Source organism: Elephas maximus, chromosome 20 (assembly GCF_024166365.1).
Source record: "Elephas maximus indicus isolate mEleMax1 chromosome 20, mEleMax1 primary haplotype, whole genome shotgun sequence".
NCBI lineage: Eukaryota > Metazoa > Chordata > Mammalia > Proboscidea > Elephantidae > Elephas > Elephas maximus.
Window position 1 is genome coordinate 63073453 of NC_064838.1, and position 61199 is coordinate 63134651.

At 46.8% G+C, this 61199-nt stretch overlaps 2 protein-coding genes across 13 annotated transcripts; one reads left to right on the top strand and one right to left on the bottom strand.

The window, feature by feature from the left end:
- Nucleotides 1-3211: 3211 nt before the first annotated feature.
- KCTD6 (potassium channel tetramerization domain containing 6) lies at nt 3212-15816 on the top strand. 10 transcript variants are annotated; one of them, XM_049862765.1, is made up of 5 exons: nt 3529-3743; nt 5114-5374; nt 5951-5979; nt 10297-10366; nt 12142-15816. In XM_049862765.1, the coding sequence occupies exons 2-5, from the start codon at nt 5270-5272 to the stop codon at nt 12826-12828; spliced, it is 891 nt and encodes a 296-aa protein (XP_049718722.1). In that variant the 5' UTR covers nt 3529-3743; nt 5114-5269; the 3' UTR covers nt 12829-15816. The 10 variants fall into 10 exon arrangements, with proteins under 10 accessions (XP_049718724.1, XP_049718722.1, XP_049718719.1 ...); XM_049862764.1 differs by lacking the exon at nt 3529-3743 and adding an exon at nt 4290-4351; XM_049862763.1 differs by lacking the exon at nt 3529-3743 and adding an exon at nt 4621-4707.
- Nucleotides 15817-16262: 446 nt separating this feature from the next.
- On the bottom strand, nt 16263-52257 carry ACOX2 (acyl-CoA oxidase 2). Of its 3 annotated transcripts, none has more exons than XM_049862761.1 (16): nt 52020-52257; nt 50693-50786; nt 49529-49711; nt 48603-48765; nt 48237-48388; nt 47733-47840; nt 45566-45685; nt 45119-45234; nt 44227-44399; nt 41828-41990; nt 40376-40566; nt 38598-38777; nt 36295-36400; nt 29060-29277; nt 20566-20698; nt 16263-17084 (listed from the first exon to the last, which is right to left on the bottom strand). In XM_049862761.1, exons 3-16 carry the CDS (start codon nt 49686-49688, stop codon nt 17022-17024), a joined length of 2046 nt encoding a protein of 681 aa, XP_049718718.1. In that variant the 5' UTR covers nt 49689-49711; nt 50693-50786; nt 52020-52257; the 3' UTR covers nt 16263-17021. The 3 variants fall into 3 exon arrangements, with proteins under 3 accessions (XP_049718718.1, XP_049718717.1, XP_049718715.1); XM_049862760.1 differs by having other exon boundaries at nt 49529-49802; XM_049862758.1 differs by having other exon boundaries at nt 49529-49805.
- Between the last annotated feature and the right edge of the window lie 8942 nt (nt 52258-61199).

Genomic DNA, 61199 nt, shown 5'->3' on the forward strand with positions numbered 1-61199 from the left:
GTAGCCATGTAGCTGCCATAGTAAACAGCCCCTTCCAGGCCACCTCTTCATCACAGGAGCCTGGACACTTGAAGGCCACCTGGAAAAGAGAGGCCCAAGGTCACAGGGATGGCTGCAAACCAGAAGCTGGCTTCCTCCACAGGCTAGCAGCCCTGAGCTCTGTGGGGGTAAAACAGCTTCTAGTGTAAATCTTTTCCATCCCCACCCCTTCAAACCAAGAGATCCGGACAATTTACAGGAGAATCTCACAGAACATTCAAACCACAGCAAACCCCAGTCTTATAGAAGCTGCTCTAGTAGAGAGACCCTGATTCCTTAATTTATTTTATGAGGCTCATATAACTTTGATAGCAGACAAGGAGAGACTAAGAAAGGAAAAGAGTAGGCAAAACTCACTCATACACCCAGATGCAAAAACTTGAAATAAAATAGTAAGTGGAATTTGACAGTATATTAAAAAAAAAATACACCCTCAGGGTTAGTTTATCCCAGGAATGTATGGATGGTTGGTTTAATATACAAAAATCCATGAGTGCAATTCATTATTTTAGGGGGAAAAAACCACATTTGTTAAATTTCAACACCCATTCATAATTACACTAAATAACCCAATAGCGCTTCCTTACTCTGATAAAGCAGATCTATGAGAAATCTACCACAAACACCACACTTCATGGTGAAACATGAGAAGCAGTCAAAAACAAGACAGGAATGTACACTATCATCACTGCTACTCAACACTGTGTTGGAGGTCTTAGTGCAGTAAGACAAGGAAAAGGAAATAAAGACTGGACAGGCTAAGCTGGCAAACTGTCATTGCTTGTAGGCCCTTTGATTATTTACATGGAAAATTCAAGAGAACCTGCAAACTAATTATAACTAAAAAGAACAGTTTATCAAGTTTGCTGAGTACAAGGTCATTATATAAAGCCATTACATTTCAATAAGCCATCAATAAATTATAAAATATAAACAAAAAATGTAATTTGCAATAGCAATGAAGGCTTCATCTTGGAACAGGTGTGACAAAAACACTGCCAAAGTGAATCTCTTTCATTCTTTAATTGGGAAAACAGGAGCCTCAAGAGGGGAAGTGACTCTTCCAAGAACATTCTGGATTCTCAGTGGCACCAAATCCTGAAGATTTGAGTGCTAGGTAATTTCAGTATTGTTTTGCTTTTGTAAAAAGAAAGAAAGAAAATATAGAAAATTCAGAATATTAGGAATTAATGTCCCTCACACTCCCATCCTACAACCTAGAGAACTATGATCCATGATCTGGTGTTATTTCCTTCAAAATTTTTGTCTACCTATATTTATGTTTTAACAAGATGGATTGCCACAGTGGCTGCAACAATGGGCTCAAGCATAACAATGATTGTAAGGATGGTGCAGGAGCGGGCAGTGTTTCGTTCTGTGGTACATAAGGTCGCAATGAGTTGGAACTGACTTGATGACACCTAACAACAACAACAAATTTATGTTTTTAACATTAAAATTATACTACGTGTAACATTTTGAGTACTGGTTATTTTCACACGCATTTCCCTGAGTCCTCACGTAGTCTTTTCACACGTCAATTATGTCGGCATAACTATAACACTCAATTATGTTCCCGAAGCATGTTATTTATTTAGCCTATCAATTTGAGTTTTCTGAGAAAAACCAAGTATCAGATATGACTGTGATAGAAGTTGAAACCCAGACATGCAATTCGATGAGCTTCTGAGGCCGGTGGTTGTCCTGATGGAGACGAGGAAATGGCAAAACGAAAGCCTTATAGCTGGCCTGGCCTGGGAAAGCACAGAGATCTAGATCTAGGGACAGAAAAAGAAGGAAACAGGACTTGGGAAGAGGGGGCTGAGGACTAAGTCCATGCTTGGAGACCAGCTCGCTCTGAGGCTTTAAGTGGCTTCCCAACCTCTGCAGCCTTGTCTTTCTTCTTAGTGAAATGGAGACAATACCCCCACCAGCCTCACCTTGGGCAGCTCCCAAGCTCCTTCAGAACTCAGAGCCTTTGCACTCTTTTCTCTGCTGACAGCCCTGGTGGCGTGGTGGTGAAGAGTTCGCTGCTAGCCAAAAGGTCGGCAGTTGGAATCCATCAGGTGCTCCTTGGAAACCCTATGGGGCAGTTCTACTCTGTCCTGTAGGGTCGCTGTGAGTTGGAATCCACTGCAAGGGGTTTTGGTTTTTCTCTGCCCTTCTCCCCAACTGGCTGCCTATGCTGACCCATCAGGCCTAGCTGCCCTGCCCTGCCCTGCCCTGCCCTGCCCTGCCCTGCCCTACCCATCAGGCCAGGCTGTGGTGGCCTGGGGCTTTCTCACAGCCCATATTACACCTGTAATTATATAATAGCCAGAAGCTGCTTGAGTAAGGGTGGCCTCCCCCTGGAGGTCAGGGCCAGGAGGGGCTCACCACAGATCTGGGCATCCATGTCTTCCTTGGCCACTGCATGTGAAGCAGCGGGCCCTTCCCCTTATTTTTCATCTAAGTCCTCTGATCACACCCCTCCTATCACTTACCATAACTTGTCATTATTTTGCTTACTCTCTGTTTCCTTCAGTCTTGTCTGCTTTCTCCCCTCGCTAGGATCCACCTCTGTCTTGGTGGTCGGTCCCCCCTCTAACCCCCAGGTTTTGCACATGGTCCGAAACCAAACCAAACCCGTTGCCGTCGAGTCCTACTCATAGAGACTCTATAGGACAGAGTGGAACTGCCTCATAGAGTATCCAGGGAGCGCCTGGTGGCTTCGAACTGCCGACCTTTTGGTTAGCAGCTGTAGCTCTTAACCACCAGGCCACCATGGCCAGGGGCTTATAAATGTTCACGGAGCGACTGAGGAGAAACAACCGTGGAGCCACCAAATCTCCGTGAATGGCCGGCCTGAGGATGGGCAGAGCCCCGACTGCCCGCGGGGCGGGGCGGGGCGGGGCGGGGGGCGGGTCCTCTGGGCTATGGGGCGGAGCCATGGGGCTGCGGGGCGGGGCTTTGAGGCTGCGGCGGAGCCGGCCTGACCCAGCCGCCTAGGCCCTGCCCGGCTGAGCAACTCAGGCCCCCGGGTCTCGGGCTTCCCGCGCACTGCCGCCGCTGGGGGGCGCCCGCGCTCGAGGCGGCTCGGCTCGGGAGGCGCCGCCCGCGCCGGGCGGCTAGTGCCGCAACTCCGGGTGCGGGCTCAGTCGTCCCCTCTGCCGCCGCCGCTGCCGCCGCCGGGCGCGGGCTCGCTCGTCCCTGCGCTCGCGCTCTCGGGCCGCCGGCGTCTCCCGGCCCGGCCGCCGCCGCCGCGCAGTGAGTGGGGCGGGCACGGGGCCTGAGGGGCTGGGGCTCGGGAAGGCCGGCTTGAGGGGAAGCCCGCGGGAGCTGCCGGGAGCGGGCTGAGGAGAATCTGGGCGGGGGCGTCCGGAGCCGGGCGATGGCGGGCGGCGCAGAGGGCACCGCGGGGAGCCTGGCCGCGCGCCCCGGGGCGGCGCGAGCGCACGGAGGGGCTGCCCGCGGCCGAGCGGCCGGGCCTGGGTCTCGGCGGGCCCGGGGTCCCCGCGGTGCTGTGCGGCCCCCACCCGGCCCGGAGCATCGCCCGCCCCACGTCGGGACCGGGGTCGGCTGGGGTTTCGCCTGCGGGGCGGCGGGGACCCGGCGCGTTTGCTCGGGGTGATGGGTTTGCGGGGAGTGGCTATTAGCCGGCGCTTGCCCCACTTTAAGGCGTAGGAGCCCAGGCTTCGGGAATTTTCTGCCCCGGAGACACCCAGGTGTGCCGCTGAGCCCTCTGTGCCCAGATTTGCGGGTCTGGCGTGTTTCAAGGCTTGATGTCACGGGTGACAAATGGCCGTGGTAATCGGGAGCCCCCGAACCGCCCGCCAGGCTGACGGTAGCGGGGTCTGGGTCTGGGGGTAGGACTGGGAAGACGAAGCGTGACAGATCCTATTTGGATATTCCTCTGAAGTTAGGGTTCTGTTCAAGTCTACCGGCTCTAGAACACAGTTTTAGGACTTCGTGATAGAAGAGGTTTGGGGTGGCCTGGTTTGACGAAGAATGTTTGGGGTCACCTAGCCATTCCCATCCCTCCTGGCATGTTCATTTCTTGTGTCACAAATGCATGACACGAATGATTCAGTGATAGGAAAGAACTTAGGAACAGCATTTAGCGCAGACCTGAGCCCAAGATTGAGACGTTTCCAGATGAGCGAAGGTGTAGAAAGGAAAATAATCTTTTTGTAGTCAGGGTTGGCAGATTGGGGGAATTGGCTCTTTGGTTGAAAACATCAGCCCCAACCACTACTTCAGTTTGTGTAATCCGATGGATATCAAGGATCGAGTGGTCAGCGTGGCCATGGGTGCCGTTCCTCAATTGTGTAAGGTTAGGATTTTCATAAATGACATTTTCAGCGAAGCATTACTAGCGACAGAAATCCTAGGGTGAATCCTTCTCTGCGTCTCTCTCTTGTGTCTTTTGGATTTTGATATTTAGGGTTTATTTGAATTGGAATGCACACATTATTTCGATCTGGCTTTCCCTCAGAGATAATCCTGAGTCATGCTTTAGAGAAGTTCCTGCCATCATCAGAGCTCAGACGTCTGTCTGGTGGTCTCTGGAGAAGCTGGATCCTCCTCCTTACTGGTGGTTCTCTTTTCTGGACCTCTGGGGGAAAGAAGGACCTAGTGGCGACGGAAAGCAGATTAAGAAGCGTTTTCCTCCGTATTTGTTGTTTCCATGTAAATGCTCTAAGTTACTTGTGTTCACACTCTCTGATTTCTCAATTTACCACAGAAAATTAGTTGATGCTACTGCCACTAGTATTTTTCCACTTGTATAATACTTATCTGTTTACAAGTGCCTTTGTATTAATGATCTCACTTATTTTCTCCATTTCCCTGAAGAAGAAGGTGCGTGTAGACAGTGATTTACCTTGCAGGGTAATGCGGATCCTGATCTGTTGGTTACCTTGTAGGTCAGTTTTTGCCTTTGTGGTTGTGCCTAACATGGTGTAATTCCTTTTAGGAAGTCGATATTATCCTGTTTCTTCATCTCAAAGAAACTTAGAGTAAGGAATTTTATGATTCTGTGACTGGGGTGGCTCAGCTATCTAGTATTAAGGCCACTTTTTTTTTTTTTATCTAGAGCTGCTTTCTTCTAGACCACAGGGTTGATAGAGGAGAGAGAAAAATGAATTCGTTTTAGAAAAATATCTATTTCTGCAGTGGTATGGCTATGGATAACTTAACACTCTAATCACATTCTCCTTGTGCTTCTGGCTACTCGAGCTGGCCTGTGTGAATGTTAGCCCCAAAGACTCCTTTAGATGTCGCTGAACTAGTTACTATAAAAAGTGTTTCACTTTCAAACTCCCACCTTTCAAGAACAGAGAAACTCAACACAAAGGTAATTGAAGTATGTATAGATGGGAGAGAACTTGTCTTAGTCTTCTATTCTGAATGCCAGACCCAGGAGTTTAATAGAAAGGCTTTGAAAGGACCTCTGGAAACTTGGGAAGGTGGTAGCTAGGAGTTTTTATTATTATTTATTCACATTTGGAGATGTCTGTTGTAAGGAAGAAGTTGTTAACGCAGGAGTAGGACTTTTGCCCTAGGGAATTCTGAGTCTATAGCACAAATGATAAACCCAAAATATTTGTGTTAAATTAGCTGTTCATAACCATAAAGCCGGTCATTGCAATTCTGCAGGGATGAGGAGAATGGCATTTAGGGATTCTTAGGTTATTGTCTAAGTTATCAACATGTTGAATTGTGCATTCTTCAAATTTGCTACTTTATAAATTTTTCACAATTGCTTTTACACTCTGCACTATGTGTTTTCCTTAATTACCTGCTAACATTTACTCTGTCAGAAGTTCTGTAGTCATAATTAACTTACAAAGTTCAAACTTTCAGTGCCACTTAACGTTCCTGGGGAAAGGCCAGCGGGTCGTTTCCACAGGAATTTTTATTTGCACCGCAGGTCAGAATTGCAGGCACAGATCTTTTCAGGTGAGCTGATTTTTTCAGGGTCAGAAGCCTTTCTTTGAACTTTATAATCCTTTGTGCTTAGTTGCATTCACTGTGTTTTAAAAAGATCTTTAGTAAGGAAAGTCACTATAAAGGAAAATTTTTTTTCGTTGTTACCGTCTTAATCTTCATTCCTGGCAAATTTTCAATAGAATTTTCTTTGCCATCACCAAGTAAAACAGGCCCGTTTGATGCCCACTTCAAGATCTTCCGTCTGTTGCCTCTTGTGTTCATTTGACTTCTCATTAAGCCCTCCACTGGAGACTGTGCCAGAAGAGAGAGAAGAGGAAGAGCAAATGAATCATTTTCTAATTGTTAGCAGCTCCAGAAAATGATTTAGTATGAAAGACTGAAGCGGTTCCGGAAACCCTTTTGAATTATGTTTTATTTCACTCATCGGAGCTGTCTGTTGAGCTGTTCCCAATAGTCATCAATTCAGAGACTGGTTACCCAGCTACTGGATAACCAGGAATCTTTCTGCTTTTTTTTTGGTTTGTTTGTTTCTGTAAGTTGAAATACAATTTAAACCAATCAATACTATTTTTTTTCCTTAATGGGTCTTTAGTGAGCAATTTGTTTTTTGTACAGTTTAGTCATTGTTAATAAGTGTATTTTAATATATCTCATACACAAACCTAGGGAGTCTTTTCGGTGTTTTTTAAGAAACATGGACTACTTATATAGACTCCATAATTGCTTTCCTGAATTATAAAGCTTGAGGTTTCATTACATCTTTTTTCCGGAACCTTGCCTTTTGCTGTGGAGTAGATTTAGGGTCATCATCTATTTTTCTTTTTGTGACTGCTCGAGAAGTTATCTTGTTTTGATTAAGCAGTAGAAAAGAAAAAAAAAAGGATTAATAGGTCTTGTACAAGAGTTGTAACATTGATGGTGTCTTTTTTTTTTTTCCCCCTGTCTTTGGTCTTTCATTTCCATTTAACCAATCAGATGTTCATGGGCCAGAGTTCTTTATGTCACTTAATACAAAGGACCACAGCCATCAATCACATTAGTTAGTAGGTTCCTGCCATTTCTTAGCCTTGGAGAAATTTTTATAAACCTATTATGACTACTCACATAGACTGAGTTACTGATAAATTTGTAAATAAACCCCTGCTTTTGGTTTTAGGGTGGATAGGTAGATAGGAAACCCTTGTGGTGTAGTGGTCAAGTGCTACGGCTGCTAACCAAAGGGTTGGCAGTTCGAATCTGCCAGGCACTCCTTGGAAACTCTATGGGGCAGTTCTTCTTTGTCCTATAGGGTTGCTATGAGTTGGAATTGACTCGATGGCACTGGGTTTTTTGTTTTTGGTTTAGGGTGGATAGGTTAATGAGTCGGAATCTACTCGAGGGCATTGGGTTTTTTTTAGGTGTTAATAGATGGCTGTAGGGAATCTAAAGTTGACCCTTTCAACTTCTTGTTTCTTGGATTTTCAGCTTTCAGTTTCTACCCCATGAGGGGACTTACAGAAAGATCTAGTCTAGGAGTCAGAAAACCCAGGTTCTTGTTCAGTTACTTCCAGCTGTGGGGCCTTGAGCAAGTCAGTCTGTTCTATTTCCTAGTAATCCATGCTCATGTTATGCTTACTATAGCAGAGACGTGGGAAAAAAGCAATGCTGCCCCTGTCCATACTTAAATGGTTTCTTCATTCCAGAATCCTTTCTCAGGTTGTCCGAACTTCTGTTTGGGACTCAACTGAGCGAGCTCTTTCTCCATTTTCTCCTTTGGAATTTTCTTCCTCTTTCCTCCCACAGGCCTCTGCTGCTCCATCTATTGTATGACCCCAAACCACTGCAGGCGAGTTGACTCTGACTCATAGTGACCCTATAGGACAGAGTCGAACTACCCCATAGGTTTCCAAGGCTATAAATATGGAAACAGACTTCCACATCTTTCTCCTGTGAAGTAGCTGTTGACCTTTCAGTTAGTAGCCGAGCGCTTTAACCACTGCGTTCCAGGGCTCCTCTATTAATTGTATAAAAACCAAAAACCAAACCTGTTGCCGTTGAGTTGATTCCAACTCCTAGCGACCCTACAGGACAGAGTAGAACTGCCCCATGGGGTTTCCACGGAGCGGCTGATGGATTTGGCTGCCGACCTTTTGGTTAGCAGCAGAGCTCTTAACCAGTGCGCCACCGGGGCTCCCTTTCTGTTGTATAGCACTTTTGAATTCTGTACTTCAGTTGTTGCATGTTGTCTTTCTCCGTGGATCGAAAGCTTTGTGAGGGCAAGCATTGTCCCTTCCCTATTTCTGCGCATCCATCTTTCTTCTAGGCTTTTTTTCTCTCTCATAGTTGACCTATGGTAAATGTTGGTTGCATGAATTATTATTGAGGCCGTCCAGGATGAATATTTTGGGTGATGGGAGTATGCCAGAGACCAGCATTTTACCCAAACTTTTGAAGGGCTGGCATTTCAAATCACTCAGTCATGGATCTGTTTCGTATCGGTAACTCAATCAGATGCTTGCGAGACAAATGGGTTAAACCTGTTTCTTGGTTCCGTTTACTTCAGACACTGTTTGTGAAGCAAGTCAGAGGACTGACAGGCTGTGGCAACGGCCCTGGATTTGACATTTGTTCCATTTCTCACCCTGTAGCACGTAGAAGCCTATCAGTATCCAGTAGCCTGGTGGAGAACAAAAACTGACTCCACACCGTCTGTCTGGTGTGGAGAACAAAAACTGACTCCACACCGTCTGGTCCACGTTTTAGCTTGTTTGCTTTGAAGAATTTGCAAGGTGGAGAAATAGCTGCTGCAGGCTCTGATTTCAGCCCCTGCTGTGCTATGCAAATGTTCTCTACATGCCTGAGTGACCTTTTGAGAAAGAGCCTTTGTGATCTCCTTTAGCCAGGGCCTGTTCTGGGAATTGTGTGCCAGATTCCTCTAAAAGTGGGAAAAGTAGAGCTTTTCAGAGACCATGTTAAAAAAGCAAATGCTTCTCCTGGATGAGTACCGAGAAGTCCGTGTTTCTTACCATCTCTTGCCAGAGCTTTTGAAATTTGCTCTGCAGTTTGCATTGCACGTTGATTTGGGAGATGTAGTGTGTGAGAGGGAACTGACTAAAGCAATTCAGTAGCTGAGAAACTGTTTAAGTGCTTTTGAATTGTCGATAAAAATAAATTCAGACTGGCATCATTAGTACCTGGGTGTTTATCAGCGTCTCCAGGCAGGCTCTCCAGTAAGTGCCAGCCGGCAACTCTCAACCACATCTGCCAGGTTGTTTCTGCCCCAAATTGTGCTCCAGTGGTTTGGCATTTCAAGTGTTTTCTGTTTGTTTTAATTATTGTACAAAGTGAAATACATCGTTATTGAAAGTAGAATTTTTTATGTTACAAAAAATTCTATTTTGATGTATTCCTCCTAGAAAATGATAATGTCGCCTTGGGAGGTTTATGATTTTGAACACCTTTACTGAGATGTTTAGTTTCTATGACTGAAATGCTAATGGAAACATTTCCCTTTCTCTTAAATGACCTTTTTCATATGGACCTTGTCATTATAGGTTTGTACCGGGATAGGATTATAGACTTAATCATAATATTCTCCTATGTTGTTGTACACCGTCGAGTCAATTCCAACTCATAGCAACCCTATAGGACAGAGTAGAACTTGCCCCATAGGGCTACCAAGGAGCGGCTGGTAGATTTCAGCTTTTGACCTTTTGGTCAGCAGCCTGAGCTCTTAACCACTGTGCCACCAGGGCTCCCGTTCTCCCGTACCAAAACCCAACCAAACCCACTGCCGTCGAGTCGATTCCGACTCATAACAACCCTATATATAAAAAAAAAACAAAAAAAACCCAATGCTGCCGAGTCAATTCAGACTTACAGCGACCCTATAGGACAGAGTAGAACTGTCCCATGGAGTTTCCAAGGAGCACCTGGGGGATTTGAACTGCCATCCCTTCGGTTAGCAGCCATAGCACTTAACCGCTTTGCCACCAGGGTTATCCTAAAAATTGTATTTTGAGAGAAGATAGGTAGAATTTGAATGACTGGTTTATTTCCTAGGCGCCTCCTCCTCTTCTGTGCATAGGATGGGTCTTCGTAAAGAATGTCAACTTCTTAGCTAGATGTTCAGGATGGGCTTGAGGTCCTTGTGGTAAGAGTGAAGACCAGGTAGAAAGCCCTGGGGGAAGGCTTTCTTCCCCGGATCTTTGCCCTAGAGAAGGTTTCGGATGAGCAAAGATAAGTGGTTTTCCGGTGTTTGGCTCACTCTGTTGGGTGGAAAAACCTTTCTGCTCTTGTTTTCATGATTACACATGCTATCACATGTCTTTTTTTTCCCTTCTGAAGCTTCCCTGGAACCTGGGCTCCCAGTGACACAGTGCTGGAGCAGATGGATAATGGAGACTGGGGCTATATGGTAAGTCACCCTCACAGATGCATTTTGAAGGCTGGCAAATTATTCTTGTTTATCTTTTTCTCCTTATGTAGTTTCAGATATAGCTAATTCATATGAAAATTATTAATTTGAGTAACCCCACTCGTCTAATTACTTTAGATGTATATTTAAGGTGCTTTTTTTTTTTTCTGGTATACTTACGTAAACTGAATATGAATTCTCCAGGTAGCTTTTTATTTGGAAGGTAGCATGCATTTTTGGTCTTTAAAGTATATTGCTCTTAAAACAATCCTTCGTGGAATAGTGACTGTTGAAAGGGTCAGAATCAACTCGATGGCACACAACAATAACAGAAGGTGAGGGGACAGAGGATGTTTTCTTGTGTTTAGGAAGATTAACAGTTGAGAAGGGGCCTCTTTTCCCACTTGCACTTTTTTCTGTCTGTATGTTTCCTATCCCTTTGGTAAGAAATATTTTATTTGCCTAGTACCTAAAGCCTGTCTGCCTGTCTCTATTTTTTTTCCTTAAATATGTATTTTAAAACCTTAAGTATATGTTATTTAAAGACTGCTTCTCAAAATTAAAGGCTAGGTCGCAACACTAAAAGTTTCAAAAGCGAATGTTCTATGAGCTTACAAGATTTGAAAGCTTCCGTTAGCCTTGGGCGTATGATGGTTTTGCAGCTAGGATATAAGTATTCAGATATATTATTTCCATGACAGAGTTATCTAGATTAGGCCTGACAATTTTTTTCCTTTTTTTAATTGTGATAAATAGATAATAAAACCCTTGCCATTTTAACAGTATTCACGTGTACAGTTCGGTGATGCTAAATGTTTATCACGTCGTTCAACGGTCACCACTAACCGTTCCTGAATTTTTCTATCAGGCCTGACAAATTTTGATTTTAAAATAAATTTTGATTTTCCTCACTTTTTTGAGGGGGAAAAGCAAATGTTGAAAGTGGGTGTTTTTCTATTACCAGATCATTTTTATTCTAGCGTATGTTAAATTGAGTTAAGAAAAATGAGTGTATTTTAGCCTTCGTGGTGTAGTGGTTAAGGGCAATGGGTTTGGTTTGGGTTTTTGGTTTTTCCCTTCCTGTAATCTACTGACCTGAAAACTTCTGTCTAGGTACCCATTGCCATCGAGTCGATTCTGACTCATAGCGACCCTATAGGACAGAGTAGAACTGCCCCATAGGGTTTCCAAGGTCGTAAATCTTTATGCAAGCAGACTGCCACATTTTTCTGCAGAGCAGCTGGTAGGTTCAAACTGCTACCTTTCGGTTAGCAAATGAGTGCTTAACTACTGCACCACCAGGGCTCCTTTCTCTTTAGATACTGGGCCTGAAATTAAATGACTCTGGAAGTACATACCTCCTTTCTTTGAGTAAGTCTTTAAAGAATTGGATTTAGCCTTTTTTTTTCCCAAATTGAAAGAGTTGTTCGATCCCGTTGTCTGGGTGGGTTTATCACTGAAGGAAAGCTATTTCATTACTAGCATTATCCAAAAAACCAAATCTGTTGCTGTCGAGTCGATTCCGACTCATAGCGACCCTATAGGACAGAGTAGAACTGCCCCATAGAGTTTCCAAGGAACACCTGGTGGATTCGAACTGCTGACCTTTTGGTTAGCAGCTGTGGTACTTAACTACTACGCCACCAGGATTGCTAAATACATTGTAACCTGGAGAAATCTTTTACTTTACTCATTACTATTAATTTTCTTAATTTGTCAAAGTTAGGATTTAAAAAATATTTTCAGATGACTGATCGTTTTTTAAAAAATTTCAGATGACTGACCCAGTCACGTTAAATGTAGGTGGACACTTGTATACAACGTCTCTCACCACATTGACTCGTTATCCAGATTCCATGCTTGGAGCTATGTTTGGGGGGGACTTCCCCACAGCTCGAGACCCTCAAGGCAATTACTTCATCGATCGAGATGGACCTCTTTTCCGATATGTCCTCAACTTCTTAAGAACTTCAGAGTTGACCTTACCCCTGGATTTTAAGGAATTTGATCTGCTTCGAAAAGAAGCAGATTTTTATCAGATTGAGCCCTTGATTCAGTGTCTCAATGACCCTAAGCCTTTGTATCCTATGGATACTTTTGAAGAAGTTGTGGAGTTATCCAGTACCCGGAAGCTTTCGAAGTACTCTAATCCCGTGGCTGTCATCATAACCCAGTTAACCATCACCACCAAGGTCCACTCCTTACTAGAAGGCATCTCAAACTATTTTACCAAGTGGAACAAGCACATGATGGACACCAGAGACTGCCAGGTGTCCTTTACTTTTGGACCCTGTGATTACCACCAGGAAGTTTCTCTCCGAGTGCACCTGATGGAATACATCACAAAGCAAGGTTTCACGATTCGCAACACCCGCGTGCATCACATGAGTGAGCGGGCCAATGAGAACACAGTGGAGCACAATTGGACTTTCTGTAGACTGGCCCGGAAGACAGATGACTGAGCTCCAGCCCTGGGAGAAGCTCCTGGAAACGGACTTTCTAGGAGATGGAAGAGACTGATTTTTTTTTTTTTTTTAGTATTTGTATTTATTTGAAGCATTGAGGACCAGGAAGGAAGTTTTGTGCTTTAGCAGATGCCTCCGTGTTTGGTCCTCCACCCTGAGTATGCATGTACCTGTTCAGTCTCCAGATACCTTTTTTATAAAAAGAAGTATGAAAATCATTATGGTATATAATCTGCCCTTTAACAGAGCTTTTTTTATTACAGTGCTAAAATGATTTCTGATTAAATGGTTCCTAACGCAACTAGAGGGTTAAAAATGGAGCAAGGAAAGGATAAGCAGAGTGCTTATGATGCCTTTGAGAAAAGTCAGAACATCATGTAGGGTGACTTAGTTTCCAAACCAATAAGCAGTGTTGTAATATTAAAGGAAAACTGTTCCAATCATTTAAAAGTACTTGTTAAGTACTGCTTTTTACAGTTATGACAACTGTTTCTTTCTATGCATATAAATCAAGCAACCAAATATCTGTAGCCATGGAAATGTCTGACTAGAAATATTTATATTGGATTCCGAATACAAAATGTCCCTGTGGTAGAGATCTTACTTTTTATGCCTGGTGCAGTATAATTCTCAAGTGTACTGTCTACCAGGAAAAAGCTAATAAAAAAGTAAAATATGAAAATTAGGTTTGTATTTATTGATTAATATTACTTAGGGGAGAAATCATTTTCCTTATGTAAAATATGCATTGTTTTTTTATCCCAGTGTATACTGTCGGTAGCAAATTTGCATCTGATTTGAGAGGTCTCAGTAGAACCTTGCGTTGCTTAGAGTTGGTAAGAACTCTGCTGTGTCATTTGAGCAGAAAGGGTGGAATTACTCATATTGCCTAAAAGAGTGCATATTTCAACAGTGAACATACAGTCGGACAAATATTTTTCAAATAGGACTTATGTTGAGGGTTACAGACTTTTCTTCAATGAGCCACCAGTTGTCAGCTCTGAATGTGACTCTGACTCCAGCTTCGTGCTAAGCACAGGAACACATTGGCTCTTTAGCCACTTGAGTATATGGTGGAGACTCACAAACGCTTCTTATTATCCAAGTTAAGTTTATTTCTGATTAGAAGAAATAAACTTACAATGAAATAAGGTTCCGGAACAGTTTGAAAAATATACATGCTTTTATTTATTTCGCTGTACTCCTATTTTGCATAGCTGACTTGATTCTGTTTCTTGAAAGTTACTCGAAGGATTATGTTAACTGTAATGAATCTTCCTAGTTTGCTAAAACACCTTTTAAAAGGAAGTCTTGTAATTTTCTTCCCTGGTTTTCTGAGGAACTGCTGGAGCTCTGAGGCTGTGTGCCGTGGGGCACATACTCCTTTTCTCCTTATGTCCGTGGAAGAGTCTGAGATTCCCTTTCTGAAAGGGGGGTGTCTGTGTTCTAGACTACCATAACAAATGTCACAAAGTGGGGGGCTGTAGAAGTCCAGATTCAAGGTGTGGGAGGGCTGTGCTTTCTGTTCAGGGGAAGCTCCTTCCCGTCTTTTTCGTTTCTGGTAGTCCCTGGCATTTCTTGGTATTCTTTGGCTCAAATGCTCCCTTGTCTGTTCTGCCTTTTATAAAACACCACCCAGAAGGGATCAGGAGTAGAACCCACTTCATTCCAGAGTGACCTCCTTTCATTTAACTGTTAAAGAAAACCCCTATTTCCAAACAAGTCGTACTCGTAGGTGTAGAGGTGTAAGAACAACATGGGGGTGGCATCTGTCCTCTCACTTCACAAGAGGGAAGGAGAATCAAGATCAGCAGCCCAAGGCTGATTCCCGTGAGGCAGAGGTCAAACACCATCTTTACCAACTCTGATAACAATGGTCCATCCCATGGCATTCTCTACTTCTCTGCTGGGTTCGATAATCCATTGCAGTGGCCACACAGAACTCACAATATTCACGATTATGGGGTTTATTAGGGAGGCAACAGGTAACAATTCAGTTTCGGGAACACTCAGGATACAGTTCTTCCATCAGGACAGCCTCAGCCGTACCCACAGGCTTGCCTCTCTGGCCCTCAGCCTCTGCCTGAGCTCTTTTAGATAAGTGCCCAGAGGCACTCCACTCTGCTAGTAAGCCTTGGCCTGAAGGTGTTCAGCTCTAGCTCCCTGGGTTGGCAAACCGAGCTCCACCGAGTGCCTGGAGGCACCCTACTCCATCAGGAAGCCTCCTGCCTGAAGGTGCTCAGCTTTCTTGCTCCGTGGGCTCCCAGCCCACCACACCATCTCCTGCTGGTCTCCTGCCTCTGCTGCCCATGTTTCTCTGGTACCACTTCTCACCATCTTCAGTGTTACAGCTCTGTCTCTTTCCCTCTCTTGGTCTCCTGGTTACAGGGGCTTTTCAGCACAGGGATCCCAGGTCCAAATGATTCACTCCACTCCTGGCTGTTCTTCCTGGGTGGTGGTGAGATTCTCTCCTCCCACCTCTAGAATGGCTCATTTTAAGCCTAGCGGGATGGCAAAACTGACCAATCCACTTCTTAAGGCACCATATACCTTATTTGCCTAGTCAAACTTAATCATTGTGTGTGAATCACAGAGACTATGGCTAGAATGGCCATATTGAGTAATTCATTGTACCGCAAGAGGTTAGGATTTTAATAGATTATTTTGAGGGACACAATTCAGCCCACAATAGGGATGAGAACACTTACCTACATCCATTTTTGCCCGTTACGTCTCTGAAAATTTATTTTAAGATTTGACAAATAACCAATATCCAGAAACCTATAATCATCCCATGTTTACCATCTTCAAACTAAAAATCCCTTAGTGTTATTGACAGATGACAGTGGTTTTGGTAAGTCAATGTGCTGATATGAGGTTATCCTTCTGGAAAATTTTCTTCTTCAAATTAGCTGGTGGTTACCTAAAAAACCGACCAATTATTATTGTTGAGTTAGCTGAGATGAATGTGAAATAAAATGACTGGAGTTGAAAACAGGTGTGGAAATGGGAATAATACTAGTTCCAAATTTTTTTTAAGTTAAAGACTTATGAGATCTTTTTCTTGCCCAGTTTAATGGAGATAAGTTTGCTTTTGGTAGATTTTCTCAGATTTACTTTATATAAGTTCATATAAGTAAATTTGAGAAAGTGGCCAGCTGAGATTGTTACAGTTTAATTTGTCTAAACCAAAACCAAACCCACTGCCATCGAGTCGATTCCGACTCATAGCGACCCTATAGGACAGAGTAGAACTGCCCCATAGAGTTTCCAAGGAGCGCCTGGCAGATTCGAACTGCCAACCACTTGGTTAGCAGCTGTAGCACTTAACTACAACGCCACCAGGGTTTCCTTAATTTGTCTAGTGGCATTTAATTTGGAGTGTTTTATCTACTTACCAGTTGAAAGTGATGTGAAAAATGTTACTTGATTATATGGACAATTTGAGAAATTAGGTCTTTTAACAAAATTTTAAATCATTTTCATCATGGAAGAGTTGATTTTTTAAAATTCATATTAGTTGCATTCTTAACCAAAAACCAAACCCATTGCTATCGAGTCAATTCTGACTCATAGCGACCCTAGAGGACGGAGTAGAACTACCCCATGGGGTTCCCAAGGAGCAGCTGGTAGATTTGAACTGCCAACCTTTTGGTTAGCAGCCGAGCTCTTAACCACTGTGCCACCAGGGCTCCAGTTGCATTCTTAGGGCCCTAAATTTTATTTTCATTATACCTACTATAAGAACTTTTGGAGTAGGAGTGTGTGTGTGCAAGTGTTTGTATTTTTAAGTCCTAGAACCAATGTGTGCTAAAGACACAGACATAGACCAGTGAATCTGGTGGCTTTTGCTAGATCCAGAGCAAACACATGGTGTTTAACAGAATAGATTGCTACAAATGGACAGTGGTACTGTTTTTTACTGTGAGAGATGCTGGATGCCATGTGCCCATTGACCAACTTCAACAATTACTCACTCCCACTTTCTCCTCCCGCTGGATTATTTAGAAGTAAATGAAAGATATAATTTCATCTTTAAATACTTCAGAATTTGTCACCAAAAGGTAAGGATTCTCTTTAAAAATATATACACATATAATGTAATTTAAAAATATAATTTTATATATCTTGCCGTAGTACCACGATCACATAGTGGTGCTGTTTGCCTCTTGAATACTCTTAGTTATTTCTCATAGCTTGGCTTTCCAGCTTTGCAATAGTGGTCTTATGTATTTCTCGTAGGCAGGGTTCGCCTGTTTGTAGAAAGAAATGCATTATTAAAATTATATCTCTGTGAGGATTAATGACTTTTACTTTCAAATTAAGGCTTTAGCTTCAAAAAAGTAACGTTACATAAGATCCTTAATTTTTAAAATTATTTTTAAAATTCATTTTGTGTGAACATATGGAGAAACATTTTTCCAAAGGGCATCCTTCCTTTTCTCATGCAGATTTTAAATTGTGGATGCAGGTGGCCAACTAAAAAAACAAAACAGAACACAGATTATCGTTTGCTTTTGGAATATAATATGACTAAGAGGCTTGACTTTTTGAGTCCCTTTGAAATTGAACACTAACTACAAACCCAGGAACCCAAAAGGTGGAATCAGGTAAGCACTATTCAACGTCAGAGTAGGTTATCCCCATTATTCTGTAATGCAGTGTCTTGATTCTTCCATCCACAGCTCTGGCTTTACTTTTTATAGTATTTATTAATTTAATTTTTTGCCCCTCTAATCCACTAAAACTGTAAACTCCTTGAAATCAGAGTCTACGTTTCTTTTGTCCTCCATTGTATCCTGAGTACCTAGAATGGCTTCTGGCATGTAACGTGCTCGATAAATATTTATTGAACGATTGAATGAATGAATCAGTAGATGTGTTTAGCACATCTGGCTACTACTTGTACGGATTTATACAGGGGAGTAATTGGACGGACATAGTGTTCTGTTTTGAAGTTACCCTCGAGGTTCCTCTACTGCTTGCGTCTACAGGGAATCACTTAGATGGGAGTTCACCTGGAGGAAGGAGCCTTTTGCAGTTCGCTTTAGAGAAAATGGCTTGAAATAACATCCAGATCAGGAACAAAGCCAAAAAGCAGAGGCCATGGGTGAAGGAAGCTGAGAGAGAGCATCATCCTGTCTGGAGATAAAACCCAACACAACTTGTCCCAGACAAGGGGCTCTCCTGTGATTCTAAGGCATCTAACTTGGCATAGCACTTTCCTTCCCACAGAAAATGTCAGTGAAACATATTCCTAACTGTACTTTTGTGTCTACAAGGCATGTTTCCACATAGCTGCTGTTTTAATTTGTTTGAAATGTCTATAGCGTGCCTTTTTCTACTAGAGCAAATGAGGAAAAATGTGTCTGAATGCAGCTTTGAAATTATTTAGAAAAATATACTTTAAAAATGCTATTTTGGTGGCCTCTGAAGGAGCTAGAGATGTGTTGAAAGATCATGCATCTATATATTAGCAGTCAACTGAGTGTCATTTTAACTAACTAGAAACAGTTCTTCGAGGTCATTTGTAATCTCACATTCTGAAATTGCTGTATAGGAAAGCCACATTACTGTACCTGTCACCTTTCTAGCAAGGTAATGTAAGCTAAAGGAGCCCTGGTGGCACAATGGTTAGGCACGCGGCTGTAAACCAAATGGCTGACAATTCAAACTCACCTAGTGGCTCCACTGGAGAAAGACCTGGTGATCTGCTTCCATAAAGATGACAGCCAAAAAAACCCTATAGGGCAGTTCTCCTGTGTCACGTGGGGTCACTATGAGTCGCAATCGACTCTACAACAATGTAAGCTAGGATGGTGAGAATCTGCAGCATCTTGTATGCACCAGGGTCCGTCATCTCACTGGGTAGGTCAGAAAACCATGTTCCTTTACCCCATAAACATGGAGTGTCTACTCTGTGATAAATCCTAAAATTAGGAAGGAGAAAACGCCATCTCTTTTCACCGGGCAAGAGGAAGAAGATGGAGGAGGGTGAATGGGATGGAATGCACCAGTGTTTTACCCTATCTGTTGATCGGGGGGTTTATCCTGCCCCTCATTCACCTATTTCTGCTCTCATATAGTAGAGATTAAATTCTTTTAACATAAAGACTAAAAATGAAGCAAGAAACAAGCTCCCTATATTCTTTAGAGAAGATGGGGAATCACGAGAACGGAAATGCTTCTTGGCATTGCAAGTAAAGCGGGCTCGAGCTGTTTGTTTCAGCGTTTCCTGCCAGGCGCTTCAGCAGCCTAGGTACTTCTCAGGGGCACCGAAGGGCCTACGTTTATCTTTAGACCATAGGAACTAATCTCGAGTGGGAAGGCTGCTGTATTTTTATGCCAGGACTTAAATGTTAGAATACAGAAAGATCCAATCAGTAAAAAAGTAATGTACCAGCCCAGTGCCGTCGAGTTGATTCCAACTCATAGCAACCCTATAGGACAGAGTAGAACTGCCCCCTAGAGTTTCCAAGGAGCGCCTGGTGGATCTTAATTGCGCTGAGCAGTAAATGTGTCATGCCTTCTTTAGGCCAATTGTTTATATTTCCTTGTTGAGTTAAAAGGATGCCTTTTGGGGGATGGGGGATGACCAAAATGGATTGGTCTAGCTGACGACCATCTTGGGAGTAACTGACTGGTTGTGTTATAACTTCAGGTGATCATGTTAAATTAAGGTATAAGGTATGACGGGATGCAGATTGTTCAGAGCAAGCCTAACAACATGCCAAGTGTGCATGAAGGCTTGAGAGTTGCCAATTCAATGAGGTATTAAGACACACTTTTCTGAAATTTGTCTGAAGAGGTAAAAAATAAGTTTTGCCACATGATTAACATCTTTGCCTTGTAGAACTTAAAATAACCTATTGTGTACCTGTGGACTGTCTTTGTCTTGGTCATCTATATCAAATTTGCTAAATAAACCTTTTTTTATATCAAATTTGCTATTAAATATCCTAAATTCTAAGCACAGGGTTTATTTCTTCACTCCAGTTAATGCATTCATTGACATTTGTTACTTTTCCCAATGAAGCTCACAGCAGAGAGCCTGGGACTCTGGCCCCAAACCCTGGGATTTTATGAGGCCTCCCCTGCCCCATCTCTTTGTTAGTGACATAGAGTTCTAGTACTCTCTCCTAGGACAGCTGGGGACCTTTTCACCATAACCCTTGTATTGTCATTTATCTGGTCTTCCTGGACTACTTGTGGCAGTGCAGCAGCCGCCTTTGTTACTGGCATTGTGCTCCTAAGAGTGAAGAGGAGGGAGCTGTCTCCAGCCTGCAGTCAGGCCTGAGAGGGGCTCCCCCACCCCCAAGCACCCTATCACCTCTGAATACCGCTTTTATCAACACAAAACTGAAAGTTAAAAGGCTGAAAATGAGATGGTTAAATCGCCACAGTGCTTTGTTTTTGTTATTTAAAAGCCAGTTTGCCACCATGTGCGCAGGCCCTTGGGTATGTCAAGCCATGATTTAGAGCTTGGGGCTTCCTCTTAATTCCCTTCACCACATTCCAAGCAGTGCGTTTTGCTGATTGCAGTCCAGCTCCGAGCTCGCGCCAAGCCTCACCCGACTCCTGGTTTCTTTACGTGTTCTATAAAAATATTTTAAACAGACGTGCTATGCCAAGCGATTTCCAACCTAATGGAAATCAATTAAAATGGGAAAACGTGGTGCTTCTGCTTGTTCTCTGCTCTCTTTACGTAACTTATAATGAGTTGCATTCAACTACCTGAGTATTGCTTGGCGTCCTCTGAGCCCACTCAAACAGACGTTCATAGGCATTTCCATCATAACAGCCAAGTGCTGAGTTTAAACACTGGTCAGTGAAGTCAAAAGCATCAGTTAACAAGATGGCGTCCTTCCTGAGAAAATAAGATTTGGTGAGTATTTTAGAATGCTATTACGGATCTGATTAATCTGCAATGGTGAATAACAACACCTGACTCGGGACTGCATCATTACTTTTCCAACAATTGAAGCTTTATGTATTTAGTTTTTTTTTGATGTTATGTATGTAAGTGTAAAGAGTTCAGGAGTTCTCTGAGCTTGTTATTTTAAGAACAGCACATTCCTTTTGCTCTCCTCCATTTTCCTGCCCCCAGAGGCAACCAGTGCCAGTCTTCTTGCTGGTGGTGTTCACATTTACCCAGATGTCTCTAAAGATCTTGTTTGTATTGCTACTTCTCGATTGTTCACTTTAAGGTATTACCTACTGACTGTGACAACAGACAAGGATTGATTATTCTTTTAGGACCCCCTGCCCACACACACATACTTCTTCCCCATGGCCCACCTGCCTCCCAGTGTAGTTATACTTTTGACTAGACCAATATTCAGTGTTTCCATGATTATGACCATATATATCCCATTCACAGCTGAGCCTGGTCCCCGCCACACCTCTCTCGTTGCAGTGATCTACCATTTCCAGCCCCCTGTCTCTCTCCACCACCACTCCTGTAATTGGTAGTGATTTCACTGTCCGCGTGGATGTTTGGTCTAAAACTTGGCCTCTCAGTTCCTTGAATCTTCTCATCCGTTGATCTTGTCTTACACTCTCCCTCTGTCACTCACTGTCAAGATCACACACTAAGTCTTGTCATCAACAACTGCAACTTCTCCATAGTCCCAGCCATGCTCGTTTTACTACCTTCTAGAAAGATTTAAAAAAAAAATTTTTTTTTTTTTTTTATCTTCCTAGTGGAGCCCTGGTGGTGAGCAGTTCAAACCTACCAGCTGCTCCTTGGAAACCCTATGGGGCAGTTCTACTCTGTCCTATAGGATCACTGTGAGTCTGGATTGACTTGACAGCAACGGGTTTGGTTTTTGTTTATAAAAGGAGTTAGGAGTCCTGGTGGCACAGTGGTTAAGTGCTCAACTGCTAACCAAAAGGTCGACAGTTTGAACCCATCAGCTGCTTCGTGGGAGAAAGATGTGGCAGTCTGTTTCAGTAAAGAGTACGGCCTTGGAAACTCCACAGGGCAGTTCTACTCTGTCCTATAGGATTGCTATGAGTTGGAATTGATTTGACGGCAATTTTTTTTTTTTTTAAATCTTTCTAGCTTACTACTCCCTGTAGTATTCTGATTTCTGTAATTCTTTTTTTCCCCTTCAAGCAGCAAACTGTATTTAACTTTAACCTATTAAATGGAATATTAAAAAAATGTATGTGTGTCTCTTTTTGCAAAGGATATAAAACGTGATTAATTGTTCGCGCTCTTCCCCAGCTTCCATTTCACAAAGCGCTTGAGGTGAGTTGGGTCCTGTACCTAACTTAACTCTTTCTTGATGACCCCTCATCATCATTCTGGGGTGATTTGCATATAGGGCTATTTCTAAGTCTTTGACCCCACTGGCACCGTGGCCTGTTTGAATGTCCCTCATCCCCTTACGTTCTCACTTCACTCCTTATCCAGCTGATGCTCCGTGCTCCATTATATTCATGCCCTCAAAAATACACTCAACAATTCTTCTTGCTTTATCATACTTGTTTAACAAACCCCATCCATCGTTATCTTCAGTTTTCTGCCAAATTTGGGCCTCCATCTTAGCATATAACTGGAAAAAACAAAACAAAACCATACTAACTAGTGTAATAGGGGCTCAGGTGGGCCCTGATTGCTCTCCGGAAATCATATTACATTGCTCTGGTTTATTCACTCTTCCATTCTCTTAGATGATTATTTCATACCTTCTCTTCACTGCTCAAATCTACACCACCCACCTCCCCATCCTCACTGTTACCTCGATGACTTTGACGCTATTTCACTGATAAAATAGAAGCAGTAAGAGAATGTCCACAATCCCCACCCCTCCTCTTAGTACAGGTGAACTGTCCAGGCTGCTAGCTCTGGCCAGCCCTCCTTGTGCACTAGAGGCTTTCCCTCTTGCCTCCTGGAGAACATTGTGCCAGAAATTCTCCTGCCTTTCGTCTACAACATCAAATTCTCCTTTCTACAGGATTATTGCCATCAGTATACAAACACTGCTGGCATTTCTCCCATCTTAAAAACAAGCTTTTGACTCTATTTCCCTCTCCATCATCTACCCTGTATCTTGGCTCCCCTTTGCGACAGAACTCCTTAATTTTTATGCTTGTTATTTCCAGTTCCTCTCATGAACTGAATCTGCTCAGGTTTTCACTCCCACCACTCCAGTGAAACAGCTCTTGTCACGGTCACCTCCTCGACTTACCAACCTCTGAACTTGGGAGGGTCCCAAGGCTCAGTACTTGAACCTCTGTTCTTCATGCACTCACTCCTGGTGATATCATCCAGTCTCGTGGCTTTAAACACCAGCCGTATGTCAGGGACTTCCAGATTGTCTCCAGTCTCACTTATCTGCTTACTTGACGTCGATACTTGGATTACTTGGATTTCTAACGGGCTCTTCAAACTTTGCCTGTCAAAACCCGAGCTCCTGAACTCCCAGACCTCCTCCCTTCTTGTTCCTCCTGTAATCTTCCCCATTTATAGTAGATGACAACTCTGCCGTTCTGGCCCAAAGCCTTCACTTTTCTATCTTTCATACCCCGCTTCTCATCTGTCCGCAAATCCTGCTCTACGTTCAAAATATATCAAAGCTTCAACTACTTCCCACCACCGCTACTGCTATCATCCTGGCCCCACCCGCCATCGTTTCTCACCTGGATGACTGTAGCAGCCTAACTGGTCTCCCTACTTTTCACTCTTGCTCCCCTCCCCAGTCCGTTGTTAATAAGACAACCGAGTGATCCTCTGAAAACGTACACCAGGTTACTACACATTGTGTCTGTCCTACTATGCTCAAGACCCTCCCATTCTCACACAAAAGCCAGCCTTAAATCTTTGCAGTGATTACGCCTCCCCCATCCTTGTACACCCTTAACCCTCTGACCTCTGCTCCCGTTCTGCGCCCCAGTCACTCCACTCTGGCTCCGTGGCCTCCTCTCTGTTTCTCAGACAGACGTGCCAAGCACGCTTCAGCCCCCCAACATTGGTACTTATTCTCTGTCTGGATCACTCTTTTCCCCGCCAGCCACATGGCTCCCTCGCCTCTTTCTGGCCTTTCCTCAGACGTCACCTTCCCAGGGAGGCCTTCCCTCCCCTATTCAAGATAGCAGCCCCACCCTCACCTCACCTGCCACATTCCTTAGCCCCCTTCCCTGCTATCCTCTTCATGGTACTCAGCACCATTTCACATGCTGTGTGTTTGCCTTGTTTGCTGTGTGTATCTCTTCTCTAGTCTGTAAACATTTGTGGCTTTTTCAAATTGAAGCTCATGTCCTTCATCTTAGGTGTATTTTCTTGAATTATGAAGGATTTGCTGCCCTCTTCTTTCTGTCTTTGCTTTCTAGACCAGATGAGACCAGGTGCTGTGCAGTCATCTCTGACTCATGGTGATCCCCACATGTGTCCGAGTAGAATTGTGTTCCATAGGATTTTCTGTGGCTGATTTTTAGGAAGTAGATCACCAGACCTTTTTCCTGAGGGGCCTCTGGGTGGGCTCAAACCTCCAACCTTTCGGTTAGCAGCTGAGCACGTTAACAGTTTGTACCACGCAGGGGCTCCCTTCTCTTTCTAGACCTCTTGTTTTTTAGGTGATGGACAGCTAGGACTGACCCTCTTAATTCTTTTTATCCTTTTCCCCCTATTTTCATCTTTCTGTGAGATTTCTGCGACTTTATCTTCCAGCCTTCAGTTGAGTTTTTCATACCTTCTATCATTTTTAAAATTTCAGAGACATTCTGGCTGGTTTTGTGGTTGCAAGATCTCTGAATTATTTGAGGGTATTCTTATTATTATATAAGTTTTCTTCTCCCTCCAATCTCTGTTTCCTCCAAACTGCATTGTTCTTGCTTGTTTTGGTTTCTGGCTTCTGTGCTGGGGGCTTTCCTCAGGTGTCTGGTGATCCCTGGGTGTCTGATCATGGCTACAAGTGGGACATTAACCAGCTTGCTGGAACCCGCAGGTGTGCTTGTCAATATGGGGTTCGCTGGGAGGTGAATTGGGTAGACTATTGGGGGGACCCTGGTATCAGTGTCTTCAACACTGTCTCTTCAGACTAGTCAGATTCTCCAGAGAAGGATCATCTGATCTTCTTCCTAGCGGGTGCTTGCCTGGCTGAAGGAAGTGTCCAGGGGACCAGCGGGAGAAGGGCTGGGGGAGGGAGGTGTCAGCATTTGACCTATAAACATTTATTCAAGCCCCCTCGTCCTCAGGTATGCCTGATGTTCCCCGTCCGCAGACCCTCTCTTTCTGCCACAGTGGGCTTGGAGAAAGTCTGAAAACTACTCTCAGATGGGAAGGGGCCATGGGGAACCCAACTCCTTGAGTAGACTTTCAACTGGTCTTTGCCTGCCATCCCTACACCCCGTTTTCGGTGGTCCACAGTGGTGTCAGTTTGAAGATCTTCGTGTAACTTGGTTGCTTCTTGGCTTTCCCCACTTCTGGTTTAGGATTTATTTTTCCCAGGTCTGCTAAGTCACCTACCACATGTCAATCTTTCTACCTTTCCTGTTCTCTTTTTCTTTGTGGGTTCACGCCTTTAAAAATTTTTTTTAATCCAATCGCTATTGTTTTAGTAGGGTTTCCAGAGGGAACAAAAGTAAGCACGTTCATTCAACCTGCCGTCTTTACCTGAAAGTCATCAATGAGATTTTATGACCATTTAAATAATTAAAAATCAATTGGGTCAGTTAATTAACATTATACAGAGCTGGCTCTTGGTGTCACTTAGAATGGAGTGCCATCCTTCATCTGACATCTCGGAAATCTGATGGGGATAATGAATAATCACTGCAGGGACTGTGACACAGAACCGTTGACACACAGAGTCTGTACACACCCAGGTACCCTGTGGTAGCAAGGTCACTTAGCAACCACAATGGAAGTAAATCAGCCTGTGGGCTTGCCGCATCTCTAAGTTGTCTTTTTGTGTCAGGGCTGTCTGTCTTGTCTTGAATTGTAAGTCTCCGCAGTCAAGGCAGGCCTAGAAGTGCTGTTGCCAACAAAAGAAGAAGCCAATGAGGTGTTAAGGTGATCTCCTGTGTTTCATCCTCACCGTTAATCAGGGCCAGAAGAACAGTGTTTTCCTCCTGTGCTTTCAATGCTGAGCAGTTCAGAAAGTCAGACCTACTTGAGCTGGAGTTGTGCACTATTTAACGAAGCTGTTGATGGCTACCATCGTTAGACTGTATTAGGGAAACTTTCATACCAGGGGTATTATATCAAGTGTGTTTTTGACAATTTTTGATGATTTAATTGAACAAACATTTACTGAGAAGTACCGACTATCTGTTAGGTGCGTAGGCACAGTCAGAAATGGTATGTAACATGATCTCTCCACGAAAATCTTATTTTTTTTAAATAATTCTTATTGTGCTTTAAGTGAAAGTTTACAAATCAAGTCAGTCTCTCACACAAAAACCCATATATACCTTGCTCCACACTCCCAATTACTCTCCCCCTAATGAGACAGCCTGCTCTCTCCCTCCACTCTCTCTTTTCATGTCCATTTCGCCAGCTTCTAACCCCCTCCACCCTCTCATCTGCCCTCCAGGCAGGAGATGCCAACATAGCCTCAAGTGTCCACCTGATCCAAGAAGCTCACTCCTCACCAGCATCCCTCTCCAACCCATTGTCCAGTCCCAACCATGTCTGAAGAGTTGGCTTCAGGAATGGTTCCTGTCCTGGGCCAACAGAAGGTCTGGGGGCCATGACTACCGGGGTCCCTCTAGTCTCAGTCAGACCATTAAGTCTGGTCTTATGAGAATTTGGGGCCTGCATCCCACTGGTCTCCTGCTGCATCAGGGGTTCTCTGTTCTGTTCCCTGTCAGGGCAGTCATAGGTTGTAGCCGGGCACCATCTAGTTCTTCTGGTCTTAGGATGATGTAGTCTCTGGTTCATGTGGCCCCTTCTGTCTCTTGGGCTGATAATCACCTTGTGTCCTTGGTTTTCTTCATTCTCCTTTGATCCAGGTGGGTTGAGACCAATTGATGCATCTTATATGGCTGCTTGCTAGCGTTTAAGACCCCAGACTCCACTCTTCAAAGTGGGGTGCAGAATGTTTTGTTAATAGATTTTATTATGCCAGTTGACTTAGATGTCCCCTGAAACCATGATCCCCAGACCCCTGCCCCTGCTACGCTGGCCTTCGAAGCATTCAGTTTATTCAGGAAACTTCTTTGCTTTTGGTTTAGTCCAATTGTGCTGACCTCCCCTGTATTGTGTGCTGTCTTTCCCTTCACCTAAAGTAGTTCTTATCTACTAGCTAATTAGTGAATGCCCCTCTCCTACTCTCCCTCCCTCCCCCCTCTCGTAACCACAAAAGAATGTTTTCTTCTCTGTTTAAACTATTTCTCAAGATCTTATAATAGTGGTCTTATACAATATTTGTCCTTTTGCCTCTGACTAATTTCACTCAGCATAATGCCTTCCAGGTTCCTCCATGTTAATGAAATGTTTCACAGATTCCTCACTGTTCTTTATCGATGCGTAGTATTCTATCATGTGAATATACCATAGTTTATCCATTTATCCGTTGGTGGGCACCTTGGTTGCTTCCATCTTTTTGCTGTTGTGAACAGTGCTGCAATAAACATGGGTATGCATATATCTGTTCGTGTAAAGGCTCTTATTTCTCTAGGATATATTCCAAGGAGTGGGATTGCTGGATGGTATGGTAGTTCTATTTCTAGCTTTTTAAGGAAGCACCAGATTGATTTCCAAAGTGGTTGTACCATTTGACGTTTCCACCAGCAGTGTATAAGTGTTCCAACCTCTCCACGGCCTCTCCAACATTTATTCTTTTGTGTTTTTTGGATTAATGGCAGCCTTGTTGGAGTAAGATGAAATCTCATTGTAGTTTTAATTTGCATTTCTCTAATGGCTAATGATCATGAACATTTCCTCATATATCTGTTAGCTACCTGAATGTCTTCGTTAGTGAAGTGTCTATTCATATCTTCTGCCCATTTTTTAATTGGGTTATTTGTCTTTTTGCAGTTGAGTTTTTGCAGTATCATGTAGATTTTAGAGATCAGGCGCTGATCAGAAATGTCGTAGCTAAAAACTTTTTCCCAGTCTGTATGTAGTCTTCTTACTCTTTTGGCGAAGTCTTTGGATGAGCATAGGTGAAAATCTTATTTTTAAAAAATTTCAAGTCTTTCCCTTTTTATTCTCTTAGCCTTGTATTCCTGGGGTTTCTAGGGAAAAGTCATACACACACAGACACAGATACACACACACACACACACACACACACCCCAAACCAAAAAAAAAAAAAAAAAACCCATTGCCGTCGAGTCAGTTCCAACTCATAGCCACCCTGTAAGACAGAGTAGAGCTGCCCCATAGGGTTTCCAAGGAGTGCCTGGTGTATTTGAACTGCTAACCCACATACCAGCAGTGTTTTCTGTCCAGTGAGGTCTCAGAAAAGGTTGTGTTCTTATGTTAGCCTATTTTCAGTCTAATAAACAATGGTGAATGGTTTGTATTGTTTTAACTTTCATTTCTTCCAATCCCCTGGTCAGGTAAGAGCTTTGGTTTTGATATGTTTTTATATTAACTGTTTAGATTGTGTGTGAAGTAACAGAATGAAAGCATTGCATTCTTATTTCATGAGCCTAAATTACATTGCATTAATGTTGGATTTTAAAACGATATTATTGTTTTACAATCCATGTATAAATTGTAGGTTTTTATTTTTAATTTTGCCCTGAAGTTGGTCAGCAGTTTGAATCCACCGGCCCCCCATTTGAAACCCTATAGGGCAGTTCCGCTCTGTCCTGTAGGGCTGCTATAAGTCGAGATCGACTCGATAGCAACAGGTTTGGTTTTAAGCCCGAATTTCCTGCCTGGTAACATGGGCGATTAACAGTACCTACTTCAAAGAGCCATAAGGATTAAATGAGATGATGTCTGAAATAGCTTTGGCGTGGTACCTGGCGCACAGTAAGCGCTCCTTAAATATTAGCTGTGATTGAGAACGTTACTGTTAATATGTAGCATGCTTCATTTTATTCATATTCCTTAGGTTTTTTCCCCCAATTATTTTCACCAACCCATAATGCTTTATGCTGGTGTAATGCTGGGGTGGAAACCTCTCTGGGCTGTTGCTGCTTTTGCCAGCCCCCCACTTTAGCCAGGTCTGGGCGCTGCAAGGTTTGGAGTTTGGAGAGCCCTTTGAGCAAATGGTCTAGGGTTATGCTCTGAAGCCTGACGTGGTTTGGAGCCCCAAACACTCACCGGATCAGGGGGAGGAGGTCCAGGTAGGCTGTCCTCGCCATGTCTGCTTGGGCCCCAGAAAGGAAACCATCGTGGAGAAAGTCGCCTGCGTTGGTCAAGATGCTGTGTAAGGTGTAGAGGTCACAGAGACGTTTGAGCGCCTGCTGGATGGCCGGCTCATTTTCCAGTTCCTCCAGAGCATGTGTGAAGCTCTTCACAATGATGTAGTAGCAGTGCGCCTACAAAGACACAAAGATGCAGGAGCCTGTCATTTCCGATTTCCGACTCCAGAAGTCTTCCTGGAAGCTGGCGAGATGGCTGGGACGACCTCCCTGTGGCCCTGTGTCCCAGCATGCTGACAGGCAGCCGCCTTTTCTCCCAGTGCACTGTGGGTCGGACTGAGCCTTTTTGGTGGTGTGAGATGTATGTGACATACGTGATGTGTGTGTGATGTATGTGATGGTGATGTGTGTGTATGTGATGTGTATGTGATGCATGTGATGTGGGGTGTGTGTGATGTATGTGATGTGTGTGTGGTGTGTGTGTGACGTATGTGATGTGTGTATGTATAATGTATGTGAGGTGTGTGTGATATATGTGATGTGTGCTTGATGTATGTGGTGTGTGTGATGTATGTGATGTGTGTATGTATAATGTATGTGAGGTGTGTGTGATATATGTGATGTATGTGTGATGTGGGATGTGTGTGATGTATGTGGTGTGTGTGATGTATGAGGTGTGTGTGATGTATGAGGTTGTGTGATATATGTGATGTGTGTGTGATGTGGGGTGTGTGTGATGTGGGGTGTCTGTGATGTGTGGGGTGTGTGTGATGTATGTGGTGTGTGTGATGTGGGGTGTGTGTGATGTATGTGGTGTGTGTGAGATGTGTGAGATGTGTGTGATGTGTGTGATGTGTATGATGTATGTGGTGTCTGTGTGAGATGTGTGTGATGTGTGTGTGATGTGGGGTGTGTGTGATGTATGTGATGTGTGTGATGTGTGCGATGTGTGCAATGTATGTGATGTGTGATGTATGTGTTGTGTGTGATGTGTGATGTATGTGATGTGTGTGATGTGTGTGTGATCTGTGTGATGTATGTGATGTGTGTGTGATGTATGTGATGTGTGTGATATATGTGATGTGTGTGTGATGTGTGTGATGTATGTGATGTGTGTGTGATGTATGTGATGTGTGTAATGTGTGTGATGTGTGATGTATGTGACGTGTGTGATGTGTGTGATGTATGTGATGTGTGTGATGTATGTGATGTATGTGATGTGTGTGTGATGTGTGTGATGTGTGATGTATGTGATGTGTGTGATGTGTGTGTGATGTGTGTGATGTATGTGATGTGTGATGTGTGTGAGGTGTGTGTGATGTGTGTGATGTGTGTGATGTATGTGATGTGTGTGATGTGTGTGTGACGTGTGTGACGTGTGTGATGTGTGATGTATGTGATGTGTGTGATGTGTGTGATGTGTGTGATGTGTGTGTGATGTATGCGATGTGTGTGTGATGTGTGTGAGGTGTGTGTGATGTATGTGGTGTGTGTGTAATGTACATGATGTGTGTGTAATGTACGTGATTGTGATGTGTGTGATGTATGTGATGTGTGTGATTGTGAGGTGTATGTGATGTGTGTGATGTGTGTGATGTATGTGTGATGTATGTGGTGTGTGTGATGTGTGTGAGAAGTATGTGATGTGTGTGATGTGTGTGTGATGTATGTGATGTGTGTGTGATGTATGCGATGTGTGTGTGATATATGTGATGTGTGTGAGGTGTGTGTGATGTATGTGGTGTGTGTGTAATGTACATGATGTGTGTGTAATGTACGTGATTGTGATGTGTGTGATGTATGTGATGTGTGTGATTGTGAGGTGTATGTGATGTGTGTGATGTGTGTGATGTATGTGGTGTGTGTGATGTGTGTGAGAAGTATGTGATGTGTGATGTGTGTGTGATGTGTGTGTGATGGGTGTGATGTGTGTGATGGGTGTGATGGGTGTGATGTGTGTGATGGGTGTGATGTGTGTGATGTGTGATGTGCGTGTGATGTGTGTGATGTATGTGATGTATCTGATGTGTGTGATGTGTGTGGTGTGTGATGTATGTGATGTGTGTGTGATGTACATGATGTGTGTGTGATGTATGTGGTGTCTGTGATGTGTGTGTGATGTATGTGATGTGTGTGTAATGTACGTGATTGTGATGTGTGTGATGTATGCGATGTGTGTGTGATATATGCGATGTGTGTGTATGTGATGTGTGTGAGGTGTGTGTGATGTATGTGATGTGTGTGTAATGTATGTGATTGTGATGTGTGTGATGTATGCGATGTGTGTGATGTATGTGATGTGGTGTGCGATGTATGTGGTGTGTGTGTGATGTATGTGGTGTGTGTGTGATGTATGTGATGGTGTGTGTGTGTATGTGATGTGTGTGTGTGATGCATGCGATGTGGTGTGTGTGTGATGTATGTGATGTGGGGTGTGTGTATGTGATGTGTGGCGTGTGTGATGTATGTGATGTGTGTATGGTGTGTGCGTGATGTATGTGATGTGTATGTGATGTGTGTGACGTGTGTGTGATGTGATGTGTGTGATGTATGTGATGTGTGTGTGATGTATGTGGTGTGTGTGTGAGATGTATGTGATTTATGTGATGTGTGTGATGTATGTGATGTGGGGTGTGTGTGATGTATGTGATGTGGGGTGTGTGTGATGTATGTGATGTGTGTGTGATGTATGTGATGTATGTGATATGTGTATGTATAATGTATGTGATGTGTGTGATGTGTGTGTGATGTATGTGATGTGTGTGATGTGTGTGATGTGTGATGTGTGTGTGATGTGTGTGTGATGTGTGTGTGTGATGTGTGTGTGATGTGTGTGTGATGTATGTGATGTGTGTGATGTATGTGTGATGTGATGTGTGTGATGTATGTGATGTGTGTGTGATGTATGTGGTGTGTGTGTGATGTACGTGATGTGTGATGTGTGTGTGATGTATGTGATATACTGTGTTTGTGTGTGTGTAACATATGTGATGCGGGGTGTGTGTGTGATGTGTGAGTGATGTATGTGATATATGTGTGAGGTATGTGATGTGTGTGAGGTATGTGGTGTGTGTGTGTACGTGCGTATGTTGGCGGCTGGTGGACTCTAGAACTTGATCCCTGGTTTTCTCTTTTCACATGTGGCAGTTTCAAGTAGGTTTGAAATTGGGGAAAACGAGTCCAGGAGCGTGGGAGGCTGGCCTGTGGAAAGTGGAGGACAGGACCATTTTTCTGTCCTCCATGTTCAGGGTAGCAGGTGTGTGTGTGTGTGTGTGTGTGTGTCTTGAGGTGAGAAAGTAGGGGGTTCGAAATGCATACGACACTTATCCCAGGTAGAGTATAAACTCCTTGAAATAAGCAATGTTTTATTTGGCCCATACACAACAGCTCTGCCAGTTGTTAAAATAAGACTTAGGTACAGGGTCCCTATGCGTCAGAATTGACTCAACAGCACACAACAACAATAGGGCGGGAAGTGGCCACTACCCTGAAGCCGAGGAGAGGACCTCTGCCATCTGGGCTCCTTCCCTGGGCCCCTGCATCTCCCCGCTGTCCAGCATGACACTGATTCCTAGGTCTGTGACCTTTCTGATTGGTTTGTGCCCTGCCCTCCTGGTGGTTAAAGGTTTTGAGTATGTCCCTCGCTCTCCCACCTAAAATGAGTGCACACCGTTATTTTATCAGGTGGGATGTGAGTTCCGTGAAGGAGAGGAATGGGGGAATACAAAACTGTGCCTCTCAAATGTTTATATGCACACAGATCGCCTGGGAATCTATCCAAGTGCAGATTCTGGGTAAGGCCTGAGACTGCATTTCTAACAGGCTCTCCAGTGAGTAGCCAAGCTCTGAGTGTCGTGGGGGTTCAAACGCATTCACCCAGGGGACAAGTGGTGGGAGAGAGGTCATTCCAGGCAGGGGAACTGTGCAAAGGATGGCACTTTCAGGAAGCTGCAAATAGTTTTAATGAAGCCAGAGACTGGGGAAACCGTGGGAGTTGGAGTGAAATGGTAGCTGGGGCCCAGATCAATGGAGGACCTTGAATGACATGGTCGGGTTTCATTCTGTGGGGGTCAGGGAGCCCCCGAGTTTTTCAACGGGGCAGTGACCTGATCAGGGTTCCCGCTTGGAAAGAATCTGCTTTTCCTAGGAGACCTTGCATAGGGGCTAACACCACCACTCCGTCACCAGGAGCCGTGCGCTCACAGTGGTGCTGGGTTCCCAACATCTGCTTGTGGAAGGGGGCAGGTGTGCTCTGCTGTCCATGCTGAGCCAAATAGCCCTCAGGACCCCAAACCAGAGCACCTCACTTCTTTCACCGAGGCCCTGCTTCCCTCTGCTAACGTGAGGGCCATGTCCCCGAAGTCTCAGGGCCCAGGCTGAAGAGTGGGGGATGAAGAGCTGCCTGAGGGCCTGGGTCTCTGCCCTGGAAAGTGAGGTGAGGGTCAGAGGAAGAAGGAGGGCTCTGTGTTTTGGAGAAAGGCTAGGCCTGGGCACCACACTCTAGGAACAAGGAACTTTAGAGGAAAACCAGCATTTGCTTCTGTGTGTGCATCTTGGTTTAACTCTTGTCTCTCACCTAATTCTGGGATGGTGCTAGGGGACCCACTGGGCTTTTAGTCAGTAAAACGCCCCTTACTAGTTTAGTTTGCTGGCTCACTATTTGTGTTTTCCTTAACAAACCTATGTTTAGCGCTTACGTGCTAGTTTCTCTGCGTCTCTAAGCATTTTACATATGTTAATTCAGTTAATCTTCATAATGAAATCGGAGCACTGGTGGCCCAGTGGTTGAGCTCAGCTGCTAACCAAAAGTTCAGCAGTTAGAATCCATCAGCCACTCCTTGGAAACTGATTGGGGCAGTTCTGCTCTGTCCTATAGGGTCACTAAGAGTCAGAATCGATTCAACAGCAACGGGTTCTTCATAATGATCCTACAAGGTAGGCTGTATTATTAGTCCCATCTTGCAGATGAGGAGACTGAAGCCCTGGGAGATTAAGCTTTGCCCAAAGTCACTAGTAAGTGGTACTGCCAAGATCCAATCTAGTGCAAACCAGCCAAAGCCGCCAGAGCCTGAGGCTGGATTCTAATGAGTACCCAGCATTGCTGCGGTGATCCTAGGTGATCCTGGGCAGGGTCTGAGAGGCCCTTCCATGCCCCTTTGTTTTACAAACAGGGAAGTTAAAGCCCAGAGAGGAGAAGGGGCTGCCTGAGGCCACACAACATGTCACACACAGAGCTGGGATCAGAGCGTAGCCCAGGGCTTCATTTTGTCTACCCCTCTGCTCCCCCTCCCCCATCTGAGTTGTGGCCACACTCTACCCACACATTTATCGCTCCAGGTGAGACCTGGTTGGGTGCTTCGCAGAGCAAGGGGCTCCCCAAAGCACAAAAAGTACAGAATGCCCCGTCCAGGAGGACCTTTGAGACTCAGCTTGGGCACCACCTCCTCAGGAGCTGTCAGGGACTTGCCCTTCTCCCCCAGGCTGGCTGAGCTTCCTGCCCTTGGTGCCCCCAGAGGCTGGGGCTGTCCACACTCTTCACATGAGGGCTGGCCTTGCCTCAGTATAGAAAGCCCTGGATTCAGCTGTTTCCTTGCTCTGGGATTTACCTCCTATGAGTTGTTTCCTTGCCCTTCAAATGGAGATTATGCTCCTCCCTCACGAGCCTGTTGATTAAATGAAGTAATGCTGGCAAGCAGTGTCGGGTCCATTTGTAAGCAGAGCACAGCTTTGGAAAATGGCTGAATAATCAGAGACTGTGTTCCTTTTGGGGGAGAACGCAGCCTTGGGTAACCCTCCCTGCATTGATAGGACATTTAAAGCAGAGGGAACGGTGGACGGAGCGGAGCCCAGGGCTGCAGAGTCTGCCAGCACCAGCGGGTGTGGTGGTGGTGCTGGGTCACCTGGTGGTGCTCCTGCCGGGCCTGCCCCGCCCTGCAACGTCTCCTCCAGAAAGAGCCCTTCAGTGCTCTCCTGTCGTACAGCTGCCATTTTCTGGGCCTGAGGACTGAGAGTTGGGTGATCACCTTGGTCTTCCAGCTGTTGGCAGGGCTGGAGTTCCAGCTGCCCAAGCTAGAGCTAGGGAGTCATTCTCACCTCCTATCTACCCCTTACTCTCTGACATCTCTGCATCTGCCACTTCTTTCCCGCTCCTAACTGGCCTCCAGCCCACTCCTTCCCCAGCAGCCTGCAAGATCTTTCTAGAATGAAAATCTGATCATACCGTTCCCTTGCTACAAATACTGCAAAGACTTCCCATTGCACTGAAAACAAAACCCAAACTTCTCACAGTGGTGCGAAAGGCCCCTGGCCTTGCCCGTCTCTCCTCTCGCTCCTCCTCTACTTCCCTCTTTTCTTGTTTCAGTCACCATCCTTAGATCTTCCTTGGGAGGACTCATGTTTCCCCACAGGCACCAGGCTTTTCTTCCTCTTGCCTTTGTACCTGCCATTCTCGTTGCCTGGAAACCTCCCCTCCAAAGCCTCAGTCCCCACCCTTGGCTCTGGCCAACTTCAGCTCATCTGGAAGTCTTAGCTTACACGCCACTTGTTCCGAGAACCTTTCTGACTCCCCAAGGTGGGTAGGGATGTGCCTGGTCTGGGGTCCCACGTTGTTGTTAGCTGCCATCAGGTTAGCCCCGACTTGGCAACTTCGTGCACAATGAAACAAAATGTTGCCTGGTCCTGTGCTATACCCATGATCGGGTGCAGATCTGACCTGGGATCCCAGAGCAACCTGTATTTCCCTGTCACAGGGCTTCCTTGACTATAGCTGTGTAAGGGCAGTGGGCTCGCTGCACCCAGCCCAGTACCTGGTGCGGAGTGAGTGCTCGAATGTTTGCTGACTGTGTGTATGATACACAAACACAGAACCGAGTGCGGATGGACTCAGACATCCAGGGCTTGCCTGTGGGGCTAAGGGGAGCTTGACCTGCTTTTCCATCTGGGAGGAAACATTTGAACAACCTGAAGCAAATCCAATAACACTGCCTCATTACCTTTTCCCCTTAGAGCTACCAGCAAGATTGCTTTGGAGTTAAGTTCTTTAATTAGAATACCCTGGACTAAAGCCTGGGAAGTGAAATGAGGGCAACCACTGAGCAGGCCTGGGGAATAGTGGCAGAGTTGGGGTTTGCCCAGCGGGTAGCCTGCAAGGAACACAAAGTGGGTCCTTTGAGCTGCAGCTGACGGCCAGCTCACCTTAGCAGCCTGGGCGTGTAGGACAGTGGTGCAGTTCCACGCCTCCTGCCAGTCGGCCCCAGATCGCCTCAGGGTCTGTAAACGATGAGCTGAATCCTTTATAAGCCTGATGGCCAGAGAGAAAAAGACTGAGAAGGGGGTTTGGCCCCAGGCTACCTGGGGTCCCTCAGAGGCAGAAATAATTTCTGTTTACTGACCACTTATGTGCCATAAAGCTAAAGGCTTGGTGAACATTATCTCTTCCCGGAGACCCTTATTAGGGCAAAAAAAACAAAAAACAAAAAACCCACTACCGTCGAGTCAGTTCCAACTCATAGCAACCCTGCAGGACAGAGTAGAACTGGCCCACAGGATTTCCAAGGAGCTCCTGGTAGATTCGAACTGCTGACCTTTTGGTTAGCGGCCGTAGCCCTTAACCATTACAGCACCAGGGTTTCCAATTTATTAGGGCAGGCACTCCCCATTTACAAAAAGGCAAAACCTAGTCCCAGAGAGGTTAACTAACTTCTCCACGGTCCCGGCACTAGTAGGGAGTGGGTCCAGGATTTGCCTGGTGCTGTAAAGCCGCGAGGCTACAGGCCCCAGCTGCCCCTCTTTCTAATGTAGACTCCACCCCGATACCAGGGCTCTCAGGCCATTCTGGTGACTGACTTGCTGGGGCCAGGCTGTGGCCAGACAAGAAGAATCGTTTTTCTCTGAAGACCACTAAGCCTGTTGGTCACCCAGTGTGCTCCAAGCTGTGCTCAAGGCACGTAAAAAAATAAAACCAAACAACAACAACAAAAAACAAACAAATAAATACAAACAACCCTCGGCTCCCGGACACCATTTTAACTCAATACTGCAGTCTCTCCTGAGGTTCACCCTTCAGCCAAAGATTGGACAGGTCCATAAAAAAACGAGACTAAACGGGCACACCAGGTCAGGGGCAAGGACGAGAAGGCAGGAGGGAACATGAAAGCTGGACAAATGGAAATGGAGAACCCGAGGTCGAGACTGGGAGAGTGTTGACAGGTCGTGGAGTTGACAACCAATGTCACAAAACAATATGTTTATTAATTCTCTAATGATAAAATAGTTTGCTTTGTAAACTTTCACCTAAAGCACAATAAATAAATAAAAAGGTTTTGCAGTAAAGGTTAAAAAAACAAAAAACAACCACCCTTGGCCTCCAAACCACTCAATCAATCATTTTCTACTTTCTTAACCTTTATTTTCTGTTTACCATCCAACTACCCATGACTCTTGGAATTTGTATGTAAAGCAAATTGTTTATTAAGCAATAGTTATTTTGTTTGGTCAGAGAATAGATAAGCAGGGTGTGCCCTTAGATGTCACCTTGAGTTCCGAGCACAAAGAACATAATGGGATTTAGTTACCCGGAGCAGCCTGAATTCTCCCGCCCCACCTCCCCTGCCTAAAATGTGAGTTGTATGAGGGCTGGGATTTTTATTAGTTTTTGTCATAAAATCGGCTGGGATTTTATGGCTCCTTGATGTATCCCTAGTGCCTAGCACAGTGCCTGGCATACTCTAGGCACTAAGAAATCTTTGTGGACTAAATGAATGTCTGCAAGGCTGCCCGTGATTATGAAATAGCTACCCACTCCTAGGAGCACAGGTTGGGGCATGAGACCTTTCGGTACACACTGAAAAATATTTTTCTTCCGTTTTTTAAAAAGTTTGGGGAGGGGCTCAGAAGGTTTCATTTTTAGGTCGTTACATCTCCCTGTCTTTTCTGCGATGGCATCTGTTTGTCCATCCCTGCCCCAGCGTGTTTGGGCGTTTCTGGCACACAGCAGGTGCCTGTCAAGGATAGAACGGATGGGATGAGTCCTAGGTCTTGTCCGTGTTCCCTGAAGCCTATTTGACCCCAGAAATAACACCAACTGTACCCTGGGTATACTCCTATTTTTGAAAATTATTTTTAGATTGTGGGATATTTCAAACATATGAGTGTTGTTTTATTGTATTTATAAAAGAACACTTCCATAGGATTTACATATGGGTATGTTCACTGTATTGCACATACACACAGGAACCTAAAGATTCTGAAGCTTCCTCTCAGTGGTGGGAGAGGCGATGTCCCTGGCCGGGATGGGGAGATGATAATGGTCCCTAGCTGACAGGTGTGACCTCTGGTTCCCTCTGGCTGTGCTGGCAGAACTGGGAGGACTTGGGAGGAAGGGGTGGTGGTGTCCTTAGCAGCATATCTACCAATGCCTACCCCACCAAACCCAAAGGCCCCAGTGAGGGAAGGAGCCTACCCCTAGGCGGGCTGGCTGGTTTCTGGGTGCTGCTCACCTGGCTGCTGTGTGTGCCCAGGCTGCAGTGTAGAGCTCCGGGCGGAGGAAGTCTGCTGCCTTCTGGGCTGGGCACCTGGCTAGTACGGGTGCAGCGAGGTACGCGACAGACTGAGGTAGAGACCTCTGTGACGTGGAGCCTGGGGACTTCTGAGCCTGCAGGTAGTTATTCACCAGAAACCTGGAGTGCAGGGGGTAGGGGGCAGGTGAGACATGAGGGGCCCTTGGGGACAGCCCAGCACCCGTCTTCCCAGAGACATGCAGTCTCATGCTGGGCTCCAGCCTCCCTGTGGTAGACCAGGGCACCCAGGTTGTCAGCCCAGCACCCTTACTGATGTTTGCCCCTCATGTCAAAGCCCCCTCTCAGTGCCTCCCAACAACTCAGTGAGGTGTGCCCCAAGGCTGGAGTTTCCTCCGCAATGAAACAGGGCTGCAGAACCAGGATCCTGGACATAAGAGACCTGAGATCTGAGGAAACACACTTTTTCCTGTCAGGATTTTCCGATTTGGAGATTTATGATCAATTGTACAGTGACTACATGGAAATTAAATTTTCTTAGCAGAAAAAAGGAAGAAAGGACAGGTACAGAGATGCTAACGTAAACGGGAGGATGACAGGTGATTTTCAGCTTTTTTCTTGCGACGAGCCTGTGGTTGTAGACCAGCTCAGAAGCCTGGGCTCCAAGTGGTGGCCCCTCTCTAAGCCTCTTCCTCCATCTCTGAGTGGGGATGGTAACACCCACCCAGAAGGGAGTTTGAGAGAACTGAATGAGATAATATTTGTGAAGTGCTTGGCAGAGTGCCCAATAAATGATAATGTATTCTTTTTGTAATAAACAAGCAATAGATGTTGTATAATGTGCTTGTCAGCAAATCCCCTTCTCCCTAAGTGGAGACACATCTGTTGAGTCATCTGAGAACAGGTGAGCTGGGGTGAGTGAGAAGCTTTGTCAGCTGCGAGGCCCACAGACATGAGAGGGATGAGAAGACACTTGTTTGGAGGAGGCTGACCCAGCCCGGCAGGTGGGAGCCTCCTGCAGACAGGCCCTGGGCTCAGCCTGAGGATTCCTGCAGTGAACAAGGCTGACGCAGTCCCTGCTCTCCACGACCAACCTGTCTAGTGGTGAAGCAGAGCTAAAATGTTAGTCAGACAAACAAAAAAACGAGACCATGACAGATTTGATAACTGCTCCAAAGGGAACAAGGCAATGTTGGGTAAAAGGGTCCAGGTGGTGCCACGTTAGATGGGGTGGTCAGGGAGGGCATCTCTGAGGAGGTGTCATTGTAGCTGAGACCTGAAAGACGAGAAGGAGGCAGCAATACAATAACTTGGGGAGTAGGGTTCTAGGTGGCCTGAACAGCAAGTGCAAAGTTCCTGTGGTGGGAAGAAGTGTGTGGCTGGAAGAAGTGATCAGAGGGAGGAGGCTGTGAGAGAAGGATAGAGAGGGGGCAGGAGCCAGGCCGGAAGGACCTCATAGGCTAGTGTGGAAGGTGGCTTTTTCCTAGGAGCAATGGGAAGCCATTGAAGGATTTTAATTATGATCTTCTCTAAGCTAACTGATGTCATCTAGGGAAGAGGCAAAGGCGGCCTGGCTGGGAGGAGCTGTGTGCAGGGGAGAAGAGGATAGGCTGGAGACTTATGGTGGTGGTTGGACAGTCCCAAAACAGCAGTCCCTAAAGCCTGCTCACTCCGTGGGCGTCAGACAGAGACTCAACCCATGCAGAAGCTAGATGGGTCCCTGAGGGTCAAGAAGGAGCCTGAGTCACCCGGGGCCTCACCTGGCCATCTGCAGGTAGAGCACCATGTTCTCACCCTCATAGGTACAGGAGGCTGTTACATCGGTGACCAGCGATGGCAGGCCGCTCAGCTTTGAGAAGCCGTGCCCGCCGCAGGCCCTGCGGCACAGCTCAGCTCCCTGGGTGCAGGAGTCCGACACCATGGCCTTCAGACCTGCGCTCAGCGCGTGGAGCTGTGGGAACGGCAGGACAGGGGTGGGGGGTCAGGTGCTGTGAAGGGGTCTTCCTGTAAGAACTGTACTTACCACTTTCTGAGCACCTACTGTATACTGAGCACAACTCTGTGAGGTAAGAATTGTTTCCTCAGCTCACAACTTAATAAATGAGATGGCTGAGGCTCAGAGAGGTTGCTCTACTAACTCAAGGCCACACAATTAGGAAATGTAGCAACAGGAAGAAAGGAGCACCTATCCAGACCAGTGTCTCTGGGATCTCAGGAAGAGGGGATCAGACCATTATCCGGGAGCTATGGATTTTTCTGGTGAGCAGAGGTTTTGGAAAGCTGACCTGTGAGGATGGGTGTCCACCATCAACCCACTGCCCCTAGTTGTTGGAGGGGCTGCCAGGCCTGGTTTGAGTTTTTGGCTCTGAAAGTCCCTCCCCATGTTTCAAACTTTCATGTCCTTGGGAGGAACGTCGTGTCCCTTAACTTCTTTGTGCTTCGGTTTTCTCATCTGTAAAATGGGGATATAAATGGTGTGGGCTGCACGATTGGAATGATTAAATGAAGCAAAGCTTGTGAAGTGCAGGGCCTGGCCCAGTCTGACTCTTGGTATACACCAAGTCCACAGTCCTTTATCTGAGACCCTTAGGGCTGGATGTGTTTTGGAATCAGAACAAGGCATTAAGGTATATGTAACACAGGAGTCCTGGTGGCACAATGGTTAAAGAACTCGGTGGCGAACTGGAAGGTCGGCCGTTCAAATCCACCAACCACTCCGGGGGAGAATGGTGTGGCAGCCTGCTTCCATACAGATTTCAGCCTTGGAAACCTCACGGGGCAGTTTTACCCTGTGCTACAGCGTCTCTCTGAGTTGGAATTGACTCATTGGCAGTGGGTTTGGTTTTTTGGGTTTCATGTATGTAATGCCCCCATGGGATCAGTGGGATAGGTCAGGTCACTTGAGGTCAAACTGTGCCACCAAACGAGTTCTAAGCAACTTTTGGTTTTCAGAGCTCTTTGGGTTCCAAAAGCAGATCAGAGATTGTGGGCCTGTAATCTGTATAAAATGTGTGATTATTTTCTCTAACGCTTTTGGAGCTTTCTGGGGGCCAGGTGTAGGTGGATTTATCTGTCTGGGTACAGTTCACCCCAGGTACCCTTGGGATGTTGGAAGGTGGGAGGGGCCCATGGGACCCGGCTGGGGCTGCTTGCCTGTAGGTGGAGCAGCTGGGCTGCCCTCCGGGCCCTGCCCCTCAGCAGACAGGAATTACCTCAGGCAGGAGGCTGAAGTCTCCATGCAGAATGGCATTGTAGGAGCCCTGGAAGAATTCCAAGAAGCTGACGGCCTGGAAATGAAAAGCATAGGCCATGGCCAGCTGGGGAAAGAGTTTCTGCTGCTGCGTCTGGTAGTCCAGGATTTTTGCCTCTGGTTCACTGAGGGGAAGAGAAAAAGAGTTAGAAGATTACCACCAAATTTCATCCACCTTCCCAGGTCCCCAAAGCCATAAACAGCATAACAGCCAACAATGTTCTGTAACTCGTTGCAAAACTTGAACCGACGTGAGGCCATTAATGCATCTTTTTTATGCCATCTGACACGCACACTTCACATCACCCTGTAGAAACACATGTCTGGTTAGGGGTGCTGCCCTCGCCGGGGGGAGGTTTACAAGATGACAGCCTATGCACCGTGTAGTCCTTCTAAAATCCGAAAAACCCTGAATGCCAACACACCTGGCCCCAAGGATTTTGGGTGAAGGGTTGCAGACGTGCACTCTTGATGATTTGAACCGGTGACCTTTCGCTGCCCAGATGCCCTTGCTGGGTGCTGGGAAATGTGCTGAGCCTAAACAATAACTCTTAAGATGTCGACTCAAGTGGGATGGAACCCCTAAGTCGGCTGTGTTTGCCTTGTCCACTGCTGTGTCTTCGGTGCCTGAGACTCTGCCCAACACGTAGGGGTTTCAGTAACCATTTGTGGACTGAAAGGTCTGAATGTGTGATGCCTCCCCTAGCTGATGAGGGGACACCTGGCGTCTCTCTGGACCACAGCTCCTTACCTGGGCACGTACTGATTATAACTGTCCCTCGGACCCTTCTGCATCCAAGAAAAGAGGGTTCCAGACAGGACATTACCGGCTGCACCTTCTTCCCGGCACCCTTGTCTCAGGAGAAGACTCTCCCACCTCCCCCTAGGCCAGGGTTTGGAAGCCCAGGCTGGCTGAGGGTGCCGTGGGTTTGCCAGAGGAGAAGGGGTGGCGGGAACGAGAAACTGGGCTGGGGGCCTGGTGTGCCTTCATTATGCTTCACCCTCAACAACACCCTGAAAGACAGCTCCTGTCACACCCCCATTTTGTAGATGTCGAAACTGAGGAACAAAGAGCTGAGGTGGCTATTCTAAGCCCCCACAGCTAGCAAGTGGCCGAGCTGAGTTTGGCAGCCAGGTCTGCTCATTTTGTATAAGGCTTATTGCAGACCCTTGAGCCCACGGCATGAAACGCCACCAGACCCTTGGACTAGATTTTCTCAAGCTCTTGTTCCTGTGATGTCACTTTTCTCTTCACAGGTGAGAAAATCAAGGCCCAGAGAGGGCAAAGGACTTGCCCAGGGTCACTCAGCAGAACTGAGACAAGAACTGCCAGTTGAAGCTCCGCCCTCAGCCGCATAGGTTCTGGTCAGCTGGGCTGTGTCAAGTTCTATGCTCTTTGTGTTCTCCCATGGGGACTTCACACACCAAGGATCCATTTTGCTGTATTCTGGGTGTGCGTGAAGGGGCCTGGTAGTGCAGTGGTTTAGCGCTCAGCTGCTAACCGAAAGGTTGGCAGTTCAAACCCACCAGCTGCTCCGCAGGAAAAAGATATGGCAGTCTGCTTCATTAAAGATTTCAGGCTTGGAAACCCTGTGGGGCAGTTCTACTCTGTTCTATTGGGTCGCTGTGAGTTGGAATTGATTCGATGGCAACAGTTTGGGTTTCGGGTGTGTGTGTCCATTTGGAACATATTTATTCTAAAAAATATTTGCTGTTTATCTGAAATTCACATTAAACTGGGCGTCCTGTATTTTTATCTGTTAAATCTGACAACCCTGTATGTGTGTGTAGGTTAAACAGAGAGTGTACCGTAGGGTATTCTATGCCATGGAGTGGAGGGGTGGTAGCCAGACACAGCCACACACGAGAAAACGGATCCAGAACTAGTCAGACATAACACAGTTAGATGCTGATGGTCAGACAGATGCAGTTCTGATAAAATACTTGGGCTTGGACAGACACACCCCGACAGAACAGACTCAGCCAGCCACAGTCAGACACAGCTTGACAACAGGCTAACCCGGACTTACTCAGCCAATCACAGCCAGACACACAGACTCTGACAGAGACAGGCTGAGTTGGTCTGGTGGTACAAGGCCAGACGCACTGGATCAGACATGATCACACAGAGCCTGACAGGGCTAATGGCAGAACCACGTGGGGCCAGGCGGTCAGCCAGGGCTAGAGAGGGGCCAGATGGAGACCTCCCAGGCATGGCTAGTTGGGCAGATGTGTGTGAGTGGGGGGAGTAACGTCTGCCCCTGTGGCCTGGCTCTGGCAGAGAGGGTGGTGTCGGGGGCAGGAACCATGGGACTGAGAGGTAGCCTTGTCTGCTGTGGTCAGCCTCTGGGCATCCCTTGCCTGGGCTGGAGCCGGGACTGGCGGCGTATGACTGAGTAGCGCATGGCAATGACACAAGCCTTCTGCAGCAGGGGTAGGACGATAGTCAGCAGCATTCCCACTCGCATCACCACCATGGAAAGGTAGTTGCTCTGTGCTGTTCCGAGCATGATGTAGGTACCATCTGGCAAGACCTGTGTGGACCAAGGACAGGTGTTGGGTCTGAGCCGGCCCCACACCCAGCACTGTGGGCGTCCATGCCCTGGGGGCACTGCACATCTCAAACTGACCACTGAGCAGCAGCAGACATGGCCACACCCAACACTGTGGGCCTCCATGCCCCAGGGGGCACTGCACATCTCAAACTGACCACTCTGCAGCAGCAGACACGGCCACACCAGGGCTGGCCAGTGGCCACAGAGTGCAGATTGCTAAAATACCGAAACATTTCTAAACTTGTCACTAAATAGCCACTGCTCCAAGTCACCTGGTTCCCAGCTCCTCTTCTGGGACCCCCTGAGTCTCCCCACATCCACAGCTAAAGGGGCAATGCCTGGCAAAGCAGGGAACCTCCTTAGGTTTCGCCAGCACCCCGGCTGTGCGTAGGTGTCACGGAGGTTAAATATGCATCTTACACCCAGCCCCTTCCCTCTTCTCTTGGGATCGCCCTGCCACCCCAGAAGGCGGGCAGCAATGACTGATGGTTCTCCCCATTTATGTGTGAGAACTCGGGCTCAGAGAGGGGAAGTGATTTGCCCCGAATCACACTGCTCCTAAACTGGGGTTTTACCCAGGTATGGGGAGGAGGGGGCCCAAACTCAGCCCTATGGAGGAGGATCCAGAGTAAGCCCTGGCCTGGGGGGTCCACCGTTCCCTTCCAGGCAGGCAGGCTGCAGCGTCCCAGGCCTCCCACCTCTGCAAAGCGACTCAGCATGTTCTCCCGGGGGACCCGCACGTGGTCCAGCTGCAGGAAGCCATTGTCTGTGTGTTCAAGGCCCATCTTGGGCCCAATGTCTCCAACGGTGATTCCTGGAAGGAGAGGGAGACAGGAATGTCCGTCGGTAGAATGCTTGCTGTGTACCAGATGCTGCGTACCTGTTTCAGCTCACCTGAGCCTCAAGAAGTCTGTGACATCAGGGTCATTACACCTGTTTTGCAGGTAAGGAAGCTTAGGACAGGCAAGTGTTGAATCTTGCCTAGTGTCACCCAGCCAGTTGGTGCTGGGTCTGCGCAATTGCACCCCCTCCCCGCTCAAGGGAAAGAGTTGTCCTGGGCCTTGCCTTCTCCCATGGGCCTCTGGGGCCCCAGGATGGGGATGCCTGGTAGGAGCCCCCACCTGCAGGAGCAGCATGAAGCTTACCTGGCAGTGGGGTGTGGTCCTGGAGGCTCCGGATGGGCACAATGAAGGCGTGCATGCCCCGCCGGGCTCCTGAGCAGATCAGCTGGGCTAGGACCAGGGCGTGCGTGGCTGTCCGTCCCACTGAGGGCAAGAGATGAGAAGCCAGTGTGAGAGCCCATGTACAGAGCAGACACATAGCTCTCTGCCATCAGGGATCCGGTTGTAGGCCCAGTCTGTATGGGGCAGGAGGACCAGGGTGGTGGAATAGGGAAGCATGGTGGGACTCTGAGGCCAGGATGGGCTTTGCTTGGTCTGCCTCAGAGGGCGTGGGTCAGGGGCAGAGGCACCTAGGAGCCTGGAGTGGGAGGTGAGTCTGCTGGGGCAGCCACAAAGGGAAGGGAGTGCAAGGCAGAGGGAACGGTGGGTGTGCTCAGAAGCTGGAAGACTGGATCAGTCGGGTGGGGGGGCGGGTGGTGAGGTGGGGAAGGTAGCATCTTGGGTGGCCAGGGGCTGAGGGAAGAGAGAGAGTCTGCATGTGGGACTGATCAGGCTACCCCTTGACTGAAATGGCCTTCCCTGTCATCCTTAGAAACTGATGGACCCATCCAAAGGGGCTTTAATGTGGGCAGCTGGCTCCTGCATGCACTGAGTTGGAGGGACTTATGGACGGCAATTTGGTGGCTGGAGGTACGGCGAGTTCTACGGGGTAGTTCTACGCTGTCCCATAGGGTCGTCGTGAGTTGGAACACCACAACAACACAGTCTTCTGATTTGAGTCACTTTCTTGGGCATCAAGGAGCCAGAATCTCTATGCCAGAGCTGCTGGGGATGCCAGGATCCATGGTGATGACACTGGTCCTGAATGGGGGATGATGTGTACATTGCTGCCCCCACTCCAGCCTCCTGGGCTTGGCTCACTGATGGGCACCTTTGGGACCTTGGAACATTACTGATCACAGAAAGGGGAAACCACCCCCGAAGAGACAATTGAATCTATCAGTGACTTGCCAAAGGGATTGTGAAATGAGCAAAAAAAAAATTTTTTTTTGCCCTCAAAAAACTGTTACTGAATTATTCTGCCCAACACCCTACTAATAATGAATACAGATAATTACCATTTATCAAAACCCAGGTGGTGCCAGACCCTGTTCTGGTGCTTTCCATATATTATCTCCAGTTCTTGGAGGGCAGGTATGAGTCCCATTTTCCAAACGAAGAAACTGAGGCTCAGGGAGTAGAGTGACATTCTTAAGGTCACTGGCCTGGAGGGGGCAGAGCTGGGATTTGAACCCTGGTCTGCCTGATTTCAAAGGCTGGTTTCTTTGCAGTTTTGACAGCAGTCATTGATACTCTTTCTCTCTTAACGTTCTCTTGGGTCTCTCATGTCTCTCGCCTCACTCAAATCTGTCTTTCTCATTTGCTTGGTTTGGACTCCTCCCATTTGCCTTATTCTTTTCCACACAAGGCATTCACTAACTGGGTCCCCAAATAACCACTGACATGCCCTCAGTGGAGAATTCATAAATGACCCCTCTCCTTGGGGCTTGACAAATAGGGCCGGGCTCTGAGCCTGAGGGAGGTGTGGCACCATCGCCACCTGGTGGCCACAGGGGAAGGCGCAGCACCAGGTGGCCTAGACAGCCAAGGTGTCCCACCAGGATTGGTGCTGGTGGGGGAACTGGAGCCTTTCTGGGTGGCTGGAGCAAGGTCGGGGAGGGATGTTTTTCTTAGTAACTGTTTAATCGCAGGGGCCTGTGCTCCATCTGGTGGCAAGCTTAATCTTTTGCTCAGAAGATGAGAGGCACTGGAGCTGTGGGGAGCGCCTGCGACCAGGCTGTGTGTGTTTGCGTGTGCACCCACACACATTCCTGTGAGGGGGCAGTGTGTGTGTGGAAGAGGACTTGGCCTTTGTCCCCCAAAAGTTGGGTCAGTCTCCTCATCTGCTTCACAGTTCCCTTGGGAACTTCCCAGCCTCCCACTAGTGAAATGCTTACTATCCCATCTTTGCTACAGAGTTTTTTTTTTAAGGGCCTGGGGCTCAGGGAGGTACATTGTTTTGCCCAAAGGCCACGAGCCTAAAGCAGGAAATCAATCTGAGGTCTGTTGGACCTCAAAGTCAGTGCTATTCTGCCTTTCAACTTTGTTCTCCTTGGAGAGAAGTGGGAATGAGGGATGAACAGATACTCACGATCCCCAGGCCACCACTTGGTGGCAGTCAGCGTGGGGCTGTGCATTACAAACTCTCGGGTGGCTGCATCGTAGGTGGCTTCGGTCTCCAAGCCCTGAAGGTACGTCCCTTGGGACCAAGGAAAGGAGCCAGACATGAGGCCAGGGTTGGGTTCTTACCGGAGAGCAGCTTCCAGGCAGGCCCAGAGTGCTCAGGCGCCAGCCCAGTGTGGAATGGCTGTATTCACAGGCATTTATCCCCTTTCACCTGTGGGCTGTGTGGGGAACATGTGGCTAGTTCACAATAAGGGTTACTTCCTGAAGGAATGACTTGCCCCACTGCCAGCCCATATAACACATTTGCGCAAATTAGCAAAAGGAACCCCTTCCTCAAGACCCTTGACTGCCCACCTGTTGGAAAGTTTTCATATTAAATATACTGATCTATGATGGCTGAGATGTGAATGGGCCCTCTGGTGTTGTGCAGTACACAACCTGAACACTGCATGCAGCAGCCCTGGCTCACCGTGTCCCAATTCTGTCTGGGCGTATGTTGCAATGATCTGGTACTCTTTGCAGAGCACACCCCATTTGGCAATCTGCTCATCTGAGCCCAGACTCCTGAGGGCTTTCAGGAACACAGCATGTAAGTTTAAGCCCACGTCTCCACCAAGGGCTCTGTGGGGGAGAGACACCAGGGTTAAGCAGCCTGTTGGAGACCAGGGTGTGGGTACCCTCAATGTGGACAGATTACAGGGGGGAAGGAGCACTTGGTATCCTGGTTTCCTGACAAGTGCTGCCTTTGTTGGGAAAAATGGCTCATGGAGCTGGGGGGCTTCCTAGTGATCACAGATGGGTTCCTCTTTGGTGGGGCTGTCCCAGGAGTGAGCACCTGTTAGCGTAGGCTAATTCAGGACCTTCCTCCGACCAGCCCAGGTGCTGTGCTATCATCTGTAAGTGGACTTTCTTCCGAATGGCATTCTCGTATCGCTCATTCTGGGACATGAAGTAAATGTCCTTAAGGCTGAACTCTGGGTCACTGTGGATGATGCTTTCTGTCGGAGACAGAGATCAGAGGAGTTAGAGATCTAGGTGAGGTTCCTGGGACCTTCACATCTTCCCACCACTTGCCTCATGGACCTGGACAGGAAGCCTGATGTTACTTTTGTCTTACAGATGAGATGAGTGAGGCTCATGGGTGGAAAAAGTGACTTGCCCAAAGTTACAAAGCTATGCAGTGGCAGAATCAGGACCAACATCCAGGTTTTCTGTTGCCTACCAGTAACCAAACCCCAAACCCATTGCCATCGAGTTGATTCCAACTCATAGTGACCCTATAGGACAGAGTAGAACTGCCACATTGGGTTTCCAAGGAGCAGCTGCTGGATTCAAACTGCTGACCTTTTGGTTAGCAGCCAAGCTCTTAACCACTGCACCACCAGGGCTCCTAGCAGTAACCCGTTGCTGTTAAGTCACCTCTGACTCATGGCAACCCCATACGTGCGCTCCATAGGGTTTTCAATGGCTGATTTTTCAGAAGCAGATCACCAGGCTTTTCTTCCAAGGTGCCTCTGGGTGGACTTGAACCACCAACCTTTCAGTTAGTAGTCGAGCCTAGGACTGTTCTATACCTCAGATGGTCTCAGGGAATACTGGCATGTTAAAGGTACTTTTACTGTCCAAAGGAATGAATATCTAATTGCGGAATTTTGAGGACAGTGTTTGTTATTTGAACGAGATATTGCCAGTGAAGGTCTCTTCTCCCAAGAAAAGCTTCATGGGCAGAAAGCAGGTGCTGTTCTCCCCAGCCCCTCTTACCAATTTTCCTCCGGAGTGCAGTGTTCTGGGCACCTCTATCGAGGATGTGGGTGAGCCGTTCCACATCGAAGGACTGCTTGCACCTCTCTCTCTCTATGTCAGGGTTCACTTGCCTGCTCCAGGTATCCCCCATCGACACTCGGTGCACTGGGCTGCCCATCCTGCCCTGGGGCTGCCTGGGATCTGAGGAGAGAGTGCCCTGGCCTGGCTACTCTGAGGGTCTCTTCCGAGCCAGTATACAAGAAGGCTGCCCAGGGCTGAGTTTCAGCAGGGGCTGCTGGGCAGATGAAAACGACCCCTTTAAATACCTGAGTGCCCGTCTGCCCCCCACTCCTCCCGGTGAGCATTTGGCCATGTCCCAGGTGCTCTTTAGCCATTGCATGCAGTAATTGCTCAATACATGTTATCTCAGTGTATGTTAGCCAGGATTCGGACACACTCTGTCTACTGCAGCTTGCATTACAGCACTGTCTGGGGACAGCCTCATGAAGCTGATGAGGAAAATGAATCTTAGAGAGGTTAAGTGAGTGGCCCCTAGCCACACAGGTGGAGGTGGCCAAGGGTTGGATGGGGTCTGACCACAAAGCACCTATTCTGTCTACAGCGCAGTCCCACTGTGGGGACTCACAGGAGGACCTTGTGAGCCCATTCACTGAGTCCCTTAGTTCTGGCTCATTCAGCCCCATTTCTGTGAGCCCCAAGGAGGGCGCTGTGGAGCTGAGGGGAGGAAGCTTGCTCCCTGCCTGTGGAGTATTCCCCTGGGGCCCCTGTGTGTCCCCATAGCCAGGGTGGGTCCTGCCTCCTTCACAGCAAGCCCTCAGCCTCTTAAAGACCACCCTTCCTCCACAGTGATTCAATCACCAAATACAATTCATCCTACTTCCTCCACAGTGACACAACCATCGGGTACAGTCTATCCTACTTCCTTCACAGAGATACAACCACTGAGTACAATCCATCCTACTTCCTCTATAGAGATACAACCACCAAGTACAGTCTATCCTACTTCCTCCACAGAGATACAACCACTGAATACAATCCATCCTACTTCCTCTATAGAGATACGACCACCAAATAAAGTCCATCCTATTTTGCAAGTCTCTCAAACCCATCTTCTCCTTCCCATCCCCTCGGCCACCACCCCAGGCCACCATCATCCCTTACCTGGCCTCAGCGTCTGTCTTGTCTGTCCTCCCAGCTTCCAGGGTGAGCTATTAAACTGTAAATCAGCCTTTCCTTCCCCTGCTTGGACTTTGCCCTTTAAAAAAAAAAAAAAAAATTTGCCCTTTAGTGCCTGTTATTTGTGGAATGGAGTCCTTGCTTCCCGCCATGTGACCCCCTCCGCCCCCCACCGCCCCAGCCCATGGGTGCTCCAAACTGCACCTGTATCGACTTACACCCCAGCTGGCCTTCTCTCCCTCTTCTTCTACCCTGTGGACCTGCTTTCCCTCCAGCCACAACTCAGCTCGCAGGTGTTCCTGAGCCCAGCTCACTGTTAGTGTGTTAAAAGTAAGTGCTTGATAACTCACTTATCTCTCCCTGGGATGGTCGGCTCTGTGTTTTCTTGGGTCCCAAGAGCCCAGCCCACAGTGGGGATGCTATAAATCTTTCCCACAGGCTGCCACTGTTTTGATTCCCTTTTGTCCTTTCCACAACCCTCTGGATGTGCTAGTATTATTATGACCATTTTATAGAGAGGGCAGGAGTTTCAGGAGGGAAGAACTCTGTAAAGTCATGAAGCCACCTGTAGCAGAGTGGGATTCAGGTCCAGGCTTCCAAACAACCTCTCTTAATGGGTCTGTCAAGCTGAAGGTCTCTAAATGGGTGACACGGCTATGGAATGCAGGGCTGGCATGTTCAAGGAGCCCCCCTCGGCTGCCCCCTGGATTTCTATGAGGCCACCTAGCCCCTCCTTTCCTTCTTGCCTCGCCTCCTCTCTGCCCCTTGCACCCTCACTCCAGCCACTTTATCTCCTTGCTCTTCTGGAACACTCTAGGCTCCTCCCCCTCCCCCCCAGGCCTTTGCTGTACCCTCTGCCCAGGACATTGTCTCCAGAGGTCCCCATGGCTCCCCTCCACACCTCCTTCAAGTCTTTGCTTAATGTCACCTTCTCAGTGAGGCCCGCCCAGCCACCCCCTTGACAGTCCCAAGCCCCTTCTCCTGTGTTTCCAGGCCCCCTCCCCCTGCTTCCTTTTTCCTCTTCTCCCTCATCACCCTCTACCCTAAGAGGCAATTCATTCATTTATTACATTTGGTTTATTGCTGTATCTCCCCTAACTAAAACGTAAATTCCAAGAGGGCAGGGATCTTGGTGGCTGCAACCTAACACTCAGCGTGGGGCCTGGCCCACAGGAAGTGCCCAGGAACTTGGTGTTGAGTGAAAGAAGGCAGTGCTCAGCTACAGGAGGAGCCATGAGGGTGATTGCTGGTGTGGGCCAGACCTCAGGGGTCGCCCAGCTCTGTGTCCCACTGGCCAGCTGGCCTGACTCACCTCGGTGGGTTGTCTGCCCTGAAAGTCTGGCCTCACCCCTGGCCTCAGGCCTGGGGCTCTTGCTGGTGGCCCAGCCCCTTTTTCCTCCCACAGAGGGCTGGGCCTTGGAAGGGAAGACGCTGCCTGGCGGCTGCTGTACTTTCTGCCCTTCTTCCACTCCCTGCCCCTGGGACAGGTGGCAGCTGGGCTAGAGCCGCCCTGGAGGGTTGCTACAGGATGAAGCAGGATAGACAGTTTAGCCCCACATGCAGCTACTGAACCTCCATCTCCCTCTTCCTGCCTGTCTGGCCCCGGCCTCCCAGAGCCTAGTGAAATGCACTCTGAAGAAAAAAATGGAACAGCCCCCACCAGCAGTCCAGAGGAAAAAACAAACAAAGAAAATCTATTGCCCTTGAGTTGATTTCAACTCATAGTGACTCTATAGGACAGGGTACAACTGCCCCATAGGGTTTCCAAGGCTGTAATCTTTACGGAAGCAAGCTGCCACATCTTTCTCCCATGTTGTTGCTGGTGGGTTCAAACTGACGACCCTTTTGGTTATAGGGGCCTTGAAGTGCTTAACCACTGTAGCACCAGGAGTCCAGAGATCTGGGTTCAAATCCTGTAAGTGTAACTATGAGTTACATCACCTCTGTAAGCTCGCTTTCCCTTATCCATAAAACGTCCCCATGTCTTAGTTACCTAGTGCTGCCTTAACACAAACACCACAAGTGGGTGGCTTTGAAGGACAGAAATTTATTTTCTCACAGTTCAGAATGTTTGAAGTTCAAAATTCAGAGCATGGCTCTTACGGGGTGGGCAGGGAGGCTTCCTTGTCTATTCAGCTTCTAGCAGCTGCCTGCAATCCTTGTCCATGCGTCTGTCTCTGCCATCTGTCCACCTCTTCTCCCTGTGTGTCTCTGTGTCCCTTCTGCTTTTTATAACTCAGAAGTGATTAGATTTAGAACCCACCCTATTGGGTATGATCAAATTAACACAACAGAGAAAACGCCATTTCCAAACAAAATTATATCCACAGGTATCCAGAAAGACAAACCAAACCCATTGCTGTCTAGTTGATTCCAACTCACAGTGACCCTGTAGAACAGAGTAGAACTGCCCCATAGAGTTTCCAAGGGGCACCTGGTGGATTTGAACTCCTGACTTTTGGTTAGCACCCGTACCTCTTAACCACTATGCCACCAAGGTTTCCTTCACAGGTTTAGGGGTTAGAATAACAACACGTATTTTTGGGGGTACACAATTCAACTCATAACACCCTGCTTCCCTCCCTCCACCTTCTGAGTAATTTTTTTTTTGTCTATAAACACACAGGGTATAAAGCCCTAAGCTTTTGTAACTTGAGTTTTTTACTATTTTCTTGGTTCCTCCTAAGAAAATTTCTAATTCCCAGGAGGAATGATTAATGGTGGAATTTCCAATTCTTGGCAGTCTGGGTGAGATTTTTAGGGGCAGCCATGCAGAGCCCTGGTGGCGCAGTGGTTAAGAGCTTGGCTGCTAACCAAAATGTTGGCTTTCAAATCCACCAGCTATTCCTGGAAAACCCGATGGGAGCAGTTCTACTCTGTCCTGTAAGGTCACCATGAGTCGGAATCAACTCTACGGCAATGTTTTGTATTTTAATGTGAAACCGTAGGTTGCACAGGACTCATCTGTTCCTTCACTCTCCCGATACAGACTTTTGAGTGCCCACACTATCTGTGCACTGGGGTACAGCAGGAAGCAAAAAACTGTACTAGGCTCCTGCCCTTGGGAAACTTCCAGACTTGGGGTGGAGGGGTGTGGTGGTGCACAGCTTGGGAGACAGATAATCGCAGTAGGAACAAGAGGAGAACCTGGAAGGAAGGCTCACAAGCAGTCCTAACACATTTAGAACTTTTTTTGAATTGACAACCTTCTGCCTCTCTCTTCCTAGACTTCCTCTCTATCCCCCATCTCCACCTACCCAGCCTCTCTTTATCTTTTCAGTCTCCCCCTAGAGAGCTCTCTCTTGGGGGGTCATCCTGGACTCCTGTCTGGATTAGAAGCCCCTGGACGGACTTTCTCAGCTCCAAGCTTTCACCGTTGGTACACCCACCACTGTGGTGGCTGCTTTTTCCCCCTTTAATTGTTGGGTTTTGTTTGAATCTCCAATGGAAGCAGGGACTGTCACTCTCTGATACTAATGCAGCTCAGCCCTAGCCCAGTGCCTGGGCCAGATTTGGTGCTCAGCAGACACTGGGTAGACGAGTGAAGAAACCGAGGTTGTCAGGAGCTGTCAGAATTCTCTCCCTCAAGGGCACGGCCAAAAGTGGAGAAGAAGCTCTCTGGAGCTGTGGCGTTCTTTTAAGGTGAGGGTTGGTGTGGGCGGTGATGGTGCCAGGGGAGGGGGCTCCATCCTGTGCTACGACACTGCATACGCTTGCATACCTCCACTCTCAAAGCTGGGGTGGATAGTCCCATTACAACGAGCTGTGTTACCGGGCCATGTTTCTAAGGGAAGCCCTGCTGCGCCTGTCATCCTTCCTGACGGCTTCTGTCACCACGTGTCCTTCAGGGACTCCAGCCATTAGTATCACAGACACTTATGAGACCCCCTCGGGGGGTCCTTCTGTGAGAAGATTACTTTGTAAGATGAATGATTGTCCTCTCTCCTGTTTCTGCCCTAAAATTTGTCTTGTCTTAGGCTTAGCATTACTATTCATACTTCCCTACCGGCTGGTCATGCCCTGAGCAAACATCTGTGAGCCTCTGCAGTGTGTCTGGCAGTGTGCTGGGTGGGACCCAGTGGGGAACCAAGTGTCAGTGAGTGAGCCAGCTGGGCTGTTTAGAGGTGCCATCATCTCCATTACATGATGACCCCGAGAGGGAGGCTGCATCTCTCCCTTTCATAGGTAAGCAAACAAGCTGAGGGCAGTAGTGCGCAGTAAGCCGGTTGTAGAGCTGGAATCTGAACCAGGTCTTCTGATGACACAGACTGGCTCTTAGCCCGTTTGTGTAACAGTGGGAAAGCAGTCAGGAGCCACCCAGAGCCCGGGGGAGAGCTGGGGCTCCTGTCCTGGCAGGATCTTGAGACGTGGTGACTCTGGGCAGGCATCCTTTGCTCCTGGGCCTCAGCCTCCCCATCTGTGATGTGGGGTGTTTGCCCATTAAGTGGTCTTGCAGCTCTTCACCATGTCCCCAAGTAGTGTCTAACTTGTATCTCAAGGAAGAGGCAAAGCCTGTCACTTATCACACAGCAGATGCTGCTGGGACTTTGGAGCCTGGTCCTCTGGCAGCCCCTGTTGCTGTTGGTCGTGGTCGCACACAGGGCAGGAAGGGGTGGACTGCAGGAGAGGTGGCCTTGACCCCACTGTTTGTGCTGGGTTCCAATGTGGCCTCTGCCAAGGACTTGTGCTGTTGTTGACCGTGACCGTTTGCTTCATTCCCCTTTGCCACAGTTTCCACCTGTTGATAAAGCCCCATTTCCTGGCCTACAATTTGTCAGATTGTCTCTTCTTCGTCAACTTTGGAGCTGACGCTGTTCTCTAAGTTTTGGGTCTGATCAGTTTGATGTGTTGGACATTTTATTGAATTTTTTAAGCTAATAGATAAGATTCTGCTGTGTATGTTTTGGATGTGATCAGTTTGGTTTGTTGCATCAAATAATTGATTTCTTTAGCTTAAAAAAAAAAGTTCCCTGTAAAAAAATTTCAAATCTACACAGAAGTAAAGAGAAAAATATAATGAACCCATGTGCCTAACACTCAACAATTATCATCTCATTTTTTTAAACTTTTTTATTTTGAAATAACTTGAGATTTTCAGAAATTTGCAGAAATAGTAGAGTTTCTGTATACCCTTTACTCACCTTCTCCTAATGTTACATAGTCATGACACAAAAATGAAGAAATTAACACTGATACAATGCTATTAACTAATCTTCAGAACTTATCTGAGTGTGTCGGGGTCCCCAGAATGGCTCTCAGGTTCGAGGACTCACGGAACTCAGGAGAGCAGTCATGCTCATGGTTGTCGTTTATTACAGCCAGAGGATACTGATTGAAGTCAGGAAGGGAAAAGGTGTAGCATCCAGGATAGACCAGGCACTGCTTTCCGGTTATCCTCTCCCTGGAGAGTCACACAGGCAGGACTTGATCTCCCAGCAACAATGTCTGACACCACACATGCAGTATTGCCAGCCAAGGACGCTCGCCTGAGCCTTGGTGTCCAAGGTTTTAATGGGGGATTGGTCACATAAGCATGGAGTGTCCACGTGACTGGCCTCAGTTGCTCATTAGCCAGCCCCTCCAGAGATTAAAGGAGCCCTGGTAGCACAGTGGTTAAGTGCATGGCTGCTAAGTGAAGGGCTGGTGGTTTGAAGCCACCCAGTGGTTACGCAGGGAAAGACCTGGGGACATGCTCCCATAAAGATTACAGCCTAGAAAACCCTAGGGGCAGTTCTTCTCTGTCACATGGGTTGTTATGAGTGAGAATCCAGTGGAAGGCATACAACAACAAACAGAAGTTAAATTGATACCATGTGGCCCTTGGCACCCACCATAAGTCAATAAACTATCTGGCGTGGCCTGAGGCCCCAGGTATACCAAAGACACTGCTGTTGTTTTTAGGGGCTATCCAGCCAGTTCCAATTCGCAGTGACCCTGTGTACAACAGAACTAAACACTGCCCGATCCTGTGCCATCCTCACAATCGTTGTTATGCTTGAGCCCGTTGTTGCAGTTACTAAAGACACCTGTCATGGATTGAATTGCGTCCCTTCAAAATATTTGTCAACTTGGTTAGGCCACAATTCCCAGTATTGTGTGGTTGTCCTCCATTCTCTGATTATAATTTTATGTTAAAGAGGATTAGGGTGGGATGGTAACACCCTTACTAAGGTCACATCCCTGATCCAATATAATGGGAGTTTCCTTGGAGTGTGGCCTGCGCCACCTTTTATTTTACAAGAGATAAAAGGAAAGGGAAGCAAGCAGAGAGTGGAGACCTCATATCACCAAGAAAGCAGTGCCAGGAGCAGCGTCCTTTGGACCCAGGGTTCCTATGCAGAGAAGCCCCTAGACCAGGGGAACATTAATGACAAGGACCTGCCTCCAGAGCCAACAGAGAAAGCCTTTCCTTGGAGCTGACGCCCTGAATTTGGACTTCTAGCCTACTAGACTGTGAGAGAATAAATTTCTCTTTGTTGAAGCCATCCACTTGTGGTATTTCTGTTATAGCAGCACTAGATGACTGAGACAACACTCCTAGCAGGCAGGATGTCCCAAGGACTTTGAGGTTGTCTCTCAGGAACTAGTCAAGGGCCAGTCTTTGTCTTGTCAGTTTTCCTGCTAGTTCCTCTCTACCACATTTCCACATCACTTTTCTCCTTCAGGATTCAATCTGGAATCCCACGTTGCATTTAGCCATCCTGCCTCCTTAAGTCCCCTCCAGCTGGGGACGTTTCCTCAGGCTTCCTGTGTCTTTTATGACCTCGATACTTTGAAACTGGTCAGGCGATTTGTCAGATATCCCTCCGCTCGAATTTGATGTTCCCGTGATCACCCACCTTTGATTTAGGCGGTTCAGAAGATGAGATTTTGGACTTGGAGGTGATTTAAGACCTTGGGGGTGATGTGATGGGGTGAATGTTTTGCCTGTGGCGAGGACATGAATTCTTGAGGGCCAAAGGGTGGGATGTTATGGTTTGAATTATGTGCCCTGAAAAATGTGTTGTAAATCCTGACTTCTATGGCTGTGGTTATAATCCAGTTTGGAAATGGGTTGTCTTTGTTGTATTAATGAGGCCCAATTAGTGCAGGGTGTATCTTGAGCCAATCTCTTTTAAGATATAAAAGAGAAAAAGCTAGCAAAAGAGATGGGGTAAGATAAATGCCAAGACACGTGGAGATCTCCAAGGAGCCAGGAAGCAGAAGCTGAAGAGATGAGGACCTTCCTCTAGAGCTGACAGAGAGAGAAAGCCTTTCCCTAGAGCCAGCGCTCTGAATTCAGACTTTTTAACCTCCTAAACTGTGAGAAAGTAAATTTCTGTTTGTTAAAGCCATCCCCTTGTGGTATTTTTGTTATAACAGCACTAGATAGCAGAATTTGGTTTTAGGCTGGGTTCTCTAGAGAAATAAAACCAGTGAAGTGTGTGTGTGTGTATATATATGGAGAGAGAGAGAGAGATTTATCTCAAGGAAATGGCTCGTGTAGTTGTAGAGGCTGATGAGTCCCAAATCTGCGGGTCAGGCATCAGGCTGGAGGCCCCTCCTGACTCACATCGCTGCGGGGCTGATGAACCCCAAGCTGGCAGGTCCGATGGCAGAAAGCTGGTTCATGGGACTGCATTAAGGTCTTGTGGTTCTTTTTATATTTGCTTATCACACCTCTTGACCATAAAGTGCTTTTTTTTTAATTAAAAAATTTTTAAATTCGACCTGAAAGATTTGATAGGAAACTTAGGGAGCAGTGATTTATGTTAATGGGGGAGGAATAATTTGGAAAAAGAGGGTGAGGATGGTTGTACAACTTGAAGAGTGTAATCAGCGTCACTGAATAGTACATGTAGAAACTGCTGAATTGGTATATGTTCTGCTGAGTATATTTTCAACGATAACAGCAAAAAATAAATTAAAAAATATAAGTGTACATAGGTCACAAAACAACTCTCAATAAATTTAAAAAGATGGAAATCATAAAAAAAATTATCTTATCACTCATGACACCCTGTATTTTCAGACAGAAATTTAACTCTTAGTAGGTAGGATAAAGGAGTCCCTGGTAGGGGAAATGGTTAAAGGCTCGACTATGAGCTGAAAGGCTGGTGGTGCGAACCCAGCCTGAGGCACCTCAGAAGACAGGCCTGGTGATCTGTTTCTGAGAGGTCCCAGCCTCGAAAACCCTGTGGAGCACAGTTCTACTCTACACACGTGGGACGCCATGAGTCGGAATCCACTGGACGGCAAGCAATGACAGCAACAGAGCTGGGATAAAAATGTTATTTTGTTTCCTGCCTGTATTTATCATTTAAAAATATTTAACTTTCATTTGGCATGTTTGCTGTGTATGGTATAAGGTATGGATTCGAATTCATTTTTTTTTAATATTGCTATTCTGTCACAGAGATGTTTATAGTTTTTTGTAGAACAGATTTATTTGCTGAATGAATGAATAAATATTGAAGAATATTATGTTACTGTCAGCACTTCATATATTAACTTCTTACAGTAGCTTGATTCTATTTTGGAGATATCATTTCTAGGTCTCCGGCTCACTCTTTCTGCCTTAACTTGACAGCACGTGGTTTTATAATTATCCTTTTGTTATATGTTTTGAAATTTTAAACTTTGGTAGAGCTGAGTCAATAGGCATTTTAGGACACCTCTTTCTCTCTGTGGATGTGTGTGTAATTTCTGCAGGTTTCTCCCTTTGGCGTTCTCCCTGCTTACTGCTCTAGATGAATTTCTGTAGTGGACACGCATTGCTTTGACCTGCTAGGCATCTCTTGCCCCTTACTTCTGTACGGGAATCCTTCTTTCCCTTGAGGAACCCCGTCTTAGCCTCCTAGTGCTGCTATGAGAAAATACCACAAGTGGGTGGCTTTAACAAACAAATTTCTTTTCTCACAGTTGAGGAGGCTAGAAGTCTGAATTCAGGGCACTGGCTCTAGGGGAAGACTCTTCCTGTCTGCTTGGGGGAAAATCTCTTTTAGATTCTCTTCCTGGGTCCCTTGTTCTCCAAGTGGCATCTGTCTTTCTCTGTCTGTACTTCCTTGCTTCTGTGCCTGATCTGCTGATTTTATATTTCAGAGGTGATTGGCTGAAAACATACCCTACACTGATCGGGCCTCGCTAACATAACACGGAAAATCCCGTTCCCAAATGGGATTACATCCACTGGTATGTTGTTGTGTGCCATTGAGTTGATTCCAACTCACAGCCACCCTGTAAGATAGAGTAGAATGGCCCTAAAGGGTTTCCTAGGCTGTATCTTTATGGGAGCAGATAGCCAGTTCTTTTATCCCGAGGAGCTGCTGGTAAGTTTGAGCCACCGACCTTTCAGTTAGCAGATGAGCACTTTAACCATTGCGCTCCCAGGGCTCCTTATACACAGGAATGGGGGTTAGAATTTACAACAGATATTTTTGGGGACACAGCTCAATCCATGACAAACCCACATGCTTTGTGTCAGGTTGCTTCTGCTTCCCTGAGGCCAGAGGAATGGGCGTATGGCGCAAGCATGGCCAGCGACTGTACTTCATCTTCCTGATCCATGTTGGGTCACCCAGAGACCCTCCTTCCTGACCGCCTGCCCTCACATGGCTCCTGGTTGGAACAGGCTGTTTTTGCTGTGCTTGCTCAGCTGGAGAATGGGTCTGGCAAACCAGCATGATTGCCAATATCACCCGCTAGAGGTGGAGTTCTTTCTATATGCCAGGCCTACTGCAAATTGCTCTACAAACAAAATCTCATTTAATACTGAAAACAATCCTGTGAAGTACGTACTTGGGCACCCATTTTACAGATTGGGAAACTGAGGCAAAGTTTTCCTAAATTTAGAGCTAGGTGGAGCCAGGATTTGAAATCAGGTTTTCAAATTTTTCTGATTTTTTTTTTTTTTGACTGTGGAATTTTTGTTAAATGGAAGCTGAGATGGAAACCCTGGTGGCGTAGTGGTTAAGTGCTACAGCTGCTAACCAAGAGGTCAGCAGTTCAAATCCATGTTGCTGACATTCTAGTTGGGAGAGGCGGATGAGATAAATAGGTAAAATTATGTTTGTTGTTGTTGTTGTTCGCTGCCGTTGAGTCAGCTCCCCACTCACAACTGCTGTGATCCATAGGATTGTCATTGGCTGATTCTTGGAAGCAGATCACCAGGCCTTTCTTCCTAGTCCATCTTAGTCTGGAAGCTCTGCTGAAACCTGTTCAGCATCATAGCAACACGCAAGCCTCCACTGACAGACCGGTGGTGACTGTGCACGGGGTGCCTTGGCTGGGAATCAAGCACTGGTTTCTTGCACAGAAGGTGAGAGTTCCACCACTGAAGCCCCAGTCGCCCATATAACATATTAGATAGTGATAAATAGTCAAGAGGAAGCATAGGGCAGGGAAGGGGGGATAGGAAGTGTGTAGGGGGTGTTGAGATTGTAGATGCGAAGGCCACAGAAGGCCTTGTTTAAAAGGAGCGCGGAAAAAGAGCTGTAGAAAGGGAGAGGGTGGG

Coding starts and splice junctions, on each gene's coding strand:
- KCTD6 (XM_049862762.1), top strand. CDS start 4,480: ATGCACACATTATTTCGATCTGGCTTTCCCTCAGAGATAATCCTGAGT. Junction 4,708..5,950: donor TCCGTATTTGTTGTTTCCAT/GTAAATGCTCTA, acceptor TTTGCACCGCAG/GTCAGAATTGCAGGCACAGA. Junction 5,980..10,296: donor GCAGGCACAGATCTTTTCAG/GTGAGCTGATTT, acceptor TCCCTTCTGAAG/CTTCCCTGGAACCTGGGCTC.
- ACOX2 (XM_049862761.1), bottom strand. CDS start 49,688: ATGGGCAGCCCAGTGCACCGAGTGTCGATGGGGGATACCTGGAGCAGG. Junction 48,766..49,528: donor TGCACTCCGGAGGAAAATTG/GTAAGAGGGGCT, acceptor TGTCTCCGACAG/AAAGCATCATCCACAGTGAC. Junction 20,699..29,059: donor GACCTCCTCCCCCTGATCCG/GTGAGTGTTTGG, acceptor TTATTTTCTCAG/GAAGGACGCCATCTTGTTAA.